General features: G+C 37.4%; 1 protein-coding gene across 1 annotated transcript; it reads right to left on the bottom strand.

Annotated features, from left to right (window-relative positions):
* Nucleotides 1-1,600: 1,600 nt before the first annotated feature.
* Nucleotides 1,601-35,845, bottom strand: LAPTM5 (lysosomal protein transmembrane 5). The gene is made up of 8 exons (XM_053707077.1): nt 35,751-35,845; nt 23,449-23,539; nt 22,981-23,057; nt 19,860-19,988; nt 19,677-19,787; nt 18,825-18,911; nt 8,203-8,301; nt 1,601-6,769 (listed from the first exon to the last, which is right to left on the bottom strand). Exons 1-8 carry the CDS (start codon nt 35,835-35,837, stop codon nt 6,695-6,697), a joined length of 756 nt encoding a protein of 251 aa, XP_053563052.1. The 5' UTR covers nt 35,838-35,845; the 3' UTR covers nt 1,601-6,694.
* Nucleotides 35,846-62,331: the final 26,486 nt, after the last annotated feature.

Raw genomic sequence — 62,331 nt, 5'->3', positions numbered from 1 at the left:
ATGTGTTAGGTGTTTTCTTCTGCGCTCTTCATTAACTTCTATGGGGAGAATATGTTAACGTGGTCGTGATATCACAAATTCCTTTGGTTAGTGCACGTCAGATTTCGCTTGCACGCAAATGTTTTACTTTCAAATTGTAATACGTGCACTACCCGACGTACACAAAGAAGATTACTTCTAGTGAGGTTTATGCTTAGAGACATAACCATTAACACATTTGCGGCCAATCGGACGCTAGCAAGGGGTGTTAATCATCCTGATCGTATCTGAGGTGGCGGACGATTTAGAAGCAGTGGTCTTAAGACCGCTACTTCTTAACTTACATTTCTGGCGAGCCGTAAAGCTCGCACAGAATAAGCAGCATCCACTGCTTCATAAATATACCCCCAAGTCTTGGTCTAAAGAAGGGGTGAGATCCCAGAGACGTCACTGTATGTATAAATTTTGCGCACAATAAAGCACTATTTAAAAAATTCCAGAGAGTGCATGCCTACCTTGCATATTGAATTTACTTCCACGCACCCTGGTTGTTGCTTTGTTAGTGAGAGTGCGCTTTTGTGGACTTTATATATATACAGTATACCACAAAAGTGAGTAAACCCCTCACATTTTTGTAAATATTTTATTATATCTTTTCATGTGACAACAGTAAAGAAATGACACTTTGCTACAATGTAAAGTAGTGAGTGTACAGCCTGTAAATTTGTGAGTGTAAATTTTCTGTCCCCTCAAAATAAATCAACACACAGCCATTAATGTCTAAACCATTGGCAACAAAAGTGAGTACAGCCCTAAGTGGAAATGTTCAAATTGGGCCTGATTAGCTATTTTCCCTCCCCTCATGTAACTCGTTAGTGTTACAAGGTCTCAGGTGTGAATGGGGAGCAGGTGTGTTAAATTTGGTGTTATCGCTCTCACACTCTCTCATACAGGTCACTGGAAGTTCAACGTGGCACCTTATGTCAAAGAACTCTCTGAGGATCTGAAAAAAAGAATTGTTGCTCTACATAAAGATGGCCTAGGCTATAAGAAGATTGCCAAGACCCTGAAACTGAGCTGCAGCATGGTGGGCAAGACCATACAGCGGTTTCAAAGTACAGATTCCACTCAGAACAGGCCTCGTCATGTTCGACCAAAGAAGTTGAGTGCACGTGCTTAACGTCATATCCAGACATTGTCTTTGGGAAATAGACGCATGAGTGTTGCCAGCATTGCTGCAGAGTTTGAAGGGGTGGGGGTCAGCCTGTCAGTGCTGGTGCAATGTTGAATACGGAGAACGTATTGCTCTCCACATTCAGCGATGTCTTGCGGACCTGATCCGCACTGTTGGATCAGGTCCGCAAGACATTTGTTAAATTGGCTTCATTACCTGAGAAAGAAGGGAGAGGCACTGAAAAAGAGAGATTGAATATAGGAGTGAGGGGAAAGTTATGAGAGAGAAGGGATAATGATTATTAAAAAAAATACAAATATATATTTCCATAAAACTTTATATCACAGTTCCTCTAAAAGGGTCACTCTCTCCAACCTCCCTTATCAATTTTTTACCTTTCACAAATTTCTTCCTTTTTATCATAATGTTATGAGCATTACTCAGGGATTATTAGAAGTATTTTTTTATTTTAGTGCATGCAAAAGTACACACATTTATATAAAAGATGTTACATATAATTTCCTTGCCCCACTGAACACTTGAAGGAACAATGTACTATTTTTTTCTGTCATTCATGTGTAAGAGCATTTAAGCATATTCATTAGCAGGACTTCTCACATTGGCCCTGATGATCGAAAGTGCCACAAGGCAGCGAGATATTCAAAAGGGATCGTTGTGATGTTGAGAAAGCTGGCAAAATGATTCAAAAGGGCCTACAGTACTGTTTAAAGGCAGCATCGCTGAGAGAGGTCTTACCATACATTTCAGTGGGTGGCGATGTTGCTTTTATACTGGCAATATATTCAAAGAAGCAATGGCACCTACATCAAAGGTGTAATTTAAATAGGTCTATATCAAAAGACTGAAGTACACAAGACAGAATGCCGCAATCCCAAAGTTCTAAATACAGAATTTTAAAAATGCAGACACAACATAACCCTGAAAATTAAAATTCCGAAAAAAAATCCCTAACTTGTAAAATACCGAAAACCAAAATCCTGAAACAATAAAATCCTGCAAGATTACCAACACTTAGAAAACCACAATCCAAAAGCGATCACCAGTTGGACTGGCTGAGCAGTCTCTGCAGGGGGGTTCAAGGGGGCGCCCCGCCGATGCTCTGTTATTCACCCCAAGTAAACCTAGGGGAATGTGGTTTACCCTTGACCCCCCCAGGCGGAGGCAAAAAGATAGTGAAGATGGGGACATCACAGCACATCGTATCTATAGGGTTTTTTAAGTTTAGGGATTTTGCATTTTAGAGAGTTTGCATTTTAGGGATTTTATAATTTTGGGGTTTTGTTCTTTCTGCATTTTGATTTTCTGGATTTTAGACATTAGGAATTAGGATCTTTCTGGATTTCAAGATTCTGTTTTATGGTATTAGAAATTTTGAGTTTAGGTATTTTGATTGCCACACAATTTAAATTATCCCTTTACACAGTACAGAAACTTAAAGGGACACTTAATCAAAATGAAACTTTCATTATTCAGATAGAGCATGCCATTTTAAACAACTTTCCAATTTACTTCCATTAACAGAATGTGCACAGTGTTTTTATATTTAAACTTTTTGAGTCAACAGCTCCTACTGAGCATGTGCAATAATAAGTGTGTATGCATTTGTGAATGGCTGATGGCTGTCACATGGTACGTGTATGCATTTGTGATTGGCTGATGACTGTCACATGGTACAGAGGGAGTGGAAAAAGACTTAACTTTTAAAATTGTCAGAAAAAAAATCTACTACTCATTTGAAGTTCAGACTATGGCAGGCCCATTTATCAAGCTCCGTACGGATCTTGAAGGGCCGTGTTTCTGGCGAGTCTTCAGACTCGCCAGAAACACAATTTATGAAGCAGCGGTCTAAAGACCGCTGCTCCATAACCCTGTCCGCCTGCTCTGAGCAGGCAGACAGGAATCGCCGGAAATCAACCCGATCGAATACGATCGGGTTGATTGACACCTCCCTGCTGGTGGCCGATTGGCCGCGAGTCAGCAGGGGGCGGCGTCAGATCAGGTCCGCAAGACCTTTGATAAATTGGGGCCTATGGGTGTCAGAGTCTCCTCTACCCTTCCTTTTTACTGCCCTTCTCGCCCTTTAAATTTGCCTCTTCGTTCTCCATAAAAGCTTCCTAATCCTAGCTGTCATTGCTGGATTATTGAATCTCTCTATCTGAGACTTGTTTACTCACCAGCCTATCCGGCTCTACCAAATCTTCAGCTCCTCCTGCTTGCTTCTAAGGGCTGCAGCTGCATCCCAGCAGCACCTGATCTCTGCCACAGTCATCTGACTGCTCCTCCTTTGGGCCTATGTCATTCAGCAGCAGCCTCTCACTGTGCAAGCAGCAGGAGAGTCTCTCAAATACCGGAGCCAGCTTTCCTCCAACTGAAGCCTTACTCTTGCTCTGAACTTTACCGCTGATCTACAAGGGTACAGGTTGTATGATTATCTTAATACTAATTGCCAAACTTGTAATACAAAGCATTATTGACTTTACACTGGCTTGTTACTTTCTCTGCTCAAAGCAGTTCCAAAGTGTTTGTGCTACTTAAACAGCTACTGCAGCTCCTCCTCTGCCTAATGATCAATTGAGCTATTCTGTCTGTGAACAAGCTTCCTTGTTGTTTGGCTATATTAAGACAGAGCAGTTAACTTAGTAGTCTGTAAGATTCTGTTAACTTCACTGTCACACACCCCACATTTCCAGGGTTATATATTCCTGCTAACAAAAAATCCTCTGGTTACATGCACAGACTCTCAGAAATTCTGGTAACATCAGGTCTCTGATATAATTCTGATAATGGGCTAGATTTATCATAGCTGAGGCGTACAGGGGCACGTATATGCGCCCCTGTATGCCTCAGCTCGCCTGTGGCGGGGCGAAATTACCCGTAGGTAATTAACATTGCACACAAGTGCAATTTTCCGCTTGCGTGCAATCCCGCTCCCTGCCCGCGCACAGCCAATCACGCGCGGGCAGGAGCTGTCAATCTCCTCGGTTGGACTCGAATGAGGAGATTGAATTTTGCCACCTTAGAGGTGGCGAAGAGTTTAGGGAAGCAGCGGTCTGGTGACCGCTGCTTGATAAATCGCGGCGAGCAAGTTCTTGTGAGAACTTGCTGCCGTAGGGGCTTGATAAATCTAGCCCTAAGTGCTATTGCATTGTCTTGTTATCTTGCATTTGTTGATTATGCAAATCTACTGTGTCCTTTCATCTCTGTTCTCACTATACAATAGTGAATTAAACATATCAACAATACACTTATAAGAGCAGGGGGTTGTGGGTATATATATATACATTGTTTAATGTATATGTATTGTATAATGTTTAGGCTGGTGTTTTTACTTATTGCAAAATTACATTTGAGCGGCGCATTCACAATTTCAATATTATTAAAAGATAAATATTAAAAACGCAAAAACGCATTGCAATATTGTGAAATATGAATATTGTGATTGCAAATGCGTATTCTTAATATAATATACATATGAATATTGAGAACGCACAATTGCAATTTTAAAATAACTAAAAAAAAACGCCTAAGGGCCCATTAGAAGATTAGTACAATCATGTTTCCAGTTTACATACATATGCTAACATTATAAAATACATATACATTGTATATACATATATCATATACCCACAAACACCCAGCTCCTATTGTATTGTAAGAACAGGGGTTGAGTTTCTATTGACACATGCAAATTTTATTGTCATACACTTCTGTGTCAAGGGGTCATTTGCATTACATCTTCTGAAATGTTTGGTAAGAAACCTCTTAGTAAAGCTGCCTTTAAACAGTACTGTCGGCCCATTCAAATATTTTATTTATTTATTTATTTATTTATAAAATATTTTACCAGGAAAGATACATTGAGATTTCTCTCGTTTTCAAGTATGTCCTGGGTACACAAAACATTGCATTGATACAATGGGTACAATAAAATACAAAACAATAATAATACATGATATATGCATTTTGCTAGCTTTCTCGTTATTGCAACAAATTTCTTTTTAATATCTTGCCGCCTCTGGGCACTTTCGATCATCGGGGCCATTGGCAGGAAAGTGATAATCAGTCTTTCAGCATTAATAGAGTACCTATTAGCATTAGTAGAGTACATATTAGCCTATCAGCATTAGTAGGAACTACCTATCAGCCAACGAGCATTAGTTGAAACACACCACTGACACTACTATTTTAATTTTAATAGAATCTACTTCATGGTTTTCAGGCAAAAGCAAAACATTTTCAACATGCTTAAATATTTCTCTTTCATATGAATAATTTTAGTACAATGTCACTTTAAGTTTGTGCTATGCTTTAATGGGAATTACTTGTTCTATCAACCAAAATTCATTATAACAAAAGATAAAATGTGTGATGATATTTCTCAGTTATCCATAATATATTTTGCCATCATAAAATGAAACCTATTATTATTTGCAATTATAAATATTAAAATGCTGAGATGCTGTGTTAGACATAAGCAATGAGAAGGATATGGGACTTATTGGTAAAGAGGAATTATAATTGTTTCCTTTAAAGCCTATTTTTTCCACCCAGAATACATCTGTGCCAATACATTATTGGCACAGAATATTCCTGGGCTTACCCTCTAAGATTCAAAAAAATATTTCTTGATGCAGATTTAGGTAAGGTGAATAGATTAGTCATTACATAAAAGAGAATGACAAATGTGTCAGCTAATTACCACAGTAAAATGGACCAGATAAAGTGCTAAAGTGCCATATTGTAATGTAAAATATGAAGTATTATGTGATGAAATAGGCCTAGTATAGATCAGCATGCAAAAAAAGTAAACAATTTAGTGTGAAACATTTGATATAATATTTCTCTCACTGTATAGTAAAATCAAGAATAGAGGCCAATGAAAACAATCACATCCTGAAAATGGAAACAAATTGTCAGACTTTTATGTTGAAATGCTTCTAAAACATTTCTGCTATCAAGAAAAGAGGAAGCAATAAAAAATAACCCTGAAAAAAAATATATTATTGCTATAGTTTTCCTCAGATCCATACATCCTAATTAGGTTTGTCAAGTTCTGGGATGTGTAGGATTATCTTCAATTTGATAAAATGATTTAAGAGCTTTTAAATAAATATTTACATGTTGTGGTTAGGGTTACTAAGGAAAGTTAAAAACCTCTGTTAAAAAGGTTGAGAAACACCCGTTTAATGTACACCTTACTCCCAAGGATAAGTGACAGACCCTACAACTTATGGGACTTTCTACAGACCATATGTTATTAGCTGAATACTACATGACAGTGGCCCAGGCATCATGAGTACATGTAGATTCTATGGGTCATCCCATTTGTATCACTATTAATGTGTGATGCTTCATCCCAGATCATCTGCTTGGATTGTCCTGGAGCAGGAGTACAGATTTTATATTCATTTTTGTCCACAGCTCTCTCTTACACAGGAATGGAAAGGACAGACCTTCTATAAACAATACAACTGTCACATAAATGTAAGGCATGAAGCAGGCAGCAAGATTTGTGGAAACTTATACAGTGGAGTATGGAGGTGGAAGGTCAATGGCTGCCATCTTAATAGCCTCCTCATAAGATGGTAGTACCACCTGTAAGACAAAGAGTAACTTCTGTGAGTCTAATGTATAGTTATTTGGAACTATAACAAGGGAAAAAAGAAAAGCTACATATAGAGTTAGAGAATGTTTTTGGAATATATGAGGTGAGCTATAGGTAAGTGAGAGGTAGGTAGAGGTAACATGGAGGGATGGGGAGTTATATGGAAAGATAACAGTAGTTTTTAAGAAATAAACATGAAATGTTATAAGGACTGTTTGAAGTATTAAACATTGATTTGTAATAAACATAAGAGGTGGTATCAGAAAGTTGGGCAGTAAATTGGTGGGGCTATGTAGTTTGAGGAGAAGTCAGGGTAATGCATGGGAGTGAAAAGATGGCTCATGGTTGTACAGTTCAGATTCTGTTTTGGGGTATTTCTGGGCAAGTTTAATGTGAAACATGGTCATAAACATTTTAGCGATAGTGTCAGAAGTGATAGATGGTCAGAGCTCAGAAATTATGACAGTCTCGTAAAATGCGGGATGGTTTGGAGCTTGGGATGATCGTTATGGCAGCTCTCCTAAATATTACACTGGGAGAAGTGAGAGGAGATTGTAATATGCCTGTTTAGAACACACATATTACACACAGACACACATTATTCACCTAAGCATACACACACACTAACTCATATACACACACAAACTTTAACTCACACACAGATATTATACACACACACAAATCCATACACATACATACATACACACACACACACTCACTCATATACACACACAAACTTTAACTCACACACAGATATTATACACACACACAAATCCATACACATACATACATACATACACTCACTCATATACACACACAAACTTTAACTCACACACAGATATTATACACACAAATCCATACACATACATACACACACACATACACACTAGCCAACACACCACAGCACAAACATTCCACACACTCACAAACAGACTACACACTACACACATTGCAGGAAACTAAATATAACATATATTACTGAGGCAGGTGAAAAATCCTATCTCAGCTGACTGGATGATAACTCAGGGGAGATTAATTTGAAAATCAAAGAATAATCTAAATAAGGAAAATCAAACAGACGTCTCAACAACCTTTCCATCTTCACCAGTACTTTTGCTATTCTATACAGTTCACTCGCTAAAACTCAATCATGTCTACACTGTTTTTGAATCAGTTGCACATAACAACGCAGGAGTTGCTAAAGCTAGAGAGGTTAGTGAAAATAGTGAAGTTTGAAAGACCTGTTAATGAATTTGGCCTGCCATGCAACAACAAGTCAAGTTTGCATAGCTCAAGAAAAAATGTATATTACAGTTTATTGATATTAAGAGAGAAGTGAACTTTCCGTGGAGTTAACAGTCTAATTGTTGGAACTATTCTATTGTACTTATTAATGGCATTGGACAGAGTATTATCTGCTCACCTTTGAGAGGTCCCGAGGAGCTGAGTCTTTGCTAAATTTGGGTATATTTGATTGTTGAAAATGCTTAAAGCATTTACTGACACACCAGATCAAATAAACCTAGAGGGTGTATAAATAATAATACAAAATCAACAAACAATTGGAAATAACATGACAAAATTGTAACATAATTAGCAAAGTAAAAAAAGTAAACATTTAATGACAACACCATTTTTATTATTAATATTGATAATAATAACTAAACCTATATATATATATATATATATATATATACATATTTATATATTTATATATATATATATATATATATATATATATATATCTAGCTAACGTCCATAGAAAGCACTCACAGGGTCTGTACAACTTAATAAATCAAGATTTATTCACAGTAACGTTTCAAGGGGTGTTAGAACTGAATGATTATAAAACGTTAATATATGTTGCATTAAAAAACATAATTTATGCTTACCTGATAAATTCCTTTCTCCTGTAGTGTAGTCAGTCCACGGGTCATCCATTACTTATGGGATATTAACTCCTCCCTAACAGGAAGTGCAAGAGGATCACCCAAGCAGAGCTGCTATATAGCTCCTCCCCTCTACGTCATACCCAGTCATTCGACTGAAACCAAACGAGAAAGGAGAAACTATAGGGTGCAGTGGTGACTGGAGTTTAATTTAAAATTTAGACCTGCCATAAAAAACAGGGCGGGCCGTGGACTGACTACACTACAGGAGAAAGGAATTTATCAGGTAAGCATAAATTATGTTTTCTCCTGTTAAGTGTAGTCAGTCCACGGGTCATCCATTACTTATGGGATACCAATACCAAAGCTAAAAGTACACGGATGACGGGAGGGACAGGCAGGATCTTTACACGGAAGGAACCACTGCCTGAAGAACCTTTCTCCCAAAAACAGCCTCAGAAGAAGCAAAAGTGTCAAATTTGTAAAATTTGGAAAAAGTATGAAGAGAAGACCAAGTTGCAGCCTTGCAAATCTGTTCAACAGAGGCCTCATTCTTAAAGGCCCACGTGGAAGCCACAGCTCTCGTAGAATGAGCTGTAATTCTTTCAGGAGGCTGCTGTCCAGCAGTTTCATAGGCTAAACGTATTATGCTACGAAGCCAGAAAGAGAGAGAGGTAGCAGAAGCTTTTTGACCTCTCCTCTGTCCAGAATAAATGACAAACAGGGAAGAAGTTTGGCGAAAATCTTTAGTTGCCTGTAAATAAAATTTCAGGGCACGGACTACGTCTAGATTGTGTAGAAGTCGTTCCTTCTTTGAAGAAGGGTTAGGGCACAATGATGGAACAACAATCTCTTGATTGATATTCCTGTTAGTAACTACCTTAGGTAAGAACCCAGGTTTAGTACGCAGAACTACCTTGTCTGAATGAAAAATCAGATAAGGAGAATCACAATGTAAGGCCGATAACTCAGAGACTCTTCGAGCCGAGGAAATAGCCATTAAAAACAGAACTTTCCAAGATAAGAGCTTGATATCAATGGAATGAAGGGGTTCAAACGGAACACCCTGTAAAACGTTAAGAACTAAGTTTAAGCTCCACGGTGGGGCAACAGTCTTAAACACAGGCTTAATCCTGGCCAAAGCCTGACAAAAAGCCTGAACGTCTGGAACTTCTGACAGACGTTTGTGTAAAAGGATGGACAGAGCTGAGATCTGTCCCTTTAAAGAACTTGCAGATAAACCCTTTTCTAAACCTTCTTGTAGAAAAGACAATATCCTAGGAATCCTAACCTTACTCCATGAGTAACTCTTGGATTCGCACCAATGTAAGTATTTACGCCATATTTTATGGTAAATTTTCCTGGTAACAGGTTTCCTAGCCTGTATTAAGGTATCAATTACTGACTCCGAAAATCCACGCTTTGATAAAATCAAGCGTTCAATCTCCATGCAGTCAGCTTCAGAGAAATTAGATTTTGATGTTTGAAAGGACCCTGAATTAGAAGGTCCTGTCTCAGAGGCAGAGACCAAGGTGGACAGGATGACATGTCCACTAGATCTGCATACCAGGTCCTGCGTGGCCACGCAGGCGCTATTAGAATCACCGATGCTCTCTCCTGTTTGATCCTGGCAATCAATCGAGGAAGCATCGGGAAGGGTGGAAACACATAAGCCATCTTGAAGGTCCAAGGTGCTATCAGAGCATCTATCAGAACCGCTCCCGGGTCCCTGGACCTGGACCCGTAACAAGGAAGCTTGGCGTTCTGGCGAGACGCCATGAGATCCATATCTGGTTTGCCCCAACGCCGAAGTATTTGGGCAAAGACCTCCGGATGAAGTTCCCACTCCCCCGGATGAAAAGTCTGGCGACTTAGGAAATCCGCCTCCCAGTTCTCCACGCCTGGGATGTGGATCGCTGATAGGTGGCAAGAGTGAGACTCTGCCCAGAGAATTATCTTTGAGACTTCCATCATTGCTAGGGAACTCCTTGTCCCTCCTTGATGGTTGATGTAAGCCACAGTCGTGATGTTGTCCGACTGAAACCTGATGAACCTCAGAGTTGCTAGCTGAGGCCAAGCTAGAAGGGCATTGAAAACTGCTCTCAATTCCAGAATGTTTATGGGAAGGAGACTCTCCTCCTGAGTCCATGATCCCTGAGTCTTCAGGGAATTCCAGACAGCGCCCCAACCTAGCAGGCTGGCGTCTGTTGTTACAATCGTCCAATCTGGTCTGCTGAAGGGCATCCCCTTGGACAGATGTGGCCGAGAGAGCCACCATAGAAGAGAATTTCTGGTCTCTTGATCCAGATCCAGCATAGGGGACAAATCTGAGTAATCCCCATTCCACTGACTTAGCATGCACAATTGCAGTGGTCTGAGATGCAGGCGTGCAAAGGGAACTATGTCCATTGCCGCTACCATTAAACCGATTACCTCCATGCATTGAGCCACTGACGGGTGTGGAATGGAATGAAGGACACGGCAAGCATTTAGGAGTTTTGTTAACCTGTCCTCTGTCAGGTAAATTTTCATTTCTACCGAATCTATAAGAGTCCCTAAGAAAGGAACTCTTGTGAGTGGCAATAGAGAACTCTTTTCTTCGTTCACCTTCCACCCATGTGACCTTAGAAATGCCAGTACTAACTCTGTATGAGACTTGGCAGCTTGGAAACTTGACGCTTGTATCAGAATGTCGTCTAGGTATGGAGCTACCGATATTCCTTGCGGTCTTAGTACCGCCAGAAGAGAACCCAGAACCTTTGTGAAGATTCTTGGAGCAGTAGCTAACCCGAAGGGAAGAGCTACAAACTGGTAATGCCTGTCTAGGAAGGCAAACCTTAGGTACCGGTAATGATCCTTGTGAATCGGTATGTGAAGGTACGCATCCTTTAAATCCACTGTGGTCATGTACTGACCCTTTTGGATCATGGGTAAGATTGTCCGAATAGTTTCCATTTTGAACGATGGAACTCTTAGGAATTTGTTTAGGATCTTTAAATCCAAGATTGGTCTGAAGGTTCCTTCTTTCTTGGGAACCACAAACAGATTTGGGTAAAACCCTTGTCCGTGTTCCGACCGTGGAACCGGGTGGATCACTCCCATTAGTAAAAGATCTTGTACACAGCGTAGAAACGCCTCTTTCTTTATCTGGTTTGTTGACAACCTTGAAAGATGAAATCTCCCTTTTGGAGGAGAAGCTTTGAAGTCCAGAAGATATCCCTGAGATATGATCTCTAACGCCCAGGGATCCTGGACATCTCTTGCCCAAGCCTGGGCGAAGAGAGAAAGTCTGCCCCCCACTAGATCCGTTTCCGGATCGGGGGCCCTCACTTCATGCTGTCTTAGGGGCAGCAGCAGGTTTTCTGGCCTGCTTGCCCTTGTTCCAGGTCTGGTTAGGTTTCCAGCCCTGTCTGTAGCGAGCAACAGTTCCTTCCTGTTTTGCAGCGGAGGAAGTTGATGCTGCTCCTGCCTTGAAGTTGCGAAAGGCACGAAAATTAGACTGTCTAGCCCTTGGTTTGGCTCAGTCTTGAGGCAGGGCATGGCCCTTACCTCCAGTAATGTCAGCGATAATTTCTTTCAAACCGGGCCCGAATAAGGTCTGCCCCTTGAAAGGTATGTTAAGCAATTTAGATTTAGAAGTCACATCAGCTGACCAGGATTTAAGCCACAGCGCTCTGCGCGCCTGAATGGCGAATCCGGAGTTCTTAGCCGTAAGCTTAGTTAAATGTACTACGGCATCAGAAATAAATGAATTAGCTAGCTTAAGGACTCTAAGCTTGTCTGTAATCTCATCCAATGTAGCTGAGCTAATGGTCTCTTCCAGAGACTCAAACCAGAATGCCGCCGCAGCCGTGACAGGCGCAATGCATGCAAGGGGTTGCAATATAAAACCTTGTTGAACAAACATTTTCTTAAGGTAACCCTCTAACTTTTTATCCATTGGATCTGAAAAAGCACAGCTATCCTCCACCGGGATAGTGGTACGCTTAGCTAAAGTAGAAACTGCTCCCTCCACCTTAGGGACCGTCTGCCATAAGTCCCGTGTGGTGGCGTCTATTGGAAACATTTTTCTAAATATAGGAGGGGGTGAGAAAGGCACACCGGGTCTATCCCACTCCTTGTTAACAATTTCTGTAAGCCTTTTAGGTATAGGAAAAACGTCGGTACACGTCGGTACCGCAAAATATTTATCCAGCCTACATATTTTCTCTGGGATTGCAACCGTGTTACAATCATTCAGAGCCGCTAATACCTCCCCTAGTAACACACGGAGGTTCTCAAGCTTAAATTTAACATTTGAAATGTCTGAATCCAGTTTATTTGGATCAGATCCGTCACCACAGAATGAAGCTCTCCGTCTTCATGTTCTGCAAATTGTGACGCAGTATCAGACATGGCCCTAGTATTTTCAGCGCACTCTGTTCTCACCCCAGAGTGGTCGCGTTTACCCCTAAGTTCTGGCAATTTAGATAAAACTTCAGTCATAACATTAGCCATGTCTTGCAAAGTGATTTGTAAAGGGCGCCCTGATGTACTTGGCGTCACAATATCACGCACCTCCTGAGCGGGAGATGCAGGTACTGACACGTGAGGAGAGTTAGTCGGCATAACTTCCCCCTCGTTGTCTGGTGAAATTTTCTTTACATGTACAGATTGGCTTTTACTTAAAGTAGCATCAATGCAATTAGTACACAAATTTCTATTGGGCTCCACATTGGCCTTTGAACATATTGCACAAAGAGATTCCTCTATGTCAGACATGTTAAACAAACTAGCAATTAAACTAGCAAGCTTGGAAAATACTTTTCAAATAAATTTACAAGCAATATAAAAAACGTTACTGTGCCTTTAAGAAGCACACAAAACTGTCACAGTTGAAATAACAATGAACCGGATTAGTTATAGAAACCAAATTTTCACATTAAATTCATTAATTTAGCAAAGGATTGCACCCACTAGCAAATGGATGATTAACCCCTTAATACCAAAAAACGGATAACAATAAAATATATACGTTTTTATCACAGTCAAAGCACAGTCTCACAGGTCTGCTGTGAGTGATTACCTCCCTCAAAACTAGTTTTGGAGACCCCTGAGCTCTGTAGAGACGTCCTGGATCATGCAGGGAGAACAGGAAGACTTGTGACTGAATTTCTACTGCGCAGTAAAAGCGCCAAAATAGGCCCCTCCCACTCATAATACAACAGTGGGGAAGCTCAGTAAACTGATTTTATTCAAAACAAACGACAGCCATGTGGAAAAATAATGCCCATAAATTTTTTCACCAAGTACCTCAGAGAAAAAACGATTAACATGCCAGTAAACGTTTTAAATATAAATATATGAAATGTTAATAAAAAGCCTGTTGCTAGTCGCTTTCACTGCAGAAAGGCTATAAGTTATATATATACAGTATTTTCTTAGTGAAGTGCCATTCCCCAGAAATACTTCAGTGCAAACATACACACATATCAGCCTGATACCAGTTACTACTACTGCATTTAAGGCTGTACTTACATTACATCGGTATTAGCAGTATTTTCTCAGTCAATTCCATTCCTTAGAAAATAATATACTGCAACATACCTCCTTGCAGGTGAACCCTGCCCGCTGTCCCCTGTTCTGAAGTTACCTCGCTCCTCAGAATGGCCGAGAACAGCAAATGGATCTTAGTTACGTCCGCTAAGATCATACACAACTCAGGTAGATTCTTCTTCTAATGCTGCCTGAGAAAAAACAACACACTCCGGTGCTGTTTAAAATAACAAACTTTTGATTGAAGAAATAAAAACTAATTTTAATAACCACAGTCCTCTCACACGTCCTATCTATTAGTTAGGTGCAAGAGAATGACTGGGTATGACGTAGAGGGGAGGAGCTATATAGCAGCTCTGCTTGGGTGATCCTCTTGCACTTCCTGTTAGGGAGGAGTTAATATCCCATAAGTAATGGATGACCCGTGGACTGACTACACTTAACAGGAGAAAGGATAGTTAAAACTGTTTAAATTGATATATAAACTAATAATTAATTCCCCAGAGAAAGATTGCTCATTGGCAGATAAGGAAAACTCCTGACTCCTGCAGCTTTGGGAAAGGATGACAAATAATTGTATTCAGCATAGGAACATTCAATTAAAAAAAACACACAAAAACTTTCCACAGTGGTTCATGAGCAGTTGAAAATGGCATCTCTCTACGGGGGGATGAAAATGTGACAGTAGCAGAAGGGTCCTGTGTTTCCTCTTCATAAACAAATTTCATTCCAATAAAATGTTGGTTGTTTCCACCAATAAATAACACTGTATTAGGAACAGAAGCTTCCTTTTCATGGAACAAGCTGTGACCTTTTTAGAATGCAGTAAACTCACAAAAAGTATACAGGCACAGCCATTCTGGCAAAGAAAAAATAAATAAATTGATTTTTAAGGTCGTGTTAATATGTTCCATAAACAGTGAGTCTTCTGTATCAATAGCCTCAGTGACATTGTGTTTATTATTTAGAAATGAAATAATATTCATTTAAATATTAATGAAATTATGTATCCAAAACCAGTGATTTGTGGTCTGTATAGAAAAAAAAAGCATAGGCCTATACGTTACATATCTTGCAAGACTGGATCATGCGTTAAAAGGATCACTATATGCTCACTATACAGTTTCTTAAAGGAACAGTCTAGTCCAAAATACACTTTTATGATTCAGATAGGGCATGTCATTTTAAACAACTTTCCTATTTACTTTTATCACCAATTTTGCTTTGTTGTCTTGGAATTCTTAGTTGGAAGCTAAACCTAGGAGGTTCATATGCTAATTTTTTTAGACCTTGAAGGCCGCCTTTTATCTGAATGCATTTGACAGTTTTTCACAGCTAGAGGGTGCTAGTTCATGTGTGCCACATAGATAACATTGTGCTAACGCCCATGGAGTTACTTATGAGAGGGCACTGATTGGCTAAAATTCAAGTCTGTCAAAAGCACTGAAATAAAGGGGCAGTTTGCAGAGGCTTAGATACAAGGTAATCACAGAGGTAAAAATTATATTAATATAACTGTGTTGATTTTGCAAAACTAGGCAATGGGTAATAATGGGATTATCTATCTTTTAAAATAATAAAAATTCTGGTGTAGACTGTTCCTTTAATGTTACTTACCATCTGAGCTATGCCACTTCTACAATTCCTGTGAGTAATGGCTAAAACTTATTAGCAAATTTAATTAAATACTAGTTAAAGGGATATGAAACCCAACATTTTTATTTCATGATTCAGATAGAGCATATGATTTTAATCAACTTTCTAATTTACTTCTATTATCAATCAATCAAATAACCAGGTTTACTAAATCAGCTGATTATTTCACCTGTGCCCTAGTTCAGATATCCCCAATATGTGGCCTGTTTTGGAGGCCTGAGGACAGGTTTGAAAACCAGTAGTGTAGAAAGAGACTAACAAATCATCAGGTACAAGTTACATAAAGTGTATACAACAAGGCAACTGGTGTAGAAATACAAAATGTCTGCCATGCTGGAGATAAAGGGGGGTATAGGGTTAAGCCATACCATGTGCCTTCAGAGTGAGGGAAGACAGAGAGAGCAGAATACACAGCCATTGCTCATAGGTAGTGTGTAAAGAGAGTGGCTCACATGAATGTCCACATCTATACCTTACCTCAAAGTGTCCTGAAAGGGACTGGGGGAATTATGGGAACTCTCATCACAACCAGAATTTAAACACATATTATAACTGAACATGCATTTAAATAAAATGGCAACCCATTAAACTGTATATGTGTCACAAATGTGCAATTGTATACAGCAGATATAAAGAAAAAAGTGCTAGATATACAGTATAGAGGTAATAATTAAAGGGATATAAAAGTGCAAAAAGTAAATGCGCTAATATGTTAGGGCATTCTATTATTGCACTGTTGCCTGCACATAGCTATGTGTTTAAACCTTGTAAAGAGATTAAACTGCATAGTTACAATCAGCTGAAAAGTAGCAATGCTTGCTGAGCACATGTGGTGAGCCAATGAAATGACACAAGTGTGTGTAGCCAGCTAGCTCCTGGTAGTGCATTGCTGCTCATAAGCCTACCTAGATATGTTTTTCAGCAAAGAATACTAAGAAAACTATGCCAGTTTGATAATAGAAGTAAATTTAAAAGTGTCTTAGAATGACATGCTTCATCTAAATCATTAACAATTAATTTTGATTTTGTCTCTTCTATGAACCTTTAAGCTATTTCTCAAGCACTAGCAAATACATTTTTTAATAAACTTTTTTTTTAATTAATAGGGAAAAAAGGTCATCTGTGAAAAAGTGACAAGACTCAAAATGGGATATTTTCTATAATGAGACAAAAGCTGTCTATATGCCAGTTTTCTGAATATATAGTGTGTTTTACTTCCAAAGGTAATTAAAATAGGCACAACAGGAGGCATATCTAGGCTGTTTGCACAACATTTTTTCAGTGTTAACGTTTTGCTCTTGATTCATTAACATTTTAATAAAAATTATAGTTTCTTGGTTTTTAAATATGTAGTTCTAATCAAACTTTTAAAATATGAAACATCTAAACAACTATAAAATGATAATGATAATCTTCATTTATGATTGCAATTAAGTTTTTGGACAGCCAAACCTTGATAATTATAAAACTACTTAAAATGATAGGAAATGGTTAATTGTACATGTCCTGGTTATGTCAAAGACCTGTATTCAATCACATTACACTTGCATCCTCAATACCAAATTAAATAGCCGCTATGTTTTTACTTTTCCTTGAACTTGTATTTTTCATTTCCATGAAGTTCTGTGAAACCTCATTTGATTGGCTTGTAAAATACCTAATTCTAGTAGTTTAAAGGGACAGTCTACTCCAGCATTTTTAATGTTTATTATAGATAATCCCTTTATTATCATTCCCCAGTTTTCACAACACTGTTATATTAATACACTTTTTACCTCTAAGCCTCGACAGGCTGCCCCTTTTCTCAGTTCCTTTGTCAGACATGAATTTTATTCAATTAGTGCTGACTCATAAATAACTCCACGGGAGTGAGCACAGTGTTAACTATATGACAAACATGAACTAGCGCTGTGTAGCTGTGAAAAACTGTCAACATTTACTGAGATAAGAGGATGTTTTCAAGTGCTAAAACATTAGCATATGAGCCTACCTAGGTGTAGCATTCACAAAGAACATCAAGAGTACAAAGCAAATTTGATGATAAAAGTGAATTGGAAAGTTGTTTAAAATTGCATGCCCTATCTGAATCATAATTTGTCTAGACTGTCCCTTTAACTATTGCAAAGAGCTGCTCTTTAATGAGTTTGAATGGCTTAGAAAATGAAGCCACATATCACTGCAAATAATGTTTTCCTACTGTGTATTTTAATGTATTGGCATGAATGTTCTAGTATGATTTTGGTGTTTTTTATTAGTAGATATGTGTTTTATATTCTAGAACAAAACACTACCCAGCTGACTTCTTTCTAGAACCAAGATCCAAAGTTTTTAAACATCAATTACAGAAATGCTCTTCACTGTAGCATGGTTGTCTTAGCCTTGTGTATATTTCTGTACTTGTTTTCTGATATGTGTCCTATTGTTATAAGATTTCAGGATTAATTATTCATTTTGAAGAATTCTGTACCCCCCAAAATAACACTAGGTTGGCTTAAGCACTGAAGAACTGATTCCACTTGCTGCAAGTCATTCTGAAGAAGAAAGATGAACTGTTGCCAAATGAATCCAATCTGGTTTCCCTTACATTTTGGATACTTTTTTGCTCTATGCTCCATTCCTCCGTCTGCCTTGTCACCTTTCTATACAGCCCCTAACTCTGCACTGCTGTCATCATACATTAAATATAGACAGATGTGTTGGTTTTGTATGCTCAGTCATATTAATAAAGATCATTACAGTCAAAAATATTCAGTTAAGTTAACCGCATAGTATGACATTTATTTTCTGGGCTTCCAACTATGTACTAAGTGGTGACAATGGGATAATTCAAGTTAAACTCAGTGTAGATATTTCAGTGGAGCATTTTTGGGCTAACAATTTATTTTGGCATACTGAGCACACAGGCACATTCAGCAAAAGATGACTATTAATATGAGGGACTTTAAATTTAGTAAGATGAACTTACCTTAGAGAAAAGCACACTGATATACAGCAAGTTGAAGAAAACCAACGTCATAACGTAACCTTTTGAATCATGGTGTGGAAAATAATTCTAGGAAGACACAGAACATAATTAGATTTCATACCTGAGTCTGAAACCACTGTTTGTGTTAACAGTAGAAGGTCACTGTCTTCCTATATTGTTCATGTGCTGAAACAGTTTTGTGCTGTAGATTTTTCATAACTTGTCAATTGCTCAAAAATTATTTTTTAATTGTGGGCTATCACAAATGAGCATTAAAGTTAATGTTTCATATGTAAATAATTTATTTAAAGATGCAAATATTACTTAATGTTTATGTATTTCATTTCTTATTTTATTGATTTAAATGCATTTGAAAAGATTATTCTGATGCACAAATTACATAATCTAATTATTTAAGAGCATGCCAATTTCACTGATCCTAGCTAAATTTGGTCTAGATTTTTGTTGCTGTTGTAAACTGTGCAAACTTATGGTAACAACAAATAGCTCCATCAAAGTCTATGGAGATGTTTTATATCACCACCAGTTTACAAAGTTTACAACAGCAATGGAAACTAGGTGATATACTTTAATGGATATACGTGTTGCTATCACCAGTATACAATGGAAACTAGGCTTATGTGTTTAACCCACACACAGGGTTAAATACATAATTACCAGTCCTGTTTGTGAACCACAATCATTGCTGCTCCTTACCAACAGTGTGGCTCCTAATTGGCTCACCAGCTTTGTTCTCCTTGGGAGATGGAATGCTTGCGGTATGTGAGTGTGACTTTATTTATGTGTTTAACCTGGGGGTCGGACACACAGTTTTATCTTATTTCAGCATACCATAAGGTTCATAGACTTGAGGTTGAGGTAAGATGGGATCTCCACGTAGAAGCTACAGAGAGTCAACAGGCTTAGAAAAATGTTGAGGGGTTTCCACTTTTGTGAGACCAACTGTAAGGGAAACGTGTAGGGTTAGAAGAACATTTGTAAAGAAGAACAAAATTGGGTGAGAAAGTCACCAACCTTGTGGTCTTGTGTGTTTGCTGCTATATAAGAAGGCAGAATAACATAAGTGCTGCACAGCATCAAGCAACTGAGGATGAAATCCATGATTTGCATAGACAGGAATGGCATCACCAGACTTCCACGTTTCTGAGGGGAAAAGGAAGGGATGAACAAATGCCAATGGTACAGCCCCTTAAGGGTATTGTGTACACATGTTTGCAACATACTAGTGTGTAACCACAAGGAACATTCCATTAGGAGAACTGTTGAGGAGTGAGACATATAGGTCAGTTATTCTATGGAAAATCAGGATTCAACATAGGGACCAACTAGTCAAACTACAGTTATCAAAGAAAAACTAAGGGTTAACTTTCTTCTTTTCTTTAGTTTTTACAAACTAAGATAATAATTTGTAGGGGTTGTTAAAGGGATATGGAATCCAAATGTTTCTATAAATATAATAGAGACTTTTATAGAAAAATGTCTAGCAACTTACATGTGGCTTTAAAGGAATATGAAACCCAAAAATGTTCTTTAGTGACTCAGACAGAGCATACCATTTTCAAAAAACTTTCCAATTTACTTCTATTATCAAATTTGCTTCATTCCCATCATATTCTTTGTTGAAGAGATACCTAGGTAGGCATCTGTAGCACAGCATGGCAGGAAATAGTGCTGCCATCTAGTGTTCTTGCGAATAGATAACATTCTTGCAAAACCGCTACCATTTAGTGCTCTAGAAATGTGATGGCTCCTAAGCTTATGTATATTAGAAAGTTGTTTAAATTCACATGCTCTATCTGAATCATGAAAGAAAAATGTTGGGTTTCATATCCCTTTAATGTGTCAGTATTAGGGATGGTCAAATGTTTTGCAACAAAAATTAAATGAATTTTCAAATTTCAAATGTTTAGACAGCATTCTTACATTCATTTAATGTAATAGTATTTTTAATGCAATCTTTAAATATAATATTCAATTAGAATTTTTCTAATTTGAATATTGCATAATTAGAATAGAATTCTGCAATATTCGAAATAGAAAAATGTGAATCCATATATTTGTAATCGTATTTCTAATGCTCTCTTTAAATGTAATATTAGAATTGTACAATATTCTAAATAGAAAAATTGTAATCAAAATATTTGTATCTATTATGTATCAATTTTCTAAATTTCCTGCCACATGAGCTATTGAACATCTGAATAGTATTTGATAAATCGAATTTTAAATTAGAAATTTCAAATGTGGATATTCAATCTAATTATGAACATTTGAAAACAAAAGTTACATTAGAAAACCAAAAATAACATTTGGTTACTGAATTTGAATGGATTTTCATTCTTATCCACATTCAATTGTCCAAAACGAATGCCCACAGGACTATTTGTTCTACGAAACGAATTGCCCTTTCAGCACATTTGCCCATCCCTTGTCGGTATACACACCCAGATTTTAACTATTAAAATTTGTCCCACAGGTGATTTCTTTTTCCCTTTGGATTCTTTAGATTCAGCTAACTTTAGCCAGACATTAACATTTTGGTATTTATAATGTTTTTTAAACAAATTTTAACATTTGAGCTATTATAAGATAATATTGAAAGTACTAGTAAAAAAATCAAGTACAAATTAAAGGGATATAACTCAAAATATTTATTTCAAGATTTAGATAGAGCAGACAATTTCTAATTATGTATGAAATTTAGTTTGCTCTTGTGGTAAGGGAATACCTAGGTAGGCAGTGTGCACATGTCTGGAGAACTAGATGGCATCCGTTTTGCAATAATGCTTTTGAGCACTAGACAGCAGCAGTTTGCACAATGTATAAAATTGTTAAAGGGACATGAAACCCAAACTTTTTCTTTCATGATTTAGATAGAGCGTGCTACTTGAAATAATATTCAATTTTATTTTTATCTAATTTGTATCATTCTCTTTGTATCATTTGTTGAAAATTATACCTAGGTAGTTTCAGAAGCTGCTGATTGGTGACTGAACATATATGCCTCTTGTCATTGGCTAGCATCCAGTAGTGCATTACTGCTCCTTCAACAAAATATAGCATTAGAATAAAGCACATTAGATAATAGAAGTAAATTATAAAGTTGCATTCTCTATCTGAATCATGAAAGAAAGATTTGGGGTTTTATGTCCCTTTAAGCATTCTTGCAAAACTGCTGTCAGTTCTCCAGAAACATGCAGACTCCTGTGCCTACCTTCCTGCTTTTCAACAAAAGATAGCAAGTGAGCTTAGTACATTTGACAATAGAAGTAAAATGGAAACCTTCTGTGGTGCTGTGACTGGCAAATTGCTTTTATGTGTCTATAAATATTTCAAATGTTTGCCTATTGCTTTAACAGAATATGAAACCCAACAGTTATCTTTGTGATTCAGACAGAACATACCTTTTTGAAAAAAAGTTTCCAATTTACTTCTATTATCAAATTTGCTTTGTTTGAATGATATACTGTGTTTAAGAGATACCTAGGTAGTAGGTGCCAGGAGCACTATATGTCAGGAAATAGTGCTGCCATCTAATACTCTTACTAATTTAGGATCTGCATGGGTGGTAACAATTATGTAAATGCCCCTCCCCCGAATAAGGCAGTAAAAGAGCATTTAACTCATCACCTCTGTAACTTGTTGGAAAGAAGAGAACTGCATATAGATATTGTAAATAAATAAGCTTTCTAGCATGTTAGACACCAGGGGGTCGATCCCAATCCTTCAGAAAAGCTTATCAAATGCTTTATCTGCAAAATTCACCATTAAATTCTGGGGGGGGGGGGGTTGGAACAATCATTTGATAAGCTTTTCTAAAGGATTCTGATCAATATTTTAAATTTTTAGTCTACATTGATATTATTATGTTTGGAAAATGTTATTTTTTTGCCCCCCACCCTGTGCTATTAGAAGAGAGGGTGGTATTCTCTGAAACATAATATTTATAAGGAATAAAAAAGATTAAAAAGATCTCCATAACTCATGCAAAAAGTAATGAATAGAGATGTAGAAATGAATATTGCTTTTTTCTCCTTGTCTGCCCCCCCCATAGACATTACTCTTTACTCCATGTCTTGAGAGATTAGTGGTTATGAAAAATCTTAATGTACATATGCTAACCAGACCCTCATACCTTGAGAATGCCAAAAATAAACAAGATGTTGATGGCAATAAGAGCAGTGAGAAGGAGATAACTGGAGGCTATTTCTGCTGCAAAATATAATAGAAAGCCAAGACATTAAAGTTCTGTTTATCCTAAAACACATCAAATAATTTTATAATAAAGACATCTCAGGGAGGGTTTATGCATAGAAGTAGGCTGAATTATATAAAAAAAATGGAGGAGGTAGAGGGGGTGCAGGGAGAGGAATTACAGAAAAACTTATATGATATAAAATAAGAGGAATCACAGAGAAAGTACTCATAAGAGATAGGCAGAGTCACAGGGGGAGGAGATGTAGGAAACCATTTATGAAGAGATTGAAGGCATCACAGTACATACAAAGAGATTGAATGAATATATATTGAGATGTCAATTAAAGGGAAATGTTACGTGAAGAGATAAAGGGTGCTTAGTGTAAGAAGGTGTTTGCACACTCACCAATGTGGTAATATTTACTGACGTCTAGACAACAATATTTTCTAATGATCACCTCAATTGTGTATTCAATTAATAGGATCAGTGACATCACCTGAAAGTCATAAAGTACAAAACAACTGTGTAAGATGTACCAATTGTTAGTAATGTGGCTTCAACACACAGTGATATAGGGCCAGTCACATAAAGAGGTTAAATGGTTTTAGAAGAGTTGTAGAAAGAGTTTACATGGAGAAATATTACCAGTTATTATTGGGACAGGTTATATGGGGGGAAACACAGGCAGGGGCGGAACTACCATTGGTGCAACAGGTGCAGTTGCACCAGGGCCCAAGTGCTGGAGGGGTCCATAGCAAGAAGACTGCACATGTGCACAATCTTAATACAGGGGAGCCTTTAATTAGTGCAGGTTGTCTATCCCCAAAATCATTATACAGAGCAGCATATATGTTTTGCTTACTACTGGGTACTTTTAGGGGCCACAACATTTTTTTTGCACCAGGGCCCTTTGTTGAGTAGGTCCGTTACTGAACACAGGTGAAGGTATATGGAGAAATGTTCTCAAATTTACATGATTATTTATTTACAGCACTTAATAAACTTGTTAAATATATTTTAAATGCAAAACAAAAGGTACATTTTATTTTGAATTTAAGCTAACAGGAAGTGCAACTGGACCTCAAGGCCTAATTGCTTACTGGCTGAAAAACAGATCTCCCACTGCATTAGTGAAAATGACACACTTCCGAAACATAAAATACAGTATTTTTTCTCATACAGCAACAGCTGATCAAGAATAAAAAACACAACACATTTTAAATGTCCTCTTTTATGTGCAGCAAATAAATAAACATTTATTTGTGCCCTTTTAAAGCAATATTTCTCCAATGTTTAACTCTGTCATCACTCTTTATCTTATTAAACCCATTTGTTAGTGGAGCTTTAACTTTCTCAGTTTTAACTGACACCAAAGAACATGTCTACCAAAGTTTATAAATCACCACAGCTATAATAACCTACAGATATATAGATAATATTTACATGTTAGGTAAGTAGCAGGAGTTGTATGGAGAAGTTATATAGTAAAATTGGGGTTATATGGTGAGGTTAACTAGACAAATAAGATGTTTGGAGCATAGACATCCTCTTCCTGTATAAATTACACTGTAAAGTCTAATTGCATTACACTGTTTACCATAAACATCAAGTACTCAGTGCTGCTGAATTACGTAACACATTACACATAAATTATAATAGAGTATAGAAATAATTGTAAGCAATAGTTATGTGAAGTGATAGGAGTTATTGGTTGATGTTATATGTAGAAGAAAATTAAAGGGAACAGGTATATTTTGAGATTGGTGGATTAAAGGGACATGAAACCCACATTTTTTCTTTCATGATTCAGATAGAACATACAATATTACACAACTTTCTAAATTACTTATATTATCAAACTTGCTTAATTCTCTCGGTATACTTTTGTTGAAAAAGCAGCAATGCACTCCTGGTTGCAATCTGAATGCATTTGGTGAGCCAATATCATGAGGCATATATGTGCAGCCACCAATCAGCAGCTCCTAAACCTATCTATGAATACCAAGAGAACTAAACAAATTGGATAATAGAAGTGAATTGGAAAGTTGTTTAAAATCATTTGCTCTATCTAAATCACAAAAAAATAATAAAAAAATTGGGTTTTATGTCCCTTTATAAAGGCAGCTTGCACAGAGTGATAGGTAGAGTCACATAAATATATCTACACTAAATGTAATCTCTCTTGTACATTGCAGGTATAGAACCCTGTACAATAATACAAGCTACAGGTAGCTAAAGAAACAAAGTACACTGTCAGAAAAAAGGGTACGGTTGGGGTCCGTTTGTGAACACTTAGGGTACAACTGCTGTGTTTGTACCCTCAATGGATCATAAATACACCTTAAGGAACTAATATGTACCATTTAGCGGTAAATAAGGTACAAATATGTTTCCAACTGTCAAAGGGTCCATGTCTGTACCATTTAATCCCCCCAAAAAGGTACAATCACTTGTGTGACTAAAAGGTTGAGGGGAATGGGTGCTTCAAGGCTGCTAAACCCTGCAAGTCCATATCATTTGTACAGCTCAATTATTCATATTCACATAACTGTCAGTCACCCAAAATGAATGCAACATACATGTTGTACAGCAAAATAATTATGTTCAATTGTTGTTGGTAATATGCAAGAAGCGGGTAAAGCAAAACAAATACTTAAAGGGACAGTCTACACCTGAATTGTTATTGTTTAAAAAGATGGATAATCCCTTTATTACCCATTCCCCAGTTTTGCATAATCAACACAGTTCTATTAATATACTTTATATCTCTGTGATTACCTTGTATCTAATCCTCCGCAGACTGCCCCCTTATCTCAGTGCTTTTGACAGGCATGCAGTTTAGCCAATCAGTGCAGACTCCTAAATAACTACATGGGAGTGAGCATATTGTTATCTATATGACACACATGAACTAGTACTGTCTAACTGTGAAAAACTTTCAAAATGCTCTGAGCTAAGAGGTGGTTTTCAATGGTTTAGAAATCAGTTTGATCCTAGCTAGGTTTAGCTTTTCAAAAATACCACCAAGGGAAAAAGCATATTTAGTGATAAAAGTCAATTGGAAAGTTTTTAAATTTTCATGCCCTATCTGAATCACGAAAGTTTAATTTTGACTAGACTGTCCCTTTAATAACCCATATATTCAATGATACTGTGTTGCTGGTTCTAAATAGCAAACAAGCACTTAACATTTTAATGTTTATATTTAGAGCATCAATATGTTAACTCTTAAACATAAAGCAAATGTATTAACTAAAAGTACAAAGAAAAAAAAAAATGTTTTAAACTCTATAAAATAAACAAGAGCTGTTTAAGAACCCCAGTTTTTAAAAAAATAAAATAAAATTGTAACCGTTCCCCAGTCACATACTTGGACATTGTGTGGCATGCCATAGCCATCTGTTGGTTGAAAGTTCCTTAACCCCTTAACGACACGAGTCGTACAGGGTACGTCGCACACAACCTGGTCTTTAAAGACCAGCGACGTACCCTGTACGACTTTGGGGATTAAAGCGGCTGGAAGCGATCCTGATCGCTTCCAGCCGCTTTACGGTTATTGCAGTGATGCCTCGATATCGAGGCATCCTGCAATAACATTTTCCCCCCATCCGATGCAGAGAGAGCTACTCTGTGGCCCTCTCTGCACCGGCATCGATCGCCGCAATCGTTGGTGGGTGGGAGCTGACCGTGGGAGGCGGGTGGGCGGCCATCGGTGACAAATTGAAGAGAGAGGGGGGTGGGATCGGGGGCGGGGTTGTTGGGCGCGTGCACGGGAGCGCGCGTGTGCACGGGGGCCGGTGGGTGGGCGCGTGCACGGGGAGGGAGCGTGTGGGAACCGCTACACTACAGCAAAATAATTATATAAGACTGGCAGTAAGGGGGGATACAATCCCCAACAAAAATAAATCTAAGGGATCTGGGAGCGGGTGGGGGATTTGTCTGTGGGGGGGGGGAAGCTACACTACAGAAAAAATGGAAAAAAAATTAAAAAAACCTAAAAAAAACCCATTTGTATTTGCAAACAGGGTACTGGCAGACAGCTGCCAGTACCCAAGATGGCTCCCAGTAAGGTAGAGGTGGAGGGTTAGAGAGCTGTTTGGGGGGGGGGGGGATCAGGGAGGTTGGGGGCTAAGGGGGGATCCTACACAGCTGCATATGTAAATATGCTTTAATTTTTTTTAAATATACCTTTTATTTTAGTACTGGCAGACTTTCTGCCAGTACTTAAGATGGCGGGGACAATTGTGGGATGGGGGAGGGAAGAGAGCTATTTGGGAGGGATCCTGGGGTGTGATGTGTCAGGTGGGAGGTTGATCTCTACGCTAAAGCTAAAATTAACCCTGCAAGCTCCCTACAAATTACCTAATTAACCCCTGCACTGCTGGGCATAATACACGTGTGGTGTGCAGCGGCATTTAGCGGCCTTATAATTACCAAAAAGCAACGCCAAAGCCATATATGTCTGCTATTTCTGAACAAAGGGGATCCCAGAGAAGCATTTACAATCATTTATGCCATACTTGCAAAAGTTGTTTGTAAATAATTTCAGTGAGAAACCTAAAATTGTGAAAAAATTTACGTTTTTTTTTTTTAATTTGATCGCATTTAGCGGTGAAATGGTAGCATGAAATATACCAAGATGGGCCTAGATCAATACTTGGGGTTGTCTACCACACTACACTAAAGCTAAAATTAACCCTAGATGCTCCCTACATGCTCCCTAATTAACCCCTTCACTGCTGGGCATAATACACGTGTGATGCGCAGTGGCATTTAGCGGCCTTCTAATTACCAAAAAGCAACGCCAAAGTCATATATTTCTGCTATTTTTGAACAAAGGGGATCCCAGAGAAGCATTTACAACCATTTATGCCATAATTGCACAAGTTGTTTGTAAATAATTTCAGTGAGAAACCTAAAGTTTGTGAAAATATTTGGGAAAAAGTGAACAATTTTTTTTATTTGATTGCATTTGGTGGTGAAATGGTGACGTGAAATATACCAAAATGGACCTAGATCAATACTTTGGGATGTCTTCTAAAAAAAAATATATACATGTCAAGGGTTAATCAGGGATTCCTGACAGATATCAGTGTTCCAATGTAACTAGCGCTAATTTTGAAAAAAATGGTTTGGAAATAGCAAAGTGCTACTTGTATTTATGGCCCTATAACTTGCAAAAAAAAAACAAAGAACATGTAACCATTGGGTATTTCTAAACTCAGGACAAAATTTAGAAACTATTTAGCATGGGTGTTTTTTGGTGGTTGTAACAGATTGTGGGGGTCAAAGTTAGAAAAAGTGTGTTTTTTTCCATTTTTTCCTAATATTTTATCATTTTTTTAATGTAAATGATAAGATATGATGAAAATAATGGTATCTTTAGAAAGTCCATTTAATGGCGAAAAAAACGGTATATAATATGTATGGGTACAGTAAATGAGTAAGAGGAAAATTACAGCTAAACACAAACACCGCAGAAATTTAAAAATAGCCCTGGTCCTTCAGGGAAAGAAATTGAAAAATGGCCGTGTCCTTAAGGGGTTAACATGTGTAACACATCTACATCTATTGGTAGCAGGTTCATCACCAAAGTGTGTACTAGGAAAATAGACTCATTTGCATATATTTTGCATAGAGTGACAATTCAACGTATGGTTGTGAGTTTTATCGTTTATCCCTCCCCCGAATCCCCCTTCTTTTCGTTAGAGTTATATTTTATTATTACGTTGTTTTCTATATGTTTTCTATATATTTATGTTTTATGTGGCATGTCACCCTAAATTAAATGGGGTGTTTTTAGAGTCTAGTACAGAGTGATATAAAAAAACTTTGAGTAGTTCTTTTTTGAACTGGTTGTTTAGCTTGGCTATTTCAGGTGGTTCTGTAGCAGTCTTTTGAATTGCTACAGTTAAGTATACAAACTTTTAATTAAAGCTGCAGTGTAGCTATTGTAATACTTCCTGAAAAAGTATGAATATTTGAATGTTATATGCTAAATTTAATGAAACAGTGTTTGTATTATGCATGCTGTGTTGAGTACAAATTCGCCATCATGAGGTACAAAGGGCTTGTCACTGGGGCAGTACTCTTAAAAGGCCAGATTTGCACCATTTTTTATGGGTACAATATGGTACCATAGGACTGAGGTCCAATCTAGTCACCAAAGGTACGTATTTGCTTTTGAAAGGTACAATCTGCAAGGGTACCAATTTTTACCCATTTTAAAGGGTACAGCAGGTGTACCTTTGAGGGTACTGCCCCAGTGACAAGCTGTTGTACCTCTAAAGGTACAATTTTTGCACATTTTTTCTGACAGTGTACCAATAAGATGGGCTAATTAGTAAATATATAGTTTGGTTTTTGCATCAGTCACACATTTTTTTTCATTGATGGGAAATAGTACCATATTCCGACTTTGTGGTGAGATCGCAAGAAGAGGTGGTTTCTATATTAGGCAACAACGTGAGCTCCTTAGAGAATAGATACGTCACCTCCCAGACAAGTAAGGTACATGTGGGCTAGCACCTGGTACGCTAACGTCACTATAGGGAACAGCAGCTGTGTCTGCACTCGCTAAACCCAACTATTTCTGTCTGTGTAACACACACAGTTAATTATATTTTGCAACACACACAGCTATCTCTCCTTATGCAAAACACACTGCTATCTCTCCTTATGCAACACATAGCTATATCATTGTGTAATACACAATGCTATATCTCACTGTGTAAGACACACACAGCTATCTTTCACTTTGTAACACACACAGCTATCTCTCACAGCATAACACAGACAGCTCTCTTTTACTATGTCACACACGTATTTCTTACTGCATAACACATACACAAAGCTATCTCTCACTGTGTAATACACACAGCTGTCTGTCTCTACTTAAAATTCATCTATATCTCACTGAGTAACACACACAGCTATCTCTCATTGTGTAAAACACATACAGCTATCTCTCACTATGCAATTACATAGCCATCTCTCACTGTTTAACACTCACACACAGCTATCTCTCACTAGTGCACACATCTGCCTGTCACTGCATAACACACACAGCTATCTTTTGCCACGTAACACATACACACACAGCTATTTCTCAATTTGTAATAAACACAGCTATCTCCCACTGTGTAACACAAAAACATAGATTGTGACAGCCAATTAGAACCATAGGCCCAATAAGTGAGTCCATATTTCCTATAAAGTGTAAGCATATTTAGTTTGTAGGAAAGCCTTATGCTTATCCCAGGCAATCTTAAAGTCCTCCACAGTGCTTGTCATTACCACCTCTAACCTCAGTTTATTCAGTGAACCAACCACCCTTTCTGTGAAGAAATGCAACAAATTGCTCCTTATCCTACTAATATTCATCTTGAGATTACAACCTCTCATTCCTGTGGTGCTCTTTCATTCTCACCTTTATTAAGCACCTAGTATACTAGTAAACCAAGCTATACACATATAGGTTGAGTCTTTTATTGTAAGTTTTAATTTTTAGACCATTTTAGCAGCTCTCCTTTGAACAGCTGCCGGTTTATTTATATATATCTGGAGATATTGCCTTACTAACTGTAAAACCATATTGTTTACAAAATTTCAAATGATACAAAATTATAATTTCCTCTTTTGTAACAGGCAGTAAAATGTCAGTCTATAACCTTTTGATTTCTAAATGCATCATTTTGTACTTTGTGGTGTTGAACTTTACATCCCATTCAATTTTCCAAACCTCCAATTTTTTTATTTCACTTTTAATTTCATCTGAAGACAAGGAAACTCAACTTTTGTATTATCTGCAGACTGAGAAACCTCCCCTGTAGTCCTTTGCTGATTTTACTGATAAACATATTAAACAAAACAGGCACTAGAATTGACTCCTGAAGATCACCACTACACTAAATGCACTCCATTTATTAAGATACTCTGATATCTATACAGTACTTTAAGGGTCATTATAGTAAAAAAATACATGATCTAATCTTTAGAGCATGTAATTTTACGACTATCAACCCTAGAATACTGTGTATTTAACCCCCAGTGAAATGTGGAACTAGGTTTATTGATTGGATCAGCAGTATTTTCTGCTCGGGACCAGCAGTGCCCTGAGAGACCTAAGCAGTATTTCTACTGTGTGTTTAACCCTTTTGCAGAGGTTAAACACATAGTAGTCTTGGTATGATAGACTTAAAATTACATAATGGATTAGAGCATGTAATCCCCCCCCCCACTATAATGGCCCTTTACTACTTTACCTACCCACTTCACAAATTTTGTGTCTAGACCAAAGCAGTACAGTTCATGGATAAATTTGTGGTGTGGGACAGTGAGTTTAGTGTAACATTATCTTTCTGAAACCGTAGTGTCTATGTTTTTTTATTTTTTATTTAAAATTTTTGTGTATTTATACATTTTTATATTGACGATGTGTGGCAAATTAGCTGCCCATTTCTTGGCACATTAATATACATAATTGATAAATATTCCCTATGCATTACCTCTCCAAAAAAAGGACAGCAATGAGGCCTGATAACTACAGGTCTATCAGATTAACTTCAGTAGGTGGGAAACTAGTCAAAACTCTTTAAAAGGAAAGAAGTATGACTTATAAAGACAACAGCTTAGACACTATGGTTTCAGAAAGATAACATCTTTATTTAGGTCATACTTCTTTTCTTTTAAAGAGTTTTGACTAGTTCCACCCTTACTGAAGTTAATCCGACAGACTTGTAGTTATCAGGCTTCATTACTGTCCTTTTTCAGAGAGGTACAGCATAGGGAATATTTATCAATTGTATCTATTTATGCGTCAAGAAAGGGGCAGCTAATTCACCACACATCACCAATATGAAAGTGTATAAGTACACAACATTTAAAAAAAAACCCCAGAATTTAACTGTGTCAAAAAAGTCACGATTTGCAAAGATGATGATAAATACAATTTGTGCGACCTGATGGAACAAAAATATGCAACTTGTTTGGTGCGGTTTTTCATTTTACCTATTGAAAATTCAAAATGGAACAATATAAGAAAGCCTTTTTTCATTCAGGGAGAATATTTTTTTACATAACGTAATACTTTATATTAATACAAGTCACATATCCATGAGCAGGTTTGTAAATATTCATTTGACTTCTAATTTAAATTGGTGAAGGTGTCCATGTGTGTAATGTAACTTTATTACATTTACAACAAAGGGCTAGATTACAAATGGAGTGCTAATTTACCCCGCTCCCGTAAATGGTCAAATTCTTCCGTTTACAAGCGCATGGTAAATAACCAGCCATAAATTTTCTAAAAGTGCCCCAATTGCCCTCAAAATAAAGTATATTTTAGTTTTTTATTAAAAAAAAAGGATCATTTTTTTAAAAATAAAAAACAACCGCACAAAGCAGTTTTTGGGGGCTAAAGTGAGTGGGTGTGGAGTGTTAGAAAAAAACAGCACTGAAAAGTACCTTTACATTGCGGTCTATGGGGACTGTGTGTTTCCAGTAAATATACTGTATATGCACAGTATATGCTTATATACATATATAGTTATGTGTTAATATGTGTATACACCTTGCTGCCCATGACTGCGCTACTTATTCCCTTCGCTGCGCTAGTTCTCATGCTATTTCTCACGGTATTACTAAGTTGAGTGCAAATAAGCAATTTTAGTATAATTTACAATGAAAAAGAAATAGATGTGCAGATCTACAATATAAAAATAAAACTGGACAGTATGTAAAGCTGTAATAAAAAATGTGGCAAAAAAGTATTCAGACATCCTTTTAATGCAAAATTATTGAAAAAAAGGTACAGCATTATACCATGGAACTAAAAATGAAGTGCCCCCCATAAATCCTGTTACTCTGCACATCTAGTATTCAACCGAACAGTCCAGTGTTCAGTAAACTGTCCAATAAAAGCTTTACAAAAATACTAGACATTTGTTCAGTCTTTTTTCTTTTTGTTTCAAGTTCCCTGAGAGAAATTTGTAAAGACCTCCTATGCCTCTATACCAAACAAATATGTCCCAGAAAGCAGTAATTCTGTGCTTATACAGTGTGTTACTGGCAGCCAAGGATAGAGATAATCACTGCTCTATGTATGTTAAATGGAATATCTGCTCTGTGATTTTTAATGTCAACAGGGGATGTATAAATATTATTTTGTCAGAGCTAATAGTCAAGAAACCAACGCATTTCTGTGTATTTGTTATTGGCAGTCAAAGAGGTAAAATTATTTATTTTCATGTTACTGACATTTAAGTGTTTACACGCACTGCTCAATTATTAAAAATGTATATGATGTGGTCAAGGGTGTGTCATAAGATAGAGCTTTGGCATGGGACTGTTATGTGACCCCCACCTATCACCTGTACCCAGTCACCTGCAGGTTGTTCAGTATGTTTATAGAGAGTGGCTGGCAACCCTACCAGTTAACCAGTGTTCTCCCCAGGATCTATATAGGGGCTGATTTTACTGACCACCCGGCTAAACTTTTAGCCAATATTAAACTAAAATGAGCTAATATTATCATTAAATACATTTATGTTAAATAATGCAATTAACTTGTGCTTTGGATAGCTGAAAATGATATAATATTAGAAAATATTGCACTGCTCCACCCGGCTACTTCATAATTTCACCAACTTTTCTGTGGAGAACACTGTTAACCATGGCTAGAACACACCCCTGAACTAAATGCATCCTTATTCCTATTCACAGCTAACGTTCACAGTACAAATATGCATCTGACTTTCTCCATATAACACTCACAGCTATCACTCACTGTATGACTAAGATCCTGCTTGCAAGTATACAGCTTGATGATGCTCTACACAGTATACGTCACTAACAGGTGGTTGCAGAGCTTATAACTTGGCTCAGGGTGGCACTGATGGGTAAAATCACTTCTAGTACCTGAGCACATCTGTTTTTTTCTATAAATCCCCTACACACTGCTATGTCTCTTTCCTTATCTAGGCTAGTACATTAGACATGTACAAAAAGCACCAGTCTTGCAAATGCAAAGGAAGCTGTGGTTTGGAGGCGCTATAGTAATGAATAAGGGTGCATAGCGGCTCTCTAGAATGAGAGTAATTAATAATGATAAGCTGTATAATGGTGCTGATAGTAATAAATATAATACAGCAGTACAAGTCCCTAAATCCAGGAACCTAAATCCAGAATTACTTTCATTAATATTTAAAAAATAAAATAAAAAATATTAAAAATTAATATTTTCCCTGCCAGTAAGTCACAATATGCTCTACCTGTATCTTTGGTTTGATTTTTATGTTCTAAAATGCAAATTCTAGTCTATATTTATTTAAAACAACTATTACCGTTACAGTACTTTACAGTATTGTACTATCTTACTGATGGTACTAAGTATACAAAAGTATTAAACTGATAAAAAACTAAACTACATATAGGTTGCATGTATAAGCTGTGACATGTAAATATTACCTCAATTACATAAGAAATTGCTGTTTACACTTGGTCCCATCCCCTCTCCAAATTGTCCTATTTTACAGATGCAAATCTTCCGAAATCCAAACCTTTTCTGGTTCCAAACAGTTTGGATAAAAGGTTTTGTGTCTGCAATACTTAACACTAATAACCATGTTTGTATGTATTATTTTGGTTACCTATGTGGTGATAGCATACACTAAATTGCAAAGTAATGTTAAAGGGCCATAATAGTAGAAAAATGACATGCTCTAATTTTTAGATTGTGTAATTTTAAGACAATTGACCCTGCACTACTATGTGTTTAACCCCCAAAGGGGTTAAATACAGAGTAGAAGAATTGTTTGGGACCTGCAGAGCATCTGAGTCATGCGACTTGAGCTGCTGATTGGATAAGTGGCGGCTTCCGCTCAGGACAAGCAGTGCTCTGCAGGTTCCAGTCAGCACTTTTACTGTGTATTTAACCTCTTTGCAGGGATTAAACACATAGTAGTGCATGGTCACTAGCCTTGAAATTACACAATCTAACAAATTCGAGAAAAATAGAGTTATTTTTTTAGTATTATGGCCCTTTAAATAAAGCAATATTTCACCAACAAGAACCAATGGCAGTTCTAGAGGATACTGGGGACACTGTCAACCTTAATCTGAATTTGCAAGAGATTTAAAATAAATAAATAAATGTAATTACAGAATGGTTTCCTCATCAGTATCCCGTATGCCAGCTTTTTGCAGATAACATTTATCAGCAATTAAGAACCGCATTGGAAAAGACTTTCACAAAAAATAAATACTTTAACAGCGTCACTTTTTGAATAATTTGAAAAACTATTGTGCTGTGCTAAAAAATAGCTTGAACCCCCTAAAAACAGCATGTTTATCTCATCTCCCTTAATTGTGGTCAGTTAATTAGAGCTTGGTATAATTGAATTCAAGTTTTTTGCTTGCTCTATGCATTTGTTGTGTTTTATGTATATATGGTTCAGGGAGTTTGTAGTATTTGGAAGCATAATTAGGTTACTTAATTTAACTTTTGACCTTTCTAGAGGGACAAACACTAATTTTGAACAACAGCAAGAATTTTTTTTACTGCAAAAGCAAGAAAAATAAATTATAAATGTATATTGCAATAGTGTTTCATTTTCTTTAATTAAATTAATTCATTTATAGATAATTTAAGCTTACTGTCCCTTTAATGGATACTTAGCCTTATACAGTATATGCATTGCACGACTTACCATGTGGTATACTGACAAGATGTGGGCCACTCTTTGGACTTTGATTCCACCACATTTGTTGGACCCCATAGAGATTTCTGGTGCCATCTCTACCACCTGCGCTTCTGTGCACTGGAAGACAGTTGCGCAGACAGAAAAAGGTTTTCTGCATAACCTCTGGCCCACTTCCTTCCTGTGTGTTAAATATATTTTAAGTAAGGAAGCACTGCATGTGCTGACAAGATCTTATCTATAGTTTATACGCCTCATGTGAAAGTAGACACAAATCGCTTCATTACCTTCACTGTTATTTTCCCCCTCACATGATTTAAGTTAAACCCTCTTTTTGAATTTATCATTTCCTCTGCTGTCATGTCTGCAATGCAATTTTACATTTTAATGATTTACTTTATATTTCTTTAACCTGCCCAAAACTTTTACTGCGCAACATGGTAAAACTGTAAATGCATACGAAATGTTCAGTTATATTTACTTTCATACCCAACTACACTGGAATCACTTGCAGTCCCATATATGCACATATGTATTTGTTAGTTGTTATTGAAATGTTCTGTAGGGTCACACTGCATGGCTACACTCAATGAACACACATCTCTTTATAAACTGGTTATTTATTGACAATAAATACACTGTTCTTTAGAATTATGCAGAATATTTATACACCAATAATATACAAAGGGCTTGATAACAAGTGGCACACTACGGTAGCGCACGCAATATAAGAATATATGTATTTGTGCAAATAATACACGTTGAAAGTAAATGCCTTCGCTTCAGCACAATCAAATTTTACGTGCATTGGGCACTGCTCTGTATAATGGTGCTGAGTATCTAAACACTGATAATGAGCACACTGCACTGTATAATTATGATGAGTATCTATACACTGATAATGAGCACACTGCTCTGTATAATGGTGATGAGTATCTATACACTGATAATGAGCACACTGCTCTGTATAATGATAAAGAGTATCTATACACTGATAATGATCACACTGCTCTGTAAGATAATGATGAGTATCTAAACACTGATAATGATCACACTGCTCTGTATAATGATGATGAGTATCTATACACTGATAATGAACACACTGCTCTGTATAATGGGGATGAGTATCTATACACTGATAATGAGCACACTGCTCTGTATAATGGGGATGAGTATCTATACAATGATAATGAGCACACTGCTCTGTATAATGGTGATGAGTATCTATACACTGATAATGAGCACACTGCTCTGTATAATGGGGATGAGTATCTATACACTGATAATGATCACACTGCTCTGTATAATGGGGATGAGTATCTATACAATGATAATGAGCACACTGCTCTGTATAATGGTGATGAGTATCTATACACTGATAATGAGCACACTGCTCTGTATAATGATGATGAGTATCTATACACTGATAATGAGCACACTGCTCTGTATAATGATGATGAGTATCTATACACTGATAATGAGCACACTGCTCTGTATAATGGGGATGAGTATCTATACAATGATAATGAGCACACTGCTCTGTATAATGGTGATGAGTATCTATACACTGATAATGAGCACACTGCTCTGTATAATGGGGATGAGTATCTATACAATGATAATGAGCACACTGCTCTGTATAATGGTGATGACTATCTATACACTGATAATGAGCACACTGCTCTGTATAATGGGGATGAGTATCTATACACTGATAATGAGCACACTTCTCTGTATAATGATGATGAGTATCTAGACACTGATAATGAGCACACTGCTCTGTATAATGATGAGTATCTATACACTGATAATGAGCACACTGCTCTGTATAATGAGTATCTATACACTGATAATGAGCACACTGCTCTGTATAATGATGAGTATCTATACACTGATAATGAGCACACTGCTCTGTATAATGATGATGAGTATCTATACACTGATAATGAGCACACTGCTCTGTATAATGATTATGAGTATCTATACACTGATAATGAGCACACTTCTCTGTATAATGATGATGAGTATCTATAAACTGATAATGAACACACTGCTCTGTATAATGATGATGAGTATCTATACACTGATAATGAGCACACTGCTCTGTATAATGATGATGAGTATCTATACACTGATAATGAGCACACTGCTGTATAATGGTGCTGAGTATCTATACACTGATAATGAGCACACTGCTCTGTATAATGATGATGAGTATCTATACACTTATAATGAGCACACTTCTCTGTATAATGATGCTGAGTATCTATACAATGATAATGAACACACTGCTCTGTATAATGTTGATGAGTATCTATACACTGATAATGAGCACACTGCTCTGTATAATACTGCTTAGTATCTATATACTGATAATGAGCACACTGCTCTGTATAATGATGATGAGTATCTATACAATGATAATGAACACACTGCTCTGTATAATGTTGATGAGTATCTATACACTGATAATGAGCACACTGCTCTGTATAATGATGATGAGTATCTATACACTGATAATGAGCACACTGCTCTGTATAATGATCAGTATCTATACACTGATAATGAGCACACTCCTCTGTATAATGAGTATTTATACACTGATAATGAACAAACTGCTTTGTATAATGGTGATGAGTATCTATAAACTGATAATGAGCACACTGCTCTGTATAATGATGCTGAGTATCTATACAATGATAATGAACACACTGCTCTGTATAATGATGAGTATCTATACACTGATAATGAACACACTGCTCTGTATAATGATGAGTATCTATACACTGATAATGAGCACACTGCACTGTATAATGATAAAGAGTATCTATACACTGATAATGAGCACACTGCACTGTATAATGATGATGAGTATCTATACACTGATAATGAGCACACTGCTCTGTATAATGATGATGAGTATCTATACACTGATAATGAGCACACTGCTCTGTATAATGATGATGAGTATCTATACACTGATAATGAGCACACTGCTCTGTATAATGATGATGAGTATCTATACAATGATAATGAACACACTGCTCTGTATAATGTTGATGAGTATCTATACACTGATAATGAGCACACTGCTCTGTATAATGGTGCTGAGTATCTATACACTGATAATGAACACACTGCTTTGTATAATGATGATGAGTATCTATACACTGATAATGAGCACACTTCTCTGTATAATAATGAGTATCTATACACTGATAATGAGCACACTGCTCTGTATAATAATTATGAGTATCTATACACTGATAATGAGCACACTGCACTGTATAATGATGATGAGTATCTATACACTGATAATGAGCACACTGCTCTGTATAATGATGATGAGTATCTATACACTGATAATGAGCACACTGCTCTGTATAATGATGATGAGTATCTATACACTGATAATGAGCACACTGCTCTGTATAATGATGATGAGTATCTATACACTGATAATGAGCACACTGCTCTGTATAATGATGAGTATCTATACACTGATAATGAGCACACTGCTCTGTATAATGATGAGTATCTATACACTGATAATAAACACACTGCTCTGTATAATGATGATGAGTATCTATACACTGATAATGAGCACACTGCTCTGTATAATGATGATGAGTATCTATACACTGATAATAAGAACACTGCTCTGTATAATGATAAGTATCTATACACTGATAATGAACACACTGCTCTGTATAATGATGATGAGTATCTATACACTGATAAGGAACACACTGCTCTGTATAATGATGATGAGTATCTATACACTGATAATAAGCACACTGCTCTGTATAATGATGATGAGTATCTATACACTGATAATAAGCACACTGCTCTGTATAATGATAAGTATCTATACACTGATAATGAACACACTGCTGTGTATAATGATGTGAGTATCTATACACTGATAATAAACACACTGCACTGTATAATGATGATGAGTATCTATACACTGATAATAAACACACTGCTCTGTATAATGATGATGAGTATCTATACACTGATAATGAGCACACTGCTCTGTATAATGATGATGAGTATCTATACAATGATAATGAGCACACTGCTCTGTATAATGGTGATGAGTATCTATACACTGATAATGAGCACACTGCTCTGTATAATGATGATGAGTATCTATACACTGATAATGAGCACACTGCTCTGTATAATGGTGATGAGTATCTATACACTGATAATGAGCACACTGCACTGTATAATGATAATGAGTATCTATACACTGATAATGAACACACTGTTCTGTATAATGATGATGAGTATCTATACAATGATAATGAGCACACTGCTCTGTATAATGGTGATGAGTATCTATACACTGATAATGAACACACTGCTCTGTATAATGATGATGAGTATCTATACACTGATAATGAGCACACTGCTCTGTATAATGATGATGAGTATCTATGCACTGATAATGAGCACACTGCTCTGTATAATGGTGATGAGTATCTATACACTGATAATGATCACACTGCTCTGTATAATGATAAGTATCTATACACTGATAATGATCACACTGCTCTGTATAATGGTGCTGAGTATCAATACAATGATAATGAGCACACTGCTCTGTATAATGATGCTGAGTATCTATACACTGATAATGAGCACACTGCTCTGTATAATGATGCTGAGTATCTATACACTGATAATGAGCACACTGCACTGTATAATAATAATGATGATGAGTATCTATACACTGATAATGAGCACACTTGTCTGTATAATGGTGCTGAGTATCTATACACTGATAATTTGATAATTAATGTGCTGCTCTGTATAATAATGCTATTAATCTTTACACTGATAATTAACACTTGACTCTGCATTCTGATGCAGAGTTTCTCTGATAAATAACTTGCTGCAGGGTATAATGATGCGGAAGGTGTAAACATGATATTAATTATGACACACATTATCATCTAGCTACTGATAATACAGACGAGCCAGTAAAGTATCTAAGACTTGGATGCTTTTCCTCCTAGGACTATGTCACAGAGCACAGCTATCTCTCTGTCACAGCTGCACATAATTACGTCCTTATGTTCAGGCCACATAGTTTAGGCTGCAGTTTTACCTGTGTGGATAAGAAAGCTCTCTGTGTACAAGGTCTGTACATTCCTCAGTGCCTGAGGTGGGTAGCGATCGCTCAGTGTGGTAGGAAATAGCTGTGCCCTGGAGATTTCCTTTCATGTTTGTTTAGGAAGAGGCATCCACAACGCCTTGGACAGCTTTCTCAATCAAAGGTTTGTCTTGTAGATGTGATTAAAACCCATAACCCTTTGCACTGGCTAGTGTACAGCTAACATACTTGTCATCTGGGCCAGTATCAGTTTGTCTACAGGGGGATCCTGGATAAGTTAACAAGGAATCACAGACAGAATTTTCATGTTCTTTCATAAAGATAATTTATTACTTTGTAAGGAAAGAGGCACATCCAAAATATTATGTGTTTGTACAAGAATCAGTAAGATCTGTGTATTATGTACTAAAATGTAATATATATGATGTTTTTTTCCTGCTATGCAGACAAATTAAAACCATTTAGACTGATGAATGGCTGCCATTTGGTAACTCTGTACTTATCTAATATTTGGTACATTGTTTACATTTTAAAATGTCATTAAAAGTGTAATATTGTTATTGAATGTTGTGACTGGCTGGAGAAGAGTTACAGTTTTAGAATGGATTATAGATGAGTGCGTTGAAATATATAAGCAATGGTTTCCTTCCAGTAGCGAACCTACTCAACAGAGGGCCCTAGTGCAAAAGATGTTTCTATAACCCCCCAAAGGTAACTTAGCAGTAAGCAATAGTAATACCATACATGCTTAAAGGGACACTGAACCCAATTTTTTTCTTTCTTGTTTCAGATAGAGCATGCAATTTTAAGAAACCTTCTTCTTTACTCCTATTTAAAACCTTTCTTAGTTCTCTTGCTATCTTTATTTGAAAAAGGAGGTATCTAAGCTAAGGAGTCAGCTATTTTTTTAGTTCAAACCCTGGACAGCACTTGTTTATTGGTGGGTGAATTTATCCACCAATCAGCACGAACAACCTAGGTTGTTCACCAAAAATGGGCTGGCTTCTAAACTCACATTCTTGCTTTTCAAATAAATATTCCAAGAGAATGAAGAAAATTTAATAATAGGAGTATATTAGAAAGTTGCTTAAAATTGCATGCTCTATCTGAATCACAAAATAATTTTTTTTAGTTCAGTGTCCTTTTAATGATTTTGAGGATAGACAGACAGACAGAAAGATAGATAAACTAGCAACCTGAACTATTAAAAGACTCCCCTGCATTAGGATTGTACACATTATGCACATGCCTATATATAGACTGGCTGCTATGGGCCCTCACAGTACTTGGGCTCTCGTGCAACTGAACCTGCTGCACCAAAGGTAGTTCCGCCCCTGTTTCCTTTTATAAACAGATAACTTTTATTTATGAGTTGGATGGTTGTTTTTTTGTGCAAATTTTAACTGTGGTTTTTCACAAGCACTAACTTACCAATGTTTCCCAGACACTAAGGGCCAGATTACAAGTGGAGCACAAAATTGCGCTTTCGGAAGCTCAATATTTGCACTCCACTTGTAATACCAGCACGCGCAATTGAGACACGGCATGAGAACCTAGTGCAGCGAAGGGGGTAAGTCATATGAATATACACATATCTATGTGCTTATATGTGTATATACACATATTAACACATAAATATATAAGTATATAAGCATAGACATGTATATTTATAGAGAACACACAGTTCCCCATAGACCGCAATGTAAAGGCACTTTTCAGTGCCAGTTTCTTTCTAACACCCCATATCCACTCACTTTAACCCCTAAAAACTGCTTAGTGCAGTTTAAAAAAAAAAAAAGATGCTACATTTTTTTATTTTCAAAAAGGGACCTCACATTTTATTTTACAACTTCACAAACAAGCGGGATGTGAATCGTAAAGTGGTAAAATCTGATTATGCAACAACGCAGATCCCTGGACTTAAGATATGTCAAACCGCAAGTATCTTGGTCGGTAGTGGCTGATTACCAGAGTGATATTTCATATTTAGTGTCACGTCACTGAAGATTTGCCAAATCGGAAGAACCGTAAGTATTTTCCTATGCACATGTAGAAATCAACCAACTGCAAGTATTTACCTGTGCTGTGTTTACTACATGTGGTGGAAAAGTGTGAACTGGTCGCTAATACCTGTACCGTACTTTTAATGTGCAGGGATTGCGCGGAATGATATTACAGTACACGGGTGACATATGTGACCATTGTTTACAGATGCTAGAAAATAAAGGAGCATGATGAAGCTATCGCTTGTTTAATGTTATCCCTACAGCATTTTCTTGAGTCATAGAGGTGAGGATTTCTATGTGCTGTGATATGAACTATTGATACAAGTTTTTACAAGGAACTATCTACATATAAACAGTGTCACTTATGTTTCAAAAATGTTTCTACAGCAATAAGAAAAGTGGACATTGTTGTTGTTTTTCACAGAGAATCCTCTTTTTTGCTTTTCTTTTTTGTGTAATTACATATTTTTCCCTTGGTACTAGTGATGTTGTGAACCTAAAAAACAAAATTTATGCTTACCTGATAAATTTATTTCTCTTGCGGTGTATCCAGTCCACGGGTTCATCCATTACTTGTGGGATATTCTCCTTCCCAACAGGAAGCTGCAAGAGGACACCCACAGCAGAGCTGTCTATATAACTGCCACCCCCAGTAATTCGACCGAAGACAAGCAAGAAAAAAAGGAGAAACTATGGGGTGCAGTGGTGACTGTAGTTTAAAAATAAAAAACACCTGCCTTAAAATGACAGGGCGGGCCGTGGACTGGATACACCACAAGAGAAATAAATTTATCAGGTAAGCATAAATTTTGTTTTCTCTTGTAAGGTGTATCCAGTCCACAGGTTCATCCATTACTTGTGGGATACCAATACCAAAGCTTTAGGACACGGATAAAGGGAGGGACAAGGCAGGAACTTAAACGGAAGGCAACACTGCCTGTAAGACCTTTCTCCCAAAAATAGCCTCCGAAGAAGCAAAAGTATCAAATTTATAGAATTTAGAAAAGGTATGAAGCGAAGACCAAGTCGCCGCCTTACAAATCTGTTCAACAGAGGCCTCATGTTTAAAAGCCCATTTGGAAGCTACTGCTCTAGTAGTGAGCTGTAATTCTTTAGGGAGGCTGCTGGCCAGCAGTCTCATAAGCTAAGCTTATTATACTTTTTAGCCAAAAAGAAAGAGAAGTTGCCGAAGCCTTTTGGCCTCTCCTCTGTCCAGAGTAGACAACAAACAAAGCAGATGTTTGACGAAAATCCTTCGTAGCTTGTAAATAAAACTTTAAAACACGAACCACATCAAGATTGTGTAATAGACGTTCCTTCTTTGAAGAAGGATTAGGACATAGTGAAGGAACAACAATCTCCTGATTGATATTCTTATTAGATACCACCTTAGGAAGAAACCCAGGTTTGGTACGTAACACTACCTTATCTGCATGGAAAATCAGATAAGGGGAATCGCATTGTAAAGCAGATAAATCCGAAACTCTTCGAGCCGAGGAGATAGCTACTAAAAGCAGAACTTTCCAAGATAAAAGCTAATATATATGGAATGCAAAGGTTCAAACGGAACCCCTTGAAGAACCTTAAAAACTAAATTTAAACTCCATGGCCAAGCAACAGGTTTAAACACAGGCTTGATCCTAACTAAAGCCTGACAAAATGCCTGAACGTCTGGAACCTCACCCAGACGTTTGTGCAAAAGAATAGACAGAGCAGAAATCTGTCCCTTCAAGGAACTAGCTGACAAACCCTTCTCCAATCCTTCTTGGAGAAAAGATAATATCCTAGGAATCCTGAACTTACTCCATGAGTAACCCTTGGATTCACACCAATGAGGATATTTACACCATATCTTATGATAGATTCTAAGAGAGGGTTCCACAATGGCTTCTAAACATAATGAACAAGGAGTTTCCTCTATGTCAGACATGTTTAACAGACTAGTAATGAGACCAGCAAGCTTGGAAAACACTTTAATAAGTGTGAAAAAAGCAATAATTAAAAACGGTACTGTGCCTTTAAGAGACAAAAACTACCACATAAACTGCAAAACAGTGAAAAAAATTAGTTAACTCTACGAACTTTTTACAGTGTGTATAAGGGACTAAAGCAGCATTGCACCCACTTGCAAATGGATGATTAACCCCTCAGGCCCAAAAACGAATTAGAAAAACATTAAACCTGTTAACAAACAGTCAAATACACTGCCACAGCTCTGCCCTTAAAAACAATTTTTGCAGGAACAAAACCCTCTATAGATGTTCTATAAGCCAGAGGACTCCTTCAGGGAAGCTGCCCTGACCATGCTTTTCAGACCAGGTATCAGTGGTCAGATGGACCCTTGCCCCAACACTGTGTGCCAGACATGCCATTATAGCAGACTTATATGGCTTTGGCGTTGCTTTTTGGTAATTAGAAGGCTGCTAAATGCCATTGCGCACCACACATGTTTTATGCCCAGCAGTGAAGGGGTTAATTAGGGAGCATGTAGGCAGCTTGTAGAGTTAATTTTAGCTTAAGTGTAGTGTAGTAGACAACGCAAAGTATTGATCTAGGCCCATTTTGGTATATTTCATGCCACCATTTCACCGCCAAATGCGATCAAATTTAAAAAAAACTTATTTTTTTTTTGCAATTTTAGCTTTCTCACTGAAATTATTTACAAACAGCTTGTGCAATTATGGCACAAATGGTTGTAAATGCTTCTCTGGGATCCCCTTTGTTCAGAAATAGCAGACATATATGACTTTGGCGTTGCTTTTTGGTAATTACTGTAGAAGGCCGCTAAATGCTGCTGTGCATCACACGTGTATTATGGCTAGCAGTGAAGGGGTTAATTAGGTAGTTTGTAGGGAGCTTGCAGGGTTAATTTTAGCTTTAGTGTAGAGATCAGCCTCCCACCTGACACATCAGACCCCCTGATCCCTCCCAAACAGCTCCACCCCACCCCACAATTGTCCCCGCCATCTTAAGTACTGGCAGAAAGTCTGTCAGTACTAAAATAAAAGGTTTTTAAATTTTTCTAATTTTTTTAAGCATATTTACATATGCTGTGGTGTAGCATCCCCCCTTAGCCCCCAACCTCCCTGATCCCCCCCCCCCCAAAACAGCTCTCTAACCCTCTCCATCTGCCTTATTGGTGGCCATCTTGGGTACTGGCAGCTGTCTGCTATTATTTCACAGTCAAAAAAGTGTTGTTTTTTAAAATGTACAATACTGTTACACCAGATATGAGTGGTGGCACTGGGCAAGTGGGCACAGTATACACTGTGAGCCTGACACACACGCTGTCAGGCAGGCAACTGCAATTAGATTACACAGGGGAAAAAAAAAAAGCAAACTGATGTTCTAGCCCTAAAAATGGCTTTTTGGGGTGCTGTCCTTACAGCAGAGATCAGATGAGTCCTTCAGGACTGTAGTGGACACTGGATACACTAGCCTAGCTATCGATTTCCCTATTAAATCAGCAGCAGCTACACTGTCCCTCCTCTCACTAAGAATGCAGCTTCCAAATGAATCTAAAATGGATGCTGTCCAGGAGGTGGGAGGGTCTGGGAGGGAGGGTCTGCTGCTGATTGGCTGTAATGTGTCTTCTGACTGTGAGGTACAGGGTCAAAGTTTACTCAATGATGACGAATAGGGGGCGGCTCGAATATTGCATATGTTCGGCTTCGCTGTCCGCGGAGAACGCAAACATGCTATGTTCACCGGGAACTATTCGCCGGCGAACTATTCACGACATCACTACTTGGGACCCCTTGGTATTTTTTTCTATGTATGTTTTTGTGTATGTATGGGATGGCTGGTCTAAGTATATAGTGGTGCCCCTTTATTAGATTTTTGGTTGCATATGCAGAATAAATATGCTTTTGAATATGCATTTTTTAATTTTTTAGTGCTGTGCATTTTTGTATTTATTATTTGATTATAAGCGCAGGAGCAGTGCTTTTTGACCCGTGCACCAACTAGAAAAACATATATAGATAAAAAAAATGGTATTCTTATAAGTAGTGCTTTCACATATATATAGATATATATTTCTTTCCTTTCATTGGCTTACTGATGTGGTAAGCTAGCTCCTAGTCGTCAGGGATAGGCACATACAAAGACTGTGGCGGACATTTTCCAAAGTACAGACCTTAGTGAAGGACACCAAGGTACATTTGAAATTAAAAAAATTATTTTATAGTGCTTGGTGTTATTATACTGATGCAGATACCACTGATCCTATGACCAGCCCTCCTCTGGCTATACGCATGTGTCAGTGTCACTACTGTGTCATTATATAGTGCTGGGTGTTATTATACTAATGCAGATACCACTGATCCTATAACCAGCACTCCTCTGGCTATACCCATGTGCCAGTGTCAGTACTGTGTCATTATATAGTGCTGGGTGTTATTATACTGATGCAGATATCACTGACCCTATTACCAGCCCTTGTCTGACTATACCCATGAGCCAGTGTCACTGTGTCATTATATATTCCTTAGTGTTATTATACTGATGCAGATACCACTGATTCTATAACTAGCCCTCCTCTGGCTATACCCATGTGCCAGTGTCACTACTATGTCTTTGTATAGTGCTGGGTGTTATTATACTGATGCAGATACCACTGATTCTATAACTAGCACTCCTCTGGCTATACGCATGTGCCAGTGTCACTACTGTGTCATTATATATTCCTTAGTGTTATTATACTGATGCAGATACCACTGATTCTATAACTAGCACTCCTCTGGCTATACCCATGAGCCAGTGTCACTACTGTGTCTTTGTATAGTGCTTGGTGTTATACTGATGTAGATACCACTGATTCTATAACCAGCCCTTCTCTGGCTATACCCATGAGCCAGTGTCACTACTGTGTCATTATATAGTGCTGGGTGTTATTATACTGATGCAGATACCACTGACCCTATAACCAGCCCTTGTCTGGCTATACCCATGAGCCAGTGTCACTACTGTGTCATTATATAGTGCTGGGTGCTATTATACTGATGCAGATACCACTGATTCTATAACCAGCCCTCCCCTGGCTATACCCATGAGCCAGTGTCACTACTGTGTCATTATATAGTGCTGGGTGTTATTATACTGATGCAGATACCACTGACCCTATAACCAGCCCTTGTCTGGCTATACGCATGTGCCAGTGTCACTGTGTGATTATATAGTGTTTGGTGTTATTATACTGATGCAGATACCACTGACCCTATAACCAGCCCTCCTCTGGCTATACCCATGTGCCAGTGTCACTACTGTGTCTTTGTATAATGCTTAGTGTTATTATACTGATGTAGATACCACTGATTCTATAACCAGCCCTCCTCTGGCTATACCCATGTGCCAGTGTCACTACTGTGTCATTATATAGTGCTGGGTGTGTAGCTGCTCCTTCAATATTATACCAAGAGAATTAAACATAATTGATAATAAAAGTAAATTGGAAAGTTGTATAAATGGCATGTTTTTTTTTAATTATTTAAAGAAAATGGATATTCCTGTGCTGAATAAACTAACTTTTTTTCTGTGGGAGCTGTTCCAATAAGTGATCAGTACTGAAAATCAGCTGTACATAAGCATGCATTTCCTTTTAGTTTCCCGTTGCAATTAAAATACTTTACCTAATGTTTTATTTCGATGCTAAAATTGTATTTTAAACTGGTGTTTTTTCATATCCATATTGAGCAATTATTCCTTTAAAGTGTAGATGTCCTTCCTTATGTATCCAGTAAGGGTATTGGGTGTAGTGGGAGTATTGAATAAGATAGCAATTCCAGGTATAGGTAAAGTGACAGGGAATAATAAGCGTGTAACATGTAATTGTCACGCTCTCTGTAAACTTGGTGCACTTAGGGAGTTAATATGTTATTTTCAAAAATCATTTGGCTATATTACGAGTTTTGCGTTATGAGGGGTGTGGTACTAACTTGTACGTTATTGTCACCGCTCACTTACCTATAGCGCTGGTATTACAGGTTTTTAGAAACCCGGCGTTAAAAGACAAGAAGTGCCACCATTATAATAAACATATTAACCCCTAAATCGCCGCACTCCAGCATCACAAACATTATTAAATATTATTAACCCCTAATCTGCCGCCCCTAACATCGCTGCCACCTACCTACAATTATTAACCCCTAATCTGCGGCCCCCAACGTCACCGCCACTATACTATATTTATTAACCCCTAAACCTAAGTCTAACCCTAACACCACCTAACTTAAATATAATTTAAATAAATCTAAATAAAACCTACAATTAATAACTAAATAATTCCTATTTAAAATTAAATACTTACATGTAAAATAAACCATAAGATAGCTACAATATAACTACATTGTATCTAGCTTAGGGTTAATTTTTATTTTACAGGCAAGTTTGTATTTATTTTAACTAGGTAGAATAGTTACTAAATAGTTATTAACTATTTACTAACTACCTAGCTAAAATAAATACAAATTTACCTGTAAAATAAAACCTAACCTAAGTTAAACTAACACACTAACACCTAACCTTACACTACAATTAAATAAATTACCTAAATTAAATACAATTAACTAAATTTAATACAATTACCTAAATTACAAAAAAAATACTAAATTACACAAAATAAAAAACAAATTACAAGATATTTAAACTAATTACACCTAATCTAATAGCCCTATCAAAATTAACCCCCCCCCCCCAAAAAAAAAAAACCTAACCTAAACTAAACTACCTTTTGCGGGGCATTGCCCCAAATAAATCAGCTCTTTTACCTGTAAAAAATATATACAAACAACCCCCAACAGTAAAATCCACCACCCACACAATCAACCCCCCAAATAAAAACCTAACTAAAAAAACCTAAGCTCCCCATTGCCCTGAGGCATTTGGATGAGCATTGCCCCTAAAAGGGCATTTAGCTCTATTGCAGCCCAATGCCCTAACCTAAAAATAAAACGTAACACTAACTCCTGAAGATCCACTTACAGTTTTGAAGAGCTGACATCCATCCTCAATGAAGCCAGGAGAAGTCCTCAGTGAAGCGGCAAGAAGTCCTCAACGAAGCCGGGAGAAGTCTTCATCCAAGCCGGGAGAAGTGGTCCTCCAGACGGGCAGAAGTCTTCATCCAGACGGCATTTTCTATCTTCATCCATCCGGCGCGGAGTGGGTCCATCTTCAAGACATCCGGCGCGGAGCATCCTCTTCTGCCGACGACTACCCGACGAATGAAGGTTCCTTTAAGTGCCGTCATCCAAGATGGCGTCCCTTAGATTCCGATTGGCTGATAGAATTCTATCAGCCAATCGGAATTAAGGTTGAAAAAATCCTACATCAATCAATTGAACTTCAATCGTATTGGCTGATCCAATCAGCCAATAGGATTGAGCTCGCATTCTATTGGCTGATTGGAACTAATAGTTACATTGTATCTAGCTTAGGGTTTATTTTTATTTTACAGGTACATTTGTATTTATTTTAACTAGGTAGTTAGTAAATAGTTAATAACTATTTAGTAACTATTCTACCTAGTTAAAATAAATACAAACTTGCCTGTAAAATAAAAATAAACCCTAAGCTAGATACAATGTAACTATTAGCTATATTGTAGCTATCTTAGGGTTTATTTTATAGGTAAGTATTTAGTTTTAAATAGGAATTATTTAGTTATTAATTGTAGGTTTTATTTAGATTTATTTTAATTATATTTAAGTTAGGTAGTGTTAGGGTTAGACTTAGGTTTAGGGGTTAATAAATATAGTATAGTGGCGGCGACGTTGGGGGTGGCAGATTAGGGGTTAATAAATGTAGGTAGGTGGCGGCAATGTTAGGGGCGGCAGATTAGGAATTAAAAATATTTAACTTGTGTTTACAATGCGGGAGTGCGGCGGTTTAGGGGTTAATATGTTTATTATAGTGGCAGCGATGTCGGGAGCGGCATATTAGGGGTTAATAATTTATGTGGGAGGGCCTCGATTTGGGGTTAATTGGTAGTTTATGGGTGTTAGTGTACTTTTTTGCACTTTAGTTATGAGTTTTATGCTACGGCTTTGTAGTGTAAAACTCATAACTACTGACTTTAGAATGCGTTACGGGATAGGCTGTACCGCTCACTTTTTGGCCTAAAAAAAAAGCTTGTAATACCATTGAAAATAGACTTTACGCAAATTGCGTAAGTTTATTTGCGGTAAGGCCAAAAAAGAGTGCGGGACAGCTGTACCTACAAGACTCGTAATAGCAGCGGTAGTGAAAACGCAGCGTTATGAGCCTTAATGCTGCTTTTTTACTCATAAAGCAAAACTCGTAATCTAGCCAATTGTGCCTTATCTGTATTTAAACTTTTTCTTTGACACTGTGTTTTAAACACTCTATATATACTTAAACCATAATAACCGGGAAGCCTGTGCCAGTGACACCATCTAAATTATATGGTGCAACTGTTCCTGGTCATGATCATGCCGCTGTGAGCAAAACAGTCTCTTCCAAAAAAACCCATAACGCTTCATTTTCCCTAACGCTGCTATTACGAGTCTTGTACCGCACACTGTTTAGCCTGTCACGCAACGTCAGTACCGCACTTTAAAAAAGGTCCTTTTCCAATGGGACTCCCATAGTGCCGGTATTACGAGTTTGCCTGGGAGGCCAAAAAGTGAGAGGTACACTCTATAACCACAAGATCTGAAACGCCATCTAAAGTCAGTAGTTATGAGTTTTACGCTACAAAGCTGTAGCATAAAGCTCATAACTAAAGTGTTACAAAGTACACTAACACCCATAAACTACCTATTAACCCCTAAACTGAGGCCCTCCCGCATCGCAAACACTATAATACATTTAATGACTCCTAATCTACCGCTCTGGACATCGCCACCACTATTAAAACATATTAACCCCTATTCCACCGCTCCCTGACATCGTCGCCACTATAATAAAGTTATTAACCCCTAAACCGCCACCCTCCCACATCGCAAACACTATTGAAATATTATTAACCCCTAATCTGCCGTCCGCCCACACCACCGCTATAATAAACCTATTAATCCCTAAACCGCAAGCACCCCACAACGATATATACTAAAATAAACTATTAACCCCTAAACCGAAAGCCCCCACAACGAAATATACTATAATAAACCTATTAACCCCTAAACCGCAAGCCCCCCACAACGAAATATACTTAAATAAACTATTAACACCTAAACCTAACAAACCCCTCATTTTATATTAAAATTACAATTTCCCTATCTTAAATTAAATTAAAACTTACCTGTCAAATTAAATAAATTAATTTTAAACTAACAATTAAACTATTATAATTATTAAACTAAAATTAAACTAACTACCAATTAAATTAAACTAAACTACAAATTAAAAAAACAGTACGCTCATCCTATTGGCTGTTCCAATCAGCCAATAGGATTGAGCTCTCATTCTATTGGCTGATTGGATCAGCCAATAGGATTTTAACAGCTCTAATTCATATTGGCTGATTTAAATCTTTCAGCCAATAGGAATGCAATTGACGCCATCTTGGATTGCGTCACTTGCATTGAAGTTCCAGTTTATGGCGGCGACCATATGAAGAGGATGCCCCGCGCCGGATGTCTTCAGGATGGAACCGCCCCGCGCTGGATGGATGAAGATAGAAGATGCCATCTGGATGAAGACTTCTTACCGCCTGGATGAGGACTTCGCCGGCTGGATGAAGATCGACGAGGCCGTCTGGATGAAGACTTCGCCGGCTGGATGGATCGTTGGGGATTAGTGTTAGGTTTTTTAAAGGGTTTTTTGGGTGGGTTTTATTTTTAGTTTAGGGTCTGGGCATGTAAAAGAGCCAAATGCCCTTTTAAGGGCGATGCCCATACAAATGCCCTTTTCAGGGCAATGGTTAGCTTAGGTTTTTTAGATAGTTATTTTAATTTGGGGGGGTTGGTTGTGGGGGTGGTGGGTTTTACTGTTGGTGGGGGGGTGTTTGTATTTTTTTACAGGTAAAAGAGCTGATATCTTTGGGACAATTTTTTTATTTTGATAGGGCTATTAGATTAGGTGTAAAAAAATTTATTTTTGATAATTTGTTCCATATTTTTTTTAATTTAGTGGTTTTTTATGTAATTTAGTTATTTTTATTTTTTAGTAATTTTAGTGTTTAGTTTTTTTGTAATGTTAGGTTTTAGTGTAAGGCAGGTTAAGTTTTATTTCACAGGTAAGTTTGTATTTAGTTTTAAATAGGTATTATTTAGTTTAATAATTGTAACTTTAGTTTAGCTGTATTTTAATTATGTTAAAGTTAGGGGGTGTTAGGCTTAGGGTTACGTTAGGGTTAGGGTTATGTTAGGGTAAGGGTTACATTAGGGTTAGAGTTACGTTTAGGGGTTAATGGATTCATTTAGTGGTTGTGATGTGGGAGGCCAGAGGTTTAGGGGTTAATAACTTTAGTATAGTGGCGGCGACATCCGGAGCGTCAGATTAGGGGTTAATAGTTTTATGTAGGTGACGGCGATGTTGGGGGCGGCAGATTAGGGGTTAATAACATTATGTAGGGGGCGGCGATGTTGGGGCAGCTATTTGACCTAGCCATAGAGCCCCTGGCCTCATATATTAGGCAATATTGTAAAGGCCTTGATATTCTTGGACACAAATATCACCTATCATTATATGCAGATGATTTATTACTGTTTGTTGGTGACCCTCACACCAACCTCCAACCTCTCCTAGACATTATTAAAAATTTTGGGTCCTTTTCGGGTTATAGGATTAATGTCGACAAGTCTGAAGTCACCTGGTTGCAAAATTCTCACAACACTATATTGTCAGATACAGGACTCAAGGTCACGGAGAGCCTCTTTAAATACCTAGGGATCCACTTACACATTGATCCTACTAAGCTATACTATCTCAATCTCACATGCACTATTTCGAATATCAAACAGTTGTTGTCCAGCTGGACGAGGCTTCCGCTTTCCCTCCCAGGTAGAATCCAGCTTTTTAAAATGGCCAATCTTCCTAAGCTCCTCTACCCGATGCAGTTGCTGCCCCTCCTCTTGACGTGTAAAGAAGCTGAGTCACTCCAGGCTTCTCTCTGACATTTTGTATGGCAAGGTAAAAAACACAGGATAGGCAAAACTTACTTATTTATGCCTTCGGGTGGTGGTGGACTTCGCCTTCCAAACATCATGTGGTACAATTGGTCTGCCCTGTCTAAAATTACCTTAGACTGGCTTGTGGGGAATGAACATTTCACTATCCCTAAACTGGAGGCCAGCCTTACTAAGCCAATATACCTGGCATTTTTGCCCCATTAGGCTCTTAACTCTCTTTCCCCATATATACAATCCCACATATTATTTAGGGATCCTTTGAGGGCATGGTCAAAGATTTGTAAGCTATGGGGGACGCAAAACTCAGTGACTAAATATTTACTGATTCAAGGTAACCTACATTTTCTTCCGGGCTACACAACAGAAGTGTTTGTTGCATGGCACCATCAACACCTCACTAGGCTTCATCAACTCTTTAATCCTCTTACCCTAGAAATCACGCCTTTTAAGGAGCTACAAAATTTGTATGGTCTCCCCAGGACACATAGGTTTGCATACTTTCAGTGTAGACATTACCTTTACAAGCTGATTTCAGACAAACTGTTAACTACTGAACCCTCTAACATAGATAAACTATGTATTCTAGCCAAGCAAGGTTCTTATAAGATCTCTCATACCTATGATCTGCTGCTTAAACATTATGAGGACTCTGCCTTGCAGGGAAATCTAATGAAATGGTCAAATCATAGAGACCTGTTGATAGACTCTGATCTCCTTAAAATTAGTCTTAGGAAGGTACATGCTAGTACAATATCTGCAAATCTAAGGGAGGCACACATTAAATGTATGCATCAATCCTACATTACTCCTGGTCTTCATTCCAAGTGGGTTCCGGGAGCGGAAAACATCTGTAATAGATGTAGATATCCATCTCCTGACTGGACTCATTTGCTATGGGACTGTCCCAAGCTGAAAAGATTCTGGTATAGAGTTTCTTACTGGTTAGCAAGGGTGACGATGACGAATCAACAGGTGAAGCTTATTGCACAATACGTTATATTCCTGATCCCCAAAGATAAAATGTATAAGTTTAAAATCTTCATAACCACAGTCCTTATGCTTGCCAGGATAATCATTCTGGCGGGGTGGGCTAGCAATAGAACTCTTCCCTTCAAGCAACTACTTAGCAAGATACACACCCAGATGCTGATTGAGCAAGCAGACACAAATGGGAGTCTTATCTTTTATTTCTACCGCCCAGTCAGAGATAGTGTCATTTACACATTTAGAAACAGCCTTTACATCCTGAATGAGAACCTCACAGGTAACTGGTGCCCACATAATGACTAGGTTTCATTAGGAGCTCATGCAATTATAAATGCTAATCCCTGTTGTTAGGTCTGTGGAGGGTGAGCTGGAGGTGCTCTGGGTAAGTGTTATTTTTTGTGTCCTTGTATAGATATCTGTATATTTATTGTTTTTGTTTTGTTTCTTTATTGTAAAAAAAAGAAAATTGTGTGGACAATCTGAATCCTTGCCTTTACAGGATGAATTGGTGATCATCCTACTTTCTATTTTAATTGTATCTGTTATTATGATGGATCTTGTGAATCTAACGTATGTCATTGCATTCTTCCTCGTTATTTAGCTACGTATGTAGTGGATCATTTTGTCCTCACTATATATAAATAAAGTTATAAAAAAATGTTTTTTTACTATAACACAAGTATAGTGGTTTCTACCTTACCTCTCATTGCCCAATATTAAGCTGTTTGTGCATTTATCCTGTTTTTGGACCATATCGTTGGCAACACCTGGAGTGGGTGAGCTGATACGCCTGAACCTAAAATTATCAGTCTGCATTTACCAGCACATAGGTGTGCTATTGGACATTGTGAGTACCCATTTGGAATAATTATCTCCATTGTTCCATCTATTTGGTTGATCTGCACATGTGGTTTCCTTTGTTGTCTTTACTCTCCATTACAGATACACCTGGCCAGGATATCCTGGAGTGGGTGTACTGACAGACCATATTATGTCAGTCTGCTTCCATTAGCACATTGGGGTGCTTATTTAAAATGTGAGTACCAATTTGGCTCGAGTGCATAAGCTTTGGCTTTTTTGGTTTGGTGATTCTTCTACACATGAGGCGCCCCTCTCTTTCTTCTTTTTTACAGTTTATCCAGAATCTTCTGTGAAGAGTAGTGCAGCCATCATTCACACTGAGGACATACCTGATTTTTTGCATTTTTGCACTATCACAGTGACTTTCAACATGGGACTCTGATATAATTGTATGTTAATAGGTACAAGTGCCATATATTGAATGCGCTGTGTATGTTGTTTTTTTGAAGTTGTACAGTGTATATATAGTGTATGCACCCTCGCTTATCTTTGATATTTCTTGTTTTTCATACTTTTTTTTTTTTAAAGTTTTGAAGCAATAAAGACCAACTCTGAGTGCTCCGTTACATTTTCCTTCAATTCTATTCAGTGTAGTGTAGGCTAATCTAGAGTGGTTAAATGAGATTCTTCATAGCTTCACCATTATTGTATGATGTACAGAAAGTGTAAAAAAGGATGAAGCCCAGAGCAAGCTTTAGCACCATATGCAACATACACAGACTACTGAGAAGCTACAATACCTCCATCTACTCAAAGCCTGAATAGTAAAACCAGCAGACTATTTGTGATAATAATTGATTTTAGTTACCTATGGATATCTTTAAATTTAGTGTTATGGCAAATTAAGTTATTCTTAAATAATGCTGTGCAACAAGATAGAATCAAAGGGAGTGGCACGTATTGTATCATACTACCATTATAAATATTTCCATTTTTACTTAAAAGTACATTGTACTAAAAAATAGTTTTTCCCTATTGTGTTTCCAATAATTTGTTATATCAGCTGCAGTTTATAAAATATATGTAAAATAGCTGTTTTTGCTAATTTTGCTCAGTGAAAACACAACCCATTTAAAAGGACTGAGCATGAAGAAAGACCAGATATCCTCATATTATCTTTATCTCTATATACAAATGCCACCTTTTCTCTAAACCCCCCCTCACTGAGCTACTGTTGATTCTTGTCTGCATATCTTTTCTTGAAAGAATACAAAAGTATTTATATTTTCAGAATAGGTGGTGGTTTTAACAGGCAAATCAGCTATTTGAAATGACAAAATAAATGTAAAGGATGACATTTTAAACAATGTAATACACTCCAGCAGGTAAAATGGATAATTGGGAACACATTAGAGATGAGAAAATGTTACAGTAAAACATCCCTTTAAAAAGGCATACTCACAACATGTAGACACTTATTTAAATATATAAACTAGCAGACTGAGACTTCAGAGTTTTCCAGTTAACTCGATTCCAAACAACAGGGTCCTTGAATGAAGAACAAAATAAATCACCTGTATTTAATAAAGATGAGTACAAAAATCACAAAAAAACACAAGCGCTGAGAAATCAATCTACTGTTAGTAACGGTGAAACACACAAAACTATACTTTGGTATTTTCAGTCAGTCCATAAAGTATAATGTGTCCAATATGAGATAATTCATAGATGTTTCCTTAGGCGTTTCTTAAAGCACGCTCAGATCCAGCAGCCTTAAAAGATACAGCTCACAGGGGGTAGGCTGTTTGTTCCACAGCCGGCAAAGTATCAAAACAACAGACTCTTGAGTAAGCCGCCAGAGGAGGTGGAGAAACGAGTTGAGGCGCTGAATGCTTGGACTTTGAGTGACAGTTTCAAGAGGAGGTGCGTTATTGGCAGCATGGTGAGAGAGACCGGGTGGTGACAAATTTTGCCACAGTCTGAACGCTGGAACCCTCTTCATAATACTATCAAGATCATCCACTTGTGATATGCCATTTTAAATTGGAACTCTTGTGAGTAGTTCTATTATGTGTGTTTAATAAATTTGTAATCGGATCTCACACTATCCTGTGGTCTTTTTTCTTGCGCTCTAGAACCTGTTGTTTTGATATTAAAGATGAGTGCTGTGGTTCTATTCCATCAGCAGTCCTGAATTTGATAAACAGTATTTTTACATGTCTTGTGCTCCAACCATATATATATATTGCTTCCTATATGGGCTTAGTTACACCCATAGGTGTTATTAGAGGCATTAAAGGGGGCTTTAGCCTACACACGGGGTACTGTTATAAGTGTTTTACATTACAGATGAAGTTGAAGTATTACTAAAGGGAATATCATCATTTAGTTCTATGTTCCTGTAGGGCTGACTGGCTTATTGCAAGTATGTATGTCTGGATATGTCAGTTGTGTTAGGGATAGGTCATAGTGCAGTAGTGAATTCAGTTATGATAGAGTAGGAGTGGAGCTCTGTTCAACTGATTTCCAAGCTGTGACTCGTTCCGGTGGGCAGGCTTAAGTAGCGGCAGCAGGAGAGAAGAGCTCCATTCTCAAACTCCATTAAAACATCACCTGCCACTCTAAATCGACCCAGCGTCACCTCCCTAGGTACAAGAGTGTACCGGGACACCAGGGATTACCTGTTGGAACAGCTGGAGGCACGCAATACTGCCTCAGTCGCTGGAACAACATAAAGTAAAGACCACGACTAGGCTGCAACAATGGCATTAACAATGCCACGCTGCACACCCGACCTCAGCTATAAGGGCAGATCCTGTAAGTCAGAACCCTCTTACTCCCAGGACATGGCGGTGGAGAAAGCCCAACATCAAATAAGGGACTGGATGGGGATATCTTGAGGTGGACTCTCACACGTGGGGTAAGGGCCCTGTAAGGGCATACGATTTCCCTGTGCAACAAAACCCAGACCCCAAACGAACACATATTAGAAAGGCCTTAGACTGGGTCTCAGCCTCATCACATAGGGTTGGGTTAAAGCACACCTTTAGTAAGGATCATCAGAAAACTTCAACTTATACCCCAAAAGCCCCTACATTCAAAGTCAAAACTGAACTTGTAGAGAACATATCCTAAATATATACTCGGCAAGCAGTATGTGAATCCTGAAACCTACACAGTCCCCACCATAAGATTTACTCACACGCTGAAAAGGTATAACTAGACTAGCTACACTTTCACTGACCACAGAAGAAAGCAAAATTCAAAGATTTAAGGAAATCATTAAATAACATAAATTGGGACCAAAGTATTCACTAATAAAAATACAGAGGATAAATGGATAACATTTAAAAAGTTGTTAAATAAATATACATATCAATAAATTCCATATGGTTATAAAAATAATAAAAAAAAAATCTAAGCCAATGTGGCTAAATAAAAATGTGTTAAGAGAAATTAGGAAAAAACGTAGGTCATTTAAATTATTCAAAGAAAATAGTACAGACTCAACATACAATATTTATAAGGAATGTAACAATGCATGCAAAAAAAAGCCAAAATTGAAAATTAAAAATTAATTGCAAAGGATTCTAAGTCTAACCCTAAAAGGTTAAAAAACTTTTATTTTTCAAATAGGGCATGTGATTTTAAAGAACTTTCCAATTTACTTTTATCAACAATTTTGCTGTGTTCTCTTGGTATTCTAGTTGAGAGCAAACCTAGGAAGGCTCATATGATAATTTCTAAGCCCTTGAAGGCCGCCTCTAATCACATGCTTTTGTATTTGCTTTTCACAACAGGGGAGAGTAGTTCAAGTAAACCATATAGATTACATTGTGAGCACGCCCGTGGATTGTGGCAGACACTGCACTAATTGGCTAAAATGCAACTATATGCAAAATAACTAAAAGTCATGTGATTAGGGGTGGTCAGAAGATGCTTAGATACAAGATAGTCACAGCAGTAAAAAGTGTATTAATATAACAGTGTTGGTTATGCAAAACTGGGGAATGGGTAATAAAGGGATTATCTATCTTTTTAAACAACAAAAATTCTGGTGTTGACTGTCCCTTTAAGTACATAAATAGCAAAAAATCTAAGAAGGACAATAAAGGTACATTAAAATGCGTAGAGGGTAGCATGATTAATAGTGACAGGGAGAAGGCTGAGGTACTAAACCAGTTCTTTTCTTCAGTATACACAAGAGAGGAAGTGATGGAGGTTATTTTGGAACAAACTAGAACATGCCAGCACATACCATTAACTTGGTTATGTATAGAGGATATCAGTAAAAAAACAAACTAGATAATATTAAGGTAAATAAAACTCCAGGCCCAGATGGAATTCACCCAAGGGTGTTAAGGGAACTATGCACTGTTATAGACAAACCTCTACTCTTAATTTTTCAAGACTCATTATCCTCAGGCATGGTCCCCCAGGATTGGTGTAAAGCTGATGTGGTGCCACTCTTCCAAAAGGGAAGCAGGGATGATCCAGGAATCTATAGACCAGTTAGTCTGACATCAATAGTGGGGAAGATATTTGAAGGGATTATAAGGGATTATATTGATGAGCATATTCGTGTAAACAAGATTATGAGTTCAAATCAGCACGGTTTTATGAGAAATAGATCATGTCAAACGAATCTAATTAGATTATATGAGGAAGTAAGAAAAATATAGATAAAGGGGAAGCAGTTGATATACTTAGATTTTGCAAAGGCGTTTGATACAGTGCCACATGAGAGATTAATGCACAAAATTAAGGGATTGGGAATAGTTGAAAATTTTAGCTCATGGATAAATAACTGAATAAAAGATAGGGAGCAACGAGTAGTAGTGAATGGATCATACTCAGATTGGACAAAGGTAATCAGTGGAGTCCCCCAGGGATCAGTACTGGGCCCTGTTATTTTTAATATTTTTATAAATGACTTGGAGCAAGGATTAAATAGCGACATCATTTTTGCAGATGATACTAAATTAAGTAAGGTCATTAGGTCAGAGCAAGATGAACTTTTGTTACAAAGGGATCTGCAAAAATTAGAAGTATGGGCGGGTAAATGGAAAATTACATTTAATACGGGAAAATGCAAGGTTCTACATTTTGGAAGTAAAAATAAGCAGGCAATTTATTATTTAAATGGGACAAGACTTAGCCAAACGGAGGAGGAAAGGGTTTTGGGAGTAGTAATAGATAACAAGCTAAAGATGGGTGCACAATGCAGGGCAGCGGCTTCAAAGGCTAAGACGATACTAGCATGTATTAAAAGAGGCATTGATTCAAGTGAGGAAAGTATAATTCTGTCACTATATAAATCCCTGGTAAGAGTCTGTTTTCTTTAGAAAAAAAGGCGTTTGAGAGGTGTCATGATTACTTTATATAAATATAATCTAGGCCCATATACAGAGATGGCAGAAGCTCTGTTTTTTCCAAGAAAATTGTTTGTGACAAGAGGTCACAATTTAAGGTTGGAGGAAAGGAGATTTAATCGCCTGCAACAGAAACGTTTTTTCATTGTAAGAGCAATAAAATTGTGGAACTCATTACCAAAGGAGGTAGTGAATGCTAATACCATAGATACATTTAAAAATTGTTTGGATACATTTCTGTCTAGAAACAAAATTCATGGATATAATTGCTTGTATTAATTAGGTCACCTTTTAGTGGGATTATTTAAGTTTAACTGGAGCTTTTTGTAAGTATTTTAACTCGATGGACTTCAGTCTTTTTTCAACCTCATCTACTATGTTACTATGTTACATGGCTATCACTGCAGGATTATTTGAATAAATGCATACTGGTATCTGCTGAAACACACACTCTGAAGAGAGAAAACAACCTATACCATAATATTCGCCTTGATCACACTTCTATTCAGAGCCTTAAAGATCTATTTTCCTGTATGTATACTACGATACATACAACACACAGACTGACAGAATGTCACACAGACAGAAGCAGGCTGAGAGGAAATCTAAACATCACTCTGAAACATCATGATCAGAACATCCCCTACTAGAGAATGAAAATCAAGAACTCCAAGACACCCACCCTATAGGGTCACAACTTTCGGAGCTTTTCCTGCCAACAATTGAAAGACTCCAGACTAGAGTGGACTCCCTGAACTCAGAATTTAAAGAATTCAACACAAGATTAGCTCAAGAAGAGTAAAGACTGGCAGATGTGGAAGACAGAAAACACGAAACCTCGATTAGTGTGACAAATCTACGGAAACAGAACAAAACCCTCAAGGATAAAGTAGATGATCTAGAAAATCAGTCACGCCGAAACAATCTGAGAATAGTGAGACTGCCCGAATCCGTACCTTACACTGCTCTTTTGAACTCTGTGGAAAACATTCTCCCCCGCCTGTTAAAGCTACCAGAAGAGGATACCCCTTTTGAAGCGGAAAGAGCGCATAGAGTGGGACTGTCAGGACGTCAAATTAATCTAAATGGACCACCAAGACAGGTGATGGTAAAATACCTGAACTTTAAGGATAAAATCCAGTTCTTAGAGCATACAGGCAAACAACAGCCCTGGAATATGAAGGCAAGCATATCTACTGATTTCAAGAC

This window comes from Bombina bombina, chromosome 3 (genome assembly GCF_027579735.1).
Source record: "Bombina bombina isolate aBomBom1 chromosome 3, aBomBom1.pri, whole genome shotgun sequence".
Classification (NCBI taxonomy): domain Eukaryota; kingdom Metazoa; phylum Chordata; class Amphibia; order Anura; family Bombinatoridae; genus Bombina; species Bombina bombina.
The sequence above is the reverse complement of the archived record's forward strand: the minus strand, read 5'-3'. Positions and strand labels throughout refer to the sequence as shown.

Bases quoted from the DNA above. Each gene is read 5' to 3' on its own strand.
- LAPTM5 (XM_053707077.1), bottom strand. From the start codon at position 35,837: ATGGCACCAGAAATCTCTATGGGGTCCAACAAATGTGGTGGAATCAAA. The intron at 23,540-35,750 runs GTAAGTCGTGCA...TATGACTTTCAG, and splicing joins TCTTGTCAGTATACCACATG to GTGATGTCACTGATCCTATT. The intron at 8,302-18,824 runs GTAAGTTCATCT...TACACCCTCTAG, and splicing joins TCAGTGTGCTTTTCTCTAAG to GTTTATTTGATCTGGTGTGT.